This window comes from Lipophrys pholis, assembly GCF_963383615.2.
Source record: "Lipophrys pholis genome assembly, chromosome: 5".
Lineage (NCBI taxonomy): Eukaryota > Metazoa > Chordata > Actinopteri > Blenniiformes > Blenniidae > Lipophrys > Lipophrys pholis.
In genome coordinates this window covers 33357438-33423842 of record NC_137628.1, presented here as the reverse complement: position 1 = coordinate 33423842, position 66405 = coordinate 33357438, and the positions used below count along the sequence as shown (strand labels likewise).

The window sequence follows — 66405 nt, the reverse complement described above, 5'->3', positions numbered from 1 at the left end:
AAAGCCCAGGAACGACACTGAGGAGGTATGGAACTGGCACTTCTCTGCTTTCACGAATAACCAGTTCTCTAATAGTCTCTGGAGAACAAGCTTCACATGCTGCACATGTTCCTGGAGAGTCTGGGAAAAAAATTTAATATCATCCAGATAAACAAAAAGGAATTGATTTAACATGTCTCTGAGCACATCATTCATAAGAGCTTGAAAAACCGCTGGGGCATTCATGAGTCCGAACAGCATCACCAAATACTCGAAGTGTCCTGTGGGGGTGTTGAACGCAGTCTTCCACTCATCGTTCTCTTTGATACGCACCAGGTGATATGCATTGCGTAGGTCCAGCTTGGAGAAGATAGTTGCCTTGTGGAGAGGGCCAAAAGCAGAGTAAATGAGAGGCAAGGGGTAACTATTACGAACAGTTATCTCATTTAGACCCCGATAGTCTATGCACGGCCGCAGGGACTTGTCCTTGTCCACAAAGAAAAACCCAGCCCCCACCGGGGAGGATGACAGGCGAATAATACCGGCTGCCAAGGACTCGGAGAGGTAGGATTCCATGGCCTCCCTCTCAGGCTTGGATAACTTATACAGCTTGCTGGTGGGTTACTTGGCCTCGGGAAGCAAATCAATGGCACAGTCATAAGGTCTGTGAGGAGGGAGGGAAAGGGCCCGGTCCTTACTAAAGACCTCCGCCAACCCATGATACTCAGGAGGGACGGCGCAGAGATCAACAGGCTCAGGGGTCGGAGGACTCGAAGTGGCACAGGGGTTCGCAGAGTGAAGACAGTGAGTGTGACAGAAAAGACTCCAGTTCGTGATGGAAAAGGTGGACCAGTCAACTTTAACCAAGGGAGGCCCAAAACTAATGGCAATGAGGGGGAGGGGATAACGTTGAGGGAAAGGAGTTCACAATGGTTGCCTGAAAGTATTAAGGACATGAGGGTAGTGCGATGGGTTACCTGGGCTAGTAGTCTGCCAACCAGAGCAGAAATCCTCTTGGGGACCGGAAGAGGCTCAATGGGAATCTTGTTACGGTTCACAAAATCAGAGTCAATAAAACGTTCATCAGCACCAGTCTACCAACGCCAGGACAGGGTGAGAGGCTCCGGAGTGGTTCATAGTACCTTTTAGGGTGATACGCTCACAGGGGGGGTCCCATACGGAAGTCAGGCTCATCAGCGCCCCCCTGTGGACTGATGAGCCCACTCTTTTGGCACCTCAGAACAGTTGGCAACAAAGTGGCCTTCCTGGCCACAATAAACACACAGACGTCCATTCGGCGACGATGCTTAGCTGGGTCAAGCCCTGCTCTTCCCAGTTGCATGGGTTCCTCAGGAGGAAGAGAAGAAACGGGACCACGTGGAGGGTCAGTAGGACCCACCGAGGAAAACATCTGCTGAGACGGGACTGGAGGCGGAGGAGATGGTCGGGACCAATGTGCTGCGTGAAGGGGTGCTCTCCTGGCTAACCTCTCCCTGCGTCTCTCCCTAAGCCTATTGTCTAAACTGATGGTGAGGGAAATTAACTCCTCCAGACGAGCGGTTTCATCACGGGCTGCTAGCTCATCCTTAAGGTCCTCATTCAGCCCCTGCATAAAAACTGTCTGTAGGGCTTGAGAACCCCAACTGCACTCTGCTGCAAAAATGCAAAAATCTATAGCAAATTCAGCAACTGAGGAGGCGCCCTGCTGCAGAGAGAGGAGTCGCTTACCAGCCTCTACCACAAACGGGATGATCAAAAACTCTCCTCATCTCAGAAACAAAAGAGTCCTGTGTATTACACACAGTGGAACCCGAGTTAACCAGGGCTGCTGCCCAAGCCGAAGCTTTCCCCTCCAATAAGCTCATCAAAAAGGCGAACCTGGATCCATCAGAAAAACAAGTGAGCGGCTGCTGCTGAAAAACTAAGTAACACTGGTGAATAAACTGGCTGCATGCCCCTAGATCACCTGAGTACCTGGCGGGAGTCGGGATGAATGGTTCGCGGAACTGACGGGACTGCGCAGCAGGTGGCGCCGCTCCGGCAGCGCCGTTGGCAGCAGCGGGAGGTGCAGCGGCAGGTGCGACTGTGACATCATAGGAGCCAACGGCGTAGGTGTCCAGGCGCTGGCGACAGACTTGTTCCTCCCGCGTCGTGAGCCGGTCGACTGAGGACACCAACTCCCGAACTACATCGGTGACGCCCTGTAGTGCTTGTTTGTGCTGCCCAACCCGTGCGCCCTGGATCTGTAGCGCAGATTGCATCTGCTCAACCTCCGCAGGATCCATTCCTTTGGCCGGATTATTCTGTGATGGTGAAGCACCCAAAAGCAGAGACGGGTAATCGCAGCAGGCAGCAGGCAGCAGGCGTCGGAGACAAGACGGGAGGCGATACCAGGACCACTCAGGACGATCGACAATAATCCGGCAGCGCCCTTCGAGCAGCTGCCGGCTTAAGTACCACGCTGATCATGATCAGCCTCAGGTGTGTGCTTGTCCCTGGAGAGTGCAGCACTAAGAGAAGGGGAGAGAGAGAGGAGAGGTGCACCAAACAGGAAACACAGAACATCACACTTTTGTTGTTGCTGTAGGTTCAGTCGGGGCATCACCCATCAGTTTGTGGAGGCAACATGACTTGTGATCTTGTGTGACCATGTGACTGGATGAATGTGATTATAAAGCGCTTTGGGACTGCTCAAGCAGTTGACAAGTATTTTCCATATGCGATGGATGATAGGCAGTTGAAACTCAGCTTGTTCCGACATGCTCTCACACGGGCGCAGATGGAATTTCATGCTGTGCAGGGTTTTGCATTTTTCCCTGAGCTGAAATGGAAGCGTCATTAATCACTTGAATCAACACCTGTCACTCAGCTCAGGACGAACTCCCAGTGCAGCACAGCCCAGCTACTCGTTACCTTCTCATCAACAATTGTGGCCTCTTTTCCCATGTGTGAGCTTCCAGAGAGAAAGAGCACCACTGACCTTTTAACAGAGATCCCGGAGAGCAGGTGAAGTCCGGAGCAGCTATTTCATGGCTCAGAACTTCTCACAGTTATACTATTTTCTACTGTGTGGCATTTACACTCTTTGTGTAGTAAAGACAGGCATGCAGCCCACTGACATGCCCCTGACGTAGCTGAACACATGGACCTGTAGCTGCCCAGTGGGGGGCAGTAATGAGCTTCCATACAGGGAATTAATGTAGAAAAACTATTGGTCATTACGTTTGGAGAGTTGTTTGTGTCTGAATCCATGTGTCCGGTGTGAAGATTTGTCAATGTGTACCGAGATCTGCAAATGTCCTCTCAAAATGTGTGTGTAATTAGGCTTTCAGTTGGATGTGGCACAACTGCTGTGATAGTGCAGATTTCAACAGACAAAATTTAAAAGATAAAATGCAGATTTTAAGGCAAATTAGAATGAAATGCGATATAATTTTAAGGCGTATTCATTAACTGTAAAAACCTTAAAAACAAGATCACTGATTTATCGATCCTCGCTGTTTGAAGAGTCATAAAGAACGGAAAGGGTTTAAGGATACCAGTTCAGACATTTTAGTTTCTGTTTGAGGGTTGTTCCAGGCAGAGGGAGCAGAGAAACTAAAAGCTCGCTTTCCCAGTTCAGTCCCAACATGAGGAACATGAAGGTGAAGAACGTCGTTTGAACGTAAGGAATAATGGCTGTTGGTTCTCTGGAGAGGAGCACATAGGTAGGAGGGAACCAAGCCCAGTCTTGTATACTGAGGTCATCCAGTGCATGAAGCTCCTCGCTCTGACTGAAGCCACTCAGCTCTGCTACAGTTCACAGTGGTGAGAGGCGACCACAACTAGTGATGTTCTAGTTTAAACGAATCGTTCATAACCCGCGAGTCACTTTACTGAACGGTGACTCCCGAGTCATCACGTTCATTAACTGGTTCACTGAGTCATTCTTGCTCCAGCCGTCCAGCTGCAGAGAGGAACACTGAAATGTCTCTGTTGTGCTGCTGCTAGTCTAACTGCAAATATATAAATATATCACATTATTCACTTTAGTCATAATGTAATTATAAGGCACGTTGTAGAAAAGAGGAATAACATCGTGGAAGAGACAAAGTTAGTAAAATAAAACCACCCTGAATGTTTAGAGCTGCAAATGAGCTTTCTGCTGCTGATTCTACTGTTTTTGTTTTTATTTTTTATTGAAATAGGCCAACACTTCTCAAAATAACTTCAAGCCTAATGCTTTGACCAGAGGTGGACTGGCCATCTGGCATACCGGGCACAGTCCCGGGGCCGGTGTCTCTGTGGGCCCGTGTCTCTGTGGGTCGGTGTCTCTGTGGGGCCGTGTCTCTGTGGGGCCGTGTCTCTGTGGGGCCGTGTCTCTGTGGGTCGGTGTCTCTGTGGGGCTGTGTCTCTGTGGGGCCCATGTCTCTGTGGGGCTGTGTCTCTGTGGGTCGGTGTCTCTGTGGGCCCGTGTCTCTGTGGGTCGGTGTCTCTGTGGGTCGGTGTCTCTGTGGGGCTGTGTCTCTGTGGGTCGGTGTCTCTGTGGGGCTGTGTCTCTGTGGGGCCCGTGTCTCTGTGGGGCCCGTGTCTCTGTGGGCCGGTGTCTCTGTGGGGCCCGTGTCTCTGTGGGTCGGTGTCTCTGTGGGGCTGTGTCTCTGTGGGGCCCGTGTCTCTGTGGGCCCGTGTCTCTGTGGGTCGGTGTCTCTGTGGGGCTGTGTCTCTGTGGGGCCCGTGTCTCTGTGGGCCCGTGTCTCTGTGGGCCGGTGTCTCTGTGGGGCTGTGTCTCTGTGGGTCGGTGTCTCTGTTGGTCGGTGTCTCTGTGGGGCCCGTGTCTCTGTGGGCCCGTGTCTCTGTGGGTCGGTGTCTCTGTGGGGCTGTGTCTCTGTGGGTCGGTGTCTCTGTGGGTCGGTGTCTCTGTGGGCCCGTGTCTCTGTGGGTCGGTGTCTCTGTGGGGCTGTGTCTCTGTGGGTCGGTGTCTCTGTGGGGCTGTGTCTCTGTGGGGCCCGTGTCTCTGTGGGCCCGTGTCTCTGTGGGTCGGTGTCTCTGTGGGGCTGTGTCTCTGTGGGTCGGTGTCTCTGTGGGGCTGTGTCTCTGTGGGTCGGTGTCTCTGTGGGGCTGTGTCTCTGTGGGGCCGTGTCTCTGTGGGGCTGTGTCTCTGTGGGCCGATGTGTCGGGCTGGTCAGCAGGTCCCACCTAACATAATTGGCTGGCCAATCTGACAGTGTTACAGCACAGCCCATTGGTTAACTGTCAGTCAGAGGCTTGTCAATCACCTAGTTGCTGGATGGGCGGGGCTAATACAGTCACCTTCAATCACACCGCAAGTTAGCTGAGGTCAGGTGAGGAGACAGACAACAACATGGATAAACAACCACCGAAAAAACAACCTGGAGGGGCAGAAAAGCAGCGACTAAAACAATTGAAAGCTCTGGAAGCAGCAACATGACCACTTTATCTGCTCCACCAGCAACATGACCACTTTATCTGCTCCACCAGCAGCAGCATGACCACTTTATCTGCTCCACCAGCACCAACATGACCACTTTATCTGCTCCACCAGCAACATGACCACTTTATCTACTCCACCAGCACCAACATGACCACATTATCTGCTCCACCAGCAACATGACCACTTTATCTGCTCCACCAGCACCAACATGACCACTTTATCTGCTCCACCAGCACCAACATGATCACTTTATCTGCTCCACCAGCAACATGACCACTTTATCTGCTCCACCAGCACCAGCAGCAGGTGCTGCAGCGTTAGCGTCTGTTAGCATCAATTAGCACAGAACCACACAGAATCAGATCAAGCTTGATTCTGGCGCCCCCCTCCCAGCTTCAGGCAACTGACTGCTACTGCAGCAGGAGCAAGAGGCACAGCAGACACCACAGCTGATGGAGGCAGAGCCTTCAGAGGGTGGGGTAAGTAATAAAAAGCAGCATGACAGATCTGTACGCAGCTCTACTTGTGAGGTTATCTGAGAGAGCAACATTTTAAAGACACACTGAGGTCAAAAACCAAAAATGTGTTTTTGTTTGCAGACATTCCTCATGTGTCACTATTTATTAATGTCAAAGGTCAAACAGGCCTGTTGCTCCGTCATGTGCAGCCTGGGAGTCACTGAGTTCTGTAGTGACCTGTCAGATCTAGTGCAAGCTGATGCTACAAGTCTTAATATTTTACTATAGATTTAGTCATTAGTTCATTACCTTATATGGAGATAAACACTCACCAGCCACTGCATTGGTTCACCTGTGTAATCTAATGCAGTCATATACAACTGCTACACCATCATTTCTATTTTCTTTAAAAGCTGACACACTTTCTGTTGTTGACGTTCTCAGGAGTCGGGGGATTATTGAAGTCTGAGAGCAGGAGTGTCCAACTCATGTCCACCGAGGACACGTCAGCATCATGGCTGTCCTCAAAGGGACAAATGGAACTGTAAGACAGTATACATGGAACTGTAACACAGTATACATGGAACTAAATGGAACTGTAAGACAGTATACATGTAACTAAGACAGTATACATGTAACTAAATGTAACTGTAAGACAGTATAAATGGAACTAAATGTAAACTAATATAATGTAAAATAAATGTAACTAGTCCTCAATTTTAAATAACTCTGACTTTATTACTTACTCATATTACAAATATTACAGATGCATTTGCATAGATATAAAATATCTATTTGCTCGTTGCTCTGTTCAGTCTAACTCTGTCATACTTCCCTCCGTACTCTGCGTCAAGATGTGAACTTAAATTTTACTATTTGAAACCGACACGCCTCAGAACACTAAAGACAAACTGTTTCTCTCCTTGAAGCACAAACATGTCTTCTCCTCCCTTCGTTCATCAAACATCCTTTCATCTGCATCAAGTTTTCTCTTCCTGGACATTTTGGATCGTTTATATTTCTCAGTTCTACTTGTTGAAACTTGCATTGATGTTTATTTACTGCAATCTTCACAGGTAATATAATATAACAATCATATATAAATTGTACACAAATTGTAAATGTGCCAGATTGTAGCAAAACTGCAAATTTAAATCTTTAGTATTATCAAATTAATCAAATCAATAGAATCAGCATGCATTGTGGGAAATGTAGTTTATGGTCACTGCAGTTTTACAAAGATGTCGTGAGCTCGAAGAAACAAACCTCACTACTTCATAAAATGATATTTTCCAGTTGGTGCAAAAGTGCATAAACAGTAAATTTTTATTTTTGTAAGCGTTTTTTTTTTAAATTCTTAACACCGCTCCACCCGGGGCGGTGTTAAGAATTTGTCGTTGGGCCCGCGGGCGCGCGGGGTCCTCAGAAGGAGAGAACAGCAGAGGCAGTGGAGGAGATAACAGTGGGGAGGGACGAGGATGACAATGAAACTGAAAGTGTGGAAAAAAATGAAGAAGTAGAAAATGCAGGAAAAGCTGAGGCTGGTACTGATGAACAGGTGACTGAGGGTCAGATGACTGATGAACAGGTGACTGAGGACCAGGTGACTGAGGACCAGATGACTGAGGGTCAGATGACTGCGGACCAGGTGAGGACTGATATGGAGCAGTGTGTTGAGATGGAGGAGGCACTGCAGACCCTGAGTGGTCAGACAGCAGAGCAGCAGGCGGCTCCAGAGGCTCCAGAGGCTCCAGAGGCTCCAGAGGCTCCAGAGGCTCCAGAGGCTCCAGAGGCTCCAGAGGCTGGAGAACTGGACTCAGAGGAGGAGATTGACTCTGATACTACATCACTTGTAGGCAGTGCCTCTCAGAACGCTGATATTTGTTCCGTGGATGAGATCAATGAGTTTCTGGAGGATTCCTTGTGTCGGCCAGGTGATGTGAGGAGTTATTTCCCCAATGCAGAGAAGTTCCTCCGGACGGTGAGCGCTCTTCACAAATCGGTGAGCACAGAAGTGCTGGATGAGAAGAAGCACTATCGTTTAAGAAAACAAGTCACTACAGTTAAAAAGACTTTAAGGCCGCAAAAGGGCCAAAAATGAAATAATCCAAATAATTGTAAAGTGATCATACTTCACGGGGTGTTTCTCTATCTGTCGGTTCTCTTTGTTCTGTGTCTTCCTCTCCTCCTTTGACAGTCGCCTCTCTAAAGATGAACGGGGGGAGAAGTGCACAGAAAGGGGGTAAAGATTGGATCAAGTTTAGAAATAGAAAAAGGCAGAATTTTAATGGTCACAGCGAAAATTCATGATTTGAGTTTTTACCTCATTAATGTGTATGTACCAAGAGGTGGTGCAGAGCGCCTGTACCAAGAGGTGGTGCAGAGCGTCTGTACCAAGAGGTGGTGCAGAGCGCCTGTACCAAGAGGTGGTGCAGAGCGTCTGTACCAAGAGGTGGTGCAGAGCGTCTGTACCAAGAGGTGGTGCAGAGCGTCTATCAAGAGGTGGTGCAGAGCGCCTGTACCAAGAGGTGGTGCAGAGCGTCTGTACCAAGAGGTGGTGCAGACCGTATGTACCAAGAGGTGGTGCAGAGCGTCTGTACCAAGAGGTGGTGCAGAGCGCCTGTACCAAGAGGTGGTGCAGAGCGCATTTACCAAGAGGTGGTGCAGAGCGTATGTACCAAGAGGTGGTGCAGAGCGTCTGTACCAAGCGGTGGTGCAGAGCGTCTGTACCAAGAGGTGGTGCAGAGCGTCTGTACCAAGAGGTGGTGCAGAGCGCCTGTACCAAGAGGTGGTGCAGAGCGCCTGTACCAAGAGGTGGTGCAGAGCGCCTGTACCAAGAGGTGGTGCAGAGCGTCTGTACCAAGAGGTGGTGCAGAGCGTCTGTACCAAGAGGTGGTGCAGACCGTATGTACCAAGAGGTGGTGCAGACCGTATGTACCAAGAGGTGGTGCAGAGCGTATGTACCAAGAGGTGGTGCAGAGCGTATGTACCAAGAGGTGGTGCAGAGCGTCTGTACCAAGAGGTGGTGCAGAGCGTCTGTATAAAGAGGTGGTGCAGAGCGTCTGTACCAAGAGGTGGTGCAGAGCGTCTGTACCAAGAGGTGGTGCAGAGCGTCTGTATAAAGAGGTGGTGCAGAGCGTCTGTACCAAGAGGTGGTGCAGAGCGTCTGTACCAAGAGGTGGTGCAGAGCGTCTGGCTCTTTTTGAAAAAATGAAGTCCGTCGTGGAAAACATTAGTCATGGTGAGACTGTAGATGGAGACTGGAACTGTTGTCCAGGTGATGGTGTGGGCAGGACAGGAGCAGAACCCCACCCTCAGTCCTCCCGTTTCCTCTCTCAGATGGTGACGGAGGCTGACCTGGTGGATGTGTGGAGGAATAAGCACTCCTCTGATGTACAGTTCACATGGGTCAAAGTGGTGGATGGTCAGATCAGCGCAGCCAGGCTGGATAGAGTTTATATGTCTGTCTCTTTTGTCCCTCGTGTTGTAAACGGCCACATTGTCCCTGCTGGTTTTAAGATCACCACTTAGTTTTAGCAGAGCTGTTTTTATCTGGCAATAGAAAATCAGGCTCTTTTTGGCATTTTAATGTTAAACTTTTAAATGATTTAAATTTTTGTGAGAGTTCTAACTGGTTCTGGAAGTACTGGGATCACAACAAGAGGGTTTTTCTTCTCTCAGTCAGTGGTGGGAGGTGGGGAAGGGCCAGATCAGAGGTTTCTGCTAGCAGTACACCTCCTTCTCCACAGCCAGGATTCAGAGGGCTGTTGAAGAGATGGAAAGCAGAAATCAGTGGACGACAGAATGGTTCTGATTGTGACGCTGGTTTGCTGCTCTGCTGCTCTGCTGCTCTGCAAGCAGCACCAACTGAAGTCTTTTCTTCAGGAGAGCAAAAGGAGCCTTGGTCCGAGCCAGGCTCAGAACGCTGAGGGACATGGATGCTCCTACCTTTTTCTTCTTCACCTTGGAGAGATCGGAGGCTCAGCGGAGACAGACGGTGTGTCTCCGGCTGCCGGATGGGCGGCTGACCTCTGACCCCGCTGACATGAGGAGGCCTGCTGTGGCCTGTTTGGAGCGGAGGACTGTGATGGGGATGCTGCTGCTGAGCTGCTGCAGGATCTGCCCCAGCTGAGTCCAGAGGACCGTCACCTCCAGAGTCCAGAGGACCGTCACCTCCTGAGTCCAGAGGACCGTCACATCCAGAGTCCAGAGGACCATCACGTCCTGAGTCCAGAGGACCGTCACCTCCTGAGTCCAGAGGACCGTCACCTCCTGAGTCCAGAGGACCGTCACATCCAGAGTCCAGAGGACCATCACGTCCTGAGTCCAGAGGACCGTCACCTCCTGAGTCCAGAGGACCGTCACCTCCTGAGTCCAGAGGACCGTCACATCCAGAGTCCAGAGGACAGTCACCTCCTGAGTCCAGAGGACCGTCACCTCCTGAGTCCAGAGGACCGTCACATCCAGAGTCCAGAGGACCGTCACATCCAGAGTCCAGAGGACCATCACGTCCTGAGTCCAGAGGACCGTCACCTCCTGTCCAGAGGACCGTCACATCCAGAGTTCAGAGGACAGTCACCTCCAGAGTCCAGAGGACCGTCACCTCCAGAGTCCAGAGGACCGTCACGTCCTGAGCTCAGACCTGTCTTTGGAGGAACTGAGTGCTGCAGTGTCACATATGGCCTCTGGGAAGTCTCCAGGCCTTGATGGACTCCCCCCAGAGTTCTATAAACATTTCTGGAGCCTGCTCGGAGGTGACCTGTTGGACGTTTATAGAGACTCTTTTAAGAAGGGGACCCTTCCTGCTTCCTGTCGCCGTGCGGTGATCTCCCTGCTGCCTAAGAAGAGGGACGTGACCCTGCTGAAGAACTGGAGACCTGGAGCTCTTTTATGCACAGACTATAACATTTTGTCTAAAGCTCTGTCCAACAAACTAAAAGTTTGTATTGACCTTTTAATTGGCAGAGAACAATCTTACTGTGTCTCCGACAGGTCAATACATGATCATTTGTTTTTAATGAGAGACATTTTTGAGTTCTGTAAACTGTATAACCTGAACTGCCATTATTTCTATTGACCTCCCTGGACGTCCCAAGTGGGGGACCACGGGCATAAAAGCCTTGGGTCTGTGGTTGGGAAATGAGGACAGAGAGAAGCAGAACTGGGAGGGGGTGCTGGATCAGGTGCGGGTCAGGTTGTCTAAATGGAAATGGGTGCTACCACAGCTGTCCTACAGGGGAAGAACTCTCATAGTCAACAATCTGGTCTCCTCGTCTCTGTGGGACAAACTCAAAGTCCTGGTCCCTCCTCCTGGACAGACTGCAGAGTTCTGGTGGACTTTGTTTGGTCTGGCCGGCACTGGGTGCGAGCGTCTGTCCTGTATCTCCCTGTGGCCGAGGGGGGCGGGGCCTCATAGACACCGTCTCCAGAACTGTGGCCTTCAGACTGCAGGGTCTGCAGAGACTGCTCTATGGCTCCTCTGTCTGGACGCCGCTTGCACAGCGGCTACTCAGGAAGGCTGGGAGACTCGGACTGGACAAACAATTATTCCTGACATGGACATCTCAATGTGACCTTTCTGGACCGACTCCCTTCTATACGTCAATGATGGAGGCATGGAGGACACTGGACATCTCCCATCCAGACACCAGGCCTGGGCTGTGGGTCTTTGAAGAACCTCTGCTCCACACTGCCTGATCTCCACCGCGGCTTCTCCTCAGCCACCTTGAGAAGCAGCTCACTGAGGCAGGGATCACAGAGCTGGTCCGTCCAGCTGGGACAGACACACAGCAGCTAACAGAGATGATGAGGGTCCGGTCCAGCAGAGTGGTCCAGCATCTGGTGGAGGAGGTGTGGCAGTTGCTTCCTGCTCCTCAGGACAAGGATCAGCTGACCAGTGGAGAAGAGGAGAAGATTATGTCTTCCTCTCCCTGAAGGTTTGTCCTGCTGTGGGACAATGGGAGGAGGAGGAGGGGAAACTACTGACCATTAAAACATCAAGACTGGTCCTCTTCCAGGCCTCTTCCTGTCCTCTTCCAGTCCTCTTCCACTCCTCTTCCAGGCCTCTTCCAGTCCTGCCCTGGGAAGGAGTTGGCTGGAGTGAGGGAGTCCAGGTGGACTGGTTTGTTTGGTGCTGATTCTTCCCCTAGAGGGAGCTGGTGGGTCCTGTACTAACCCCCCCTGGAAAAGCAGATGGGTGACCTCCAGTGGAGGGTGATACCTGGAGCTGGAGCTAGAACAGATACAGAGCCCGCCTGGTTCCAAGCTCTGGGGAGAACTGCTCTGTTTGTTCAGAGCCTGAAACTTTAGAACATCTAGTGGTGTCCTGTCCTTTACAGGGTTCTACGAAGGCTGGAGGCTCTGGGAGAGGGTTCCTCTGTCCCCTTTTTTGTTTTTAGTCCAAAGTACACCAAACAAAAAAAGGCAACATTGGTCTTATTGAATTTCATTCTGCATGTTTTTAAAGGTCTGAGAGTGGAACACAGTTTTTATAAACTGTGTGTTTGTCTACATATTATTGTTCTCTTTTTTCAGGAGAATAAACATGTAAATTATTGATTTCTGAGTTTTTTGAATAAAGGGTTTTTCAAGTCTTCTTTCTTTCGTTCGTTCTTTCTTTCTTTCTTTCTTTCCTTCTTGCTAGTGTTGTTCTGATACCAATTTTGTGTCTCGATACCGATACCAATACATGCATAGTATCGGCCGATACCGATACTTGCCGATACCAGTACTTACCTATACCGCAGTGTTTAAAAAGATATGGCCTGTTTTTCTTCCTATTCTTAAGAACTGCATCCTCACTTGGTTGTATAAATCATTGCTATCATGGCTTCATCTGGCTGCTTGATCCTTTGTGAAACAGGACAAAAACACCAACACAGTAAATGTAGGACAACTTTTTTATTTCCTACCTGGTATGGGTGGAACTGAAAAAAGAATCAACTTTTCTTAAACCTGAGTTTTTGCTCACAAATGCCAAAAATAGGGCAATATCCATGTACCGGTAAATACATGTAAAACAGTAGTCCAACCGCAGTTAAATTTAAATTAAAATAACAAATAATATAGCTATGAGGCTTTCCTTGGTATGTACTGAATACGTCACCATACATGGATCAGGAGTCAGGGCAGCAGTGACTGAGAGTCGGGAGAGAGAAACACACGACGCTGCGTATCGGCGAGTTAATAATTTGTACCTGCCGATACCGATACCAGCTTTTAGTGTGGTATTGGCCCCCCCTCCCGATACTGGTATCGGTATCGGCACAACACTACTTCTTGCCAAATTGTGATCTATTTAGCTGTAAGATTCTGATGAAACAATAGGCTTTCTATTTGACTCATGGTATTCTACTGATTCGGCCACAAACTGAAGGCGCTATCTCTTTATTTGAGTTCGGTCATTCAGGCCATTTGTTGAATGAGGAGCAGACCTCCAGGGAACTCGTGAGGCTTCTGCTGTTGTTATTGACAGTGAGTTTGGCTTCAGGCTTCAGTTTGGCCAATCAGCTGTATCAGACACAGATGGTCCTCTGAGTCTTGGAGAAACGATGGTTGACATAGTTGGGAGAATCTCACCCTGATCCCTGAGCTGCTCTCTGTCTCACTCTTCTCACATAATTCCAATTCATCTCTCATCTCACTGTCGTCCTGCGTCTCTCCATTCCTCATCTGAATCAGCGCTCTGCTGAAACTGGAGACACTGCAGCCCTGACTTGTGACCCAGAAATGCCTCCCATCCTGTAAAAGGGGGGTATCCCTGCATGCTGCCCCGGCAGAAACAAAACGCTTCAAATAGATCCTTTCTATTTAAACCACAAGCACATTTTTAATTGCTTCTATCTCTCATTCAGTAATAAAAACCTTAAATACGGCTTCAGCTGTCTCAAGCTGATATTCATGCTTTCGTTTGGCAGTGAAATAATTCTTTAGGCATGCATTTGTGAGAGTTTATAGCAGCAGTAAAAATACCTCACACTGGTTCAGAGTGTCTGTGACACAAGGAGACGGGGCAGGAGTGTATGTGTGGATACATGACATGCCAGACAGGGAGGGAGGGAGGAAGAGAAGGAACAAGGTCACAACATTTCAAACTTCACAAACAAGTGTGCAGTGCACAAAATTCACACCTTTCCTTGGCGGTGATCTTCAGCGGTGATGGATTACTGTTGTGCTTTATTCCTCACCCTCCTCTTCACACTGTGATCGCTGGATCTTCAACACTTTGTGATTCAGGTTCCCGAAGAGCGCTGAGATGCAGAAGTCCAGCAAGAAGAAGCCAGCCAAGCGGACCGGCACCGGCCTCAGTAAAGCAGCTCGCCGGTGAGTAACGGGATCAGCCCGGGGCATCGGGTCCGAGGCGACGGTCTGCTTTAGCTTCAGAGAGCCAAGCTGGTGAAATGGACCAATGCATGTTTGCTGAACAGTGATGATACAGTTAATCACAGATGGCACAGGAGTAAATCCTTCTGAATGAATTTGGTTAAAATATGGGTATTTGACTATTCATTATGGGTGTATAATGTCGCACCATGATTCCAGGGGAGTTGGGAAGTTGCCCCATGTTTAGAAGAAAGCACAGGTCACAATATTGAACATTTATAGTAATCCAAAATAAGTTGATCTGATGTCTTTATCTGATTGTAGGATTGACGCTGCTCAGTTGCTGTTGGAATATAAAAATGTGTGGTCCGGATGAAAACTTATGTTGTGGCTTCAGACGAGTGCAGGTCACTCACATCGTGTGCACGAGTGCCCTTTCATGATATTGATTGTTGGTCACAAGCTGGATTGTCCCGCTTCTCTTCGTACACAGCATCTGAAACTTCCAAGAACAAATTGAAAGTTTTCCCCTTTACCTTCTTCTGACTGAGTTTACAGGCATTATGTGGAATCTCCAGCTGATGCAATTCCCAAGGCTCTGAACCTTAATGTCACTTTGGCCAAACCATATTGTAACTCCTCAACAAATGTAAATAGGTTTACCTACATTCTTCATCCAACAAGGTGAGGTGGTCCACTGCTGTCTTTTGCTCCTCATTTTCAGGCCCCACAAAATGCAACGAACACAAAACAACCACAGCTTTCATTGCCAGATTGTTTGATGCATAATGAGCAAAACAGGTGAACTGTGGGGACTGCAGGGGGCTGAGCAGGGGGCTGAGCAGGGGGCTGAGCAGGGGGCTGAGCAGGGGGCTGAGCGGGAGGCTGAGCGGGAGGCTGAGCGAGAGGCTGAGCGGGGGGCTGAGCGGGAGGCTGAGCAGGGGGCTGAGCAGGAGGCTGAGCGGGAGGCTGAGCAGGGGGCTGAGCAGGGGGCTGAGCGGGAGGCTGAGCGGGAGGCTGAGCGGGAGGCTGAGCGGGGGGCTGAGCGGGAGGCTGAGCGGGAGGCTGAGCAGGGGGCTGAGCAGGGGGCTGAGCAGGGGGCTGAGCAGGGGGCTGAGCAGGGGGCTGAGCACCTCCACCAAGGAGCCGGCCATGCAGTTGTGATGGAGTCTGTGGTTTAATATAAAACCTTAATCTGCCTTTTGGCCTTGATGGAGCCTTTCCAGATGTGGAAGCAACCCACACCAGCAGCCTTGGCGAGCAGAGCTAACGATCATTACCTTGCAAAATGGATAAAAAAAATACAGCTTTAATTTGCTAATTTACCAAACTCAAAATTTAGGGAAATGTAATCCTGATTTCCAGACAGAGTCCAGGGAAGAAAAAGTGCCACTGCTTTCTATGGAGAGATGAATCTTATTATTGTGCAGAAATCAAGTCAACTTATGTGCACAGTGGATAGCGCCTCACAGCAAGAAGGTCGTGGGTTCAAATACGGGCCCAGGCCTTTCTCTGTGGAGTTTGCATGTTCTCCGTGTGTGAGGGTTTCATCCTGGTGCTCCGGTTCCCCCGAGCAAGACGCTCCACTCACTTCTTCTTCTTCTTCTTCTTCTTCTTCTTCTTCTTCTTCTGCTATTTAGACGATGAGTTTCCCACCTTGCTCTGGAGAATCATGACTGTTTTGAAGTGAATGAATGAATGAATGGTTTATTTCAGTTACAGCTTCAGTGCAAACATTCAGTTTTGTGCATTCAGTTTATAGTTTGAAGTTCACACACACGTTTTTTTCTTTTCTTTTCTTTCTTCACACTATCTGTAGCTGAGATGGGTCGAGGCTTTCCCTTAAAAACCCATAAAGTTCCTCATGACACCAGAGATACAAGAGAAACAAATAAGCCATATAGAACATAACAGAAGTAATACAAAGAGAAAAACTAAATAAAATGTACCAGAAGTCATTTTTCATTAATTGTCTTACTTTTGAATGTTTTTTTTGAAGCACAGCAGAAATTTACCCAATTTTGAGTCGTCACTAAGTCCGTTCCATTAAATGACTCCCAGAAAGGAAACACGTTGATATTTAACGTTGGTTCTCACACCTCTTTCAAATACAGACAATCCTCTTACATTATAATTATTTTCTCTTAATTTGAATAAAATTTTAATACCTGTCGTAACACTTTTATTCTTCACTCAAAATAGTATTTCTAATATTCAAATCTATATTATTAATGTTCTAATATTTCTAATGTTCTAAATTATTCTAATAATTCTTTTCTAGAGGGTGAGGGTCTATATGTGTTTTGTATATATTTCCCCAAACCTCAACACAATATGTCATATATGGCATAATAATTATAATATAAATAAAATTATATTTGAGAGATATAGTATACACAAACATTTCTTGTTCATAAAGTCACTTGTTTTATAATAATACCAATAGTTCTCAATAATAAATTTTTTCTATTTTCTATATGTGGCTTCCAACCGAGTTTATAATCTCGGATTACCCCCAGGAATTTGGTCTCATACACTCTTTCAATTCTTCTCCATTTAGGATTAATTGAATGTCACCAGTTGTCCGAGTCCCACCAAACAGCATAAATGTTGTTTTAAGTCAGTGCTCAGTGCTCTCGATGGTCCACAGCTCACTTCACACTTGAATATTCACTGTATTCATGGTTTAACTGAGGTTATCCACCTGGTATCTTACATATGCAAGTTACTGTGTGTACTCTTATGTACACCGACAATGTTTTTTTGCAGTCTCTTCTATTGTCAGTCATCTAAAGGACGGGACCACACAGACCAGCCATTAAGCTTTAGTTAGTTTAATAGTTTCTGTGGAGATTTTAGTAGATATTAATCACCAGTAATGTCCAACTAAACAACATATTGTACATTGTTATATGACTACAGTTCACACACATCCCCACACAGCATGTTTTCCCATGCTTCCACCACGTGACGCGACACTCTTAGCAGGCGAACTGGTATATAAGAGGTTAAAAACAAGGCAGATTTCCACTGGAGGAATCCTGGGATTCAGTGAAGCCCAGTGCAGCCCGACTCTGTGAGGAGTGTAATCTGTCTAAAGAAGAGAGGAGTCATGTGGGGTTTCTCGTGGAGGGGAGAGGAGACGGCGCTTCAGGATCCTGCAGTCACAAATCATGGACAGCTTTACGACGAGTCGTCACTCAGACTCGCAGACATTCTTGGATGTCGGTCATGAGACCGGGCATAAAGTCTGCATTTCATCTGACACGTAGAGGGCTGGAGAGAGATCCGAAGCCCCACTGTGAGTCCAGGCAGGTTTCCTAGAGGGTCAAGGAAACACTGAGCAATCACCAACAGTTCTCTGTTCAATGTCTGCAAGTTCCTCTCTAAAAACAAGAAAAGGAGTTGCTGCCCACCTGGTAGCTGTTCTGCTTCGGCCATTAACATCCTATGAAGAATCCTAAACCAGCCAGATCTAATATCTGAGGTGCCTTTCATTTAACTCCTCCTCCTCCTCCTCCTCCTCCGTCAGGGTTGTGCAGGTGGACCCAAACGCAGACTCAGCCAGTTCCGTGAAAAACCAGGTTTATTGTAACAAAAGTCCCAGTAACACAAGGAGACACAGGGGACAGAAGGGTGACAAGACGAGAGGAACGATGGGATGACCAGAGGCGAGACAAGTGACGAGGAGACAAGACATGTTGATGAGACGATCCAACAAGGACAACAGAGGGAGAGGAGTTTCAATACACAAGGAAGGAGTGGACACAAGTGGAACATTGGTTAATTGAAAACACGAGGCGAGACACACAGAGGCGGACACAGAGACATGACAGCTTCAGTGTGACACACATTCAAGGTACCAACAGGCAGAGACTTTCATGAAAATCACATTGGCAGCATAATAAACGTCTCAGAACCAGATATGAATGGAGCATCTTCTCATCAAAAAAGAATTCACAAGTCACTTTAGCTGCCATTTTGTAATGACTCATACTAACGTGGCCAGCGATTACGTTTGTGACCTCTAGCATTTAAGCATCTGTCATTTAATGATGGAAGTCATGAAACATGAAGACCAGATGAACATCCATATATCTAAAAGTAGTTTTTATTATCGGTTCAACCAGGGAGAGCCTGTTCAGCTCTGACCAGACATTACGATGTGGAGGAAGGAGACCAACGACCTGGTTGATGTCAGGAAGCTTTAGTTTCATCAACAAAACATTGAAATGATAGACCTGCAAAGTCTCCATGTGGAGGAGGCTGGATGAACAAACTGAACCACCACCTCTTATCATTAACCAGTGACCCGCAGGCAATACCTTGCAAAAGCAGACATCAATGACAACTGGATGATTACAATGAACTGGACCTCTGACACCAACTGCAATCAGCAAAGGCTTTTATTGTGACACGCCAAACAGGAACTCCATGGCAGGACCACATGACACACAAACCCTCTTTACTCATGGCTGCCAACTTACAAACATTAAACTAAACTAAACTAGATCAACTTACTAACTACACAAACTAAGCGACACAATCATCCATCCCTCCATCTCCTCCCTCTGATCCGTTTCTGGGTGGTGGTGGTGTCAGTCTGAGCACCGTCACCCAGATCACATTGACCCATTAAGAACCTTCCAGCAGGTGGAGAGCCCACAGGAAGGTGGAGAGCCCACAGGAAGGTGGAGAGCCCACAGGAAGGTGGCGCCCGGCGTGGGACATGAACCATCTACCTTGAGACTGAGAGTCTGATGCTCTACCTACTGAGCTGGACGGGGGACATGAACCCTCTACCTTGAGACTGAGAGTCTCATGCTCTACCTACTGAGTTGGCAACATAATCATTACAAACACTAAAGCCGCTGTTCCACCGCAGTATGCTGCTGAGCGGGGCGGAGCAGGAGGTTACGGTACGGTAAAGCTCACCCAGGACCAACTCTGTCTCGCGGTCCAACACAGAAAGTACAGTAAGAATGTAGGCGGGGTTGAGAACGACTCGGAGAGCGTCCAGCGAAGAACATGGAAGCAGCCGGAGGCCGTCCAAGTTGTTCTCTGTGACTCAGGTTAAACTTTCTCATTGTAAACAGCAGCGTCCAGCTCCTGTTCTCCTCCTCCTGTTCCTGAGAGGAGGAGGAGCTCCTGTTCTCCTCCTCCTGTTCCTGAGAGGAGGAGCTCCTGTTCTCCTCCTCCTGTTCCTGAGAGGAGCGTCTGTATCTCATTAAAAGACTTTTCAATAAACCAGTTAACAAATCAACCAGTGAGCAAAGCGGCGTATGTAAACAACAACGGAGGTTTAGGGCGATGAAATAATTAAATATTTCGGGCAAGTCCAGAGTGACGATCGTCACTACCAATCAGCAGACGGCTGTGTTACAGCTCCTCCTCACAGACCCGTTCCTCGCTGCTCGGTACCTCAACGGAGGGGGAGCGGAACATCGTAGCCGGCGGTCGTGGGTTCTTTCCGTACCTTCCACAACTTTTCAGTCGGACCGCACGAAAACCCGCCGAGCTCCGCAACGCTCGGTGACAGAAGGTGCGGTGGAACCGCGCCTTAACAATCCTAATATAATTCAGATAAAGACATTTGGAACACTGTCAAGCCAACTCCCATAATGCATTGCAGCGATCAGCTCCGTGACGCTACAATATGTTTCTGCTGGTAAAGTGTTAATCTGACAGAATCAAGATGGTAAAACAGCTTTAAAGAAACTTCACCAATGATTCTAGATCTTCAGACTCTCCCAACAAGATCAATCTCATGACCTGGCAGAGCGTCTGTTGTTCATGTTGGAAACTCAGAAACAGAGAAAATGAAAACAACTCTGACGGTAGAGCGTCTGTGGTGCTGAAACCACGCCTGCAGAGTGTCTGTAGTGATGAAACCACTCCTGCAGAGCGTCTGTAGTGATGAAACCACTCCTGCAGAGCGTCTGTAGTGATGAAACCATGCCTGCAGAGCGTCTGCTCCTCAGATTGACATGAAAGTAGGAACAGTTTTCTGATCTTTCCGTTGCTGGAGGTCTGTAGCTCAGGTGTTTGTCTCTCATCTTTTAAAGCTGCTGTTTGTCCTCTAAAGAAAGTAGTGAAAATGTCTTTATCGTCTCTCGCGCTGCCATCCTGCCTGTTAAACCCGCCAACTAGCTAGAGAGCGTAGCCGCGCTGTATCAATTCACTAATGCACTGTGAACGTTTCTCCCTTTATAATGCTATGATTGTACTGTCTTATGGGACCGTTTAGACCAGGGGTTCTCAATCCGGGTCCTGGAGGGCGGGTGTCCTCCATGTTTTACGTTCCTCCCAGTTGCAACACACCTGAAAGCAATAAGACCTCCTTACTTGGCTTTTTTACAAGCTTGATGATGTCATCAACATCAGATTGAGGTGTGCTGAAGCTGGGAGAGCTAGAACCTGCAGGACACCGGCCCTCCAGGACCAGGATTGAGAAGCCCTGCTTTAGACCATATACATTTACTGACAAAATTTTTAGGAAAACGTTTTTCTAATATCTTTTCTGCTTCATGCAATCGTGTGCCCTTCAACAAACAAAATTGAAAAACAAAAGCCAGCTGTTCATAACAGAAAAAATAAAAAATAAAAAGTCTTAAAACAAAACAGGAATTCCATCTGAGAGGAAAACTACACTCCTCTAGAAGGAGTGAGAGAAAGTGGCCACAAGTGGAAAAGAAAACTGGGTGTATTAATTAACCCAGCAAATAAGTGGCTTTTTAGAAACTCACTGAACCAAACATTTTACTAAACCTGAATGTGGGGACCTATACATACTAACAGTGGAGTATTATCAGTGCTTTAAGCGGGCCGGTATGCACTGGTTTGCAGTGCCGGCACTTGTAAATTCCACCCCTCAGGCTACCAGGGCTTTTTTCTAACATAAAGCGTGTACCGGAACTTTCTGTAATTTCTGGACTATAAGCCGCCACTTTAAACCCGGCGGCTTAAACAATGAAGCTAATTTGTGGATTTTTACGGGTAAACGAGCTTCATGCCGACTCTGCATGGGTGATGCGTTCAGGTGCATCAAGTCATTGAACTGCTGCGCTTCATGGCTGACCAATCGTCCTCCTCAGAGGAAAATCTCTCATCTCTTATCAACAGAGATAAAACCCTCAGTGTTTGTGTATTTTTACTTCTCTCTGTCTTTCCCTCCCGTCCGTCACCCCACCATGGAAGATATGTTTAAAGGGGACATATCATGCTAAATCCACTTTTTTAGCCCTTAAATGCATGTTGTTGTATATTTAGAGTGTTTAGAAGTACAGAAAGGTTCAAAGTAGTCTCTTCAGGTGCTCCGTTGATATCTTTATATTCTGTTTTGCTCATATTTTGCGATCCGTTTCGATTTTTCTATTCTCTATTACGTTTTTTGAACTATTACGTCACAGTATTCCCGGCAGAACTGCCAAATTAGGACATCGACACTTCGAGCAATCCGCCATTTTTGTTTCTCGCTGCGATTTTGTAGTCCAACCTAAGGGTGCCGAAGTTACGAGAGGATAAGTGGGAATGTTCGGTTGTTGGATGTAGTAACCCACAAGCTTCGTTACACCGTCTCCCAGCATCAGAACCTTTTCCAAGTGCCTGGTTGAGTTTTATTTTTCACAGAAATGTACCCACATCTGTGGGTAAGGTCATTTTTGTGTGCGCGAAGCACTTTAAGGACGACTGCTTCAGCAACCTCCGCCAGTATAAAGAAGGATTTGCCGAAAGACTTGGTCTGATTGAGCGGTCAGTTCCTTCTATCTATGGAGACGACGAACAGAGCACTTCGGTAAGCTGTATATAACGCTAAAAAGTGTGATGATAAGACGTCCCTGTCATTGTTTTGTTAGCATTAGCAGTTGCACCGTCTTCATATGTTAGCGCTGTGTGCTCGTTTTAGATTAGAATGTAACTTCTGTGTTAAATAGTCGTTGTAATACAGGCAGTATTGTAGTAGTGGGCATGGATGGAGAAGTTAGTGTAAATATAGTAACACACCATTGCGTTACATCCATATGAAGACGTTGTTCTGCAGGTGCATCATGGTCATTTTCATCTCGCTCCTGTTGGGGTTTATGGTTGGTTATTAGCATATAATTATATAATTACTGTAAGTAACAGATTACTAAAAGTAATAAATCACTGGAAGTAATTTATGAAAAATTGAAATTATTAATGGAAGTAAACGGTCATTTACTCATTAACAACTCCTAAAGTAATTGAATAATTACTTTAAAAACAAAAAAAAACAAAAATTATCAAAAATAATTTTTAATAAAAAAATTTATTAATTTGCATAAATTTGTTATTTATGTATTAATAATAAGTCGGGGCACCACCAGATAAACTGGAAATAGCTAATACCAAAATATCAGTCTCGTTTGTAAAAAGTTTATTTAAGTTAGTTAATATTTCTGCATAAAATATAACAATCTTAAATAAATTGGAAGGTGTGAGATCCGAGCACAGACTGTTACAAACCAGTGAATTGTCAACAATAAATACACAATAATCACCAAGAAGCGTACAATTCAGCTAACAGGCGTTTATTAATAAAATGTATTAATTCATAAATAATTCTGAAATCATCTCATAAATCAACACATTCAAGTAGCAAACGACATCTAACACAGAGATCTAATCTATTAAACAGCAACACTATGTACAAAGAGTGTGTGTGTGTGTGTGCGTGCGTGCGCGCGTGCGCGCGCGCGTGCGCGAGGGCGGTCTCGGAGCGAGTTAGTCTACCGAGGGCGTAACGAACGGGCGGTTCCGTTGGCCCGGTTCTGAGCACCTAAGTGGAGGTCGGGACCGGCAGTCAGGGCTCTTGTGATCACGGCAGATCTGCTCTTGCAGCAGCTGACATGTAGGTGTTACATGCAGTGGTGTGTGTGAGACCTTATCTTGATCAGATAAGGGGGGCGCAGGGCTGCGAGGAGATCCGGGTTAGTGAAAGAGGAGGGAGAGATGAGAGAAAATGAAGACAAGAGAAAGACAGAGATTTCTTTGAGGCTCGGTTCTGAACCCTGGTTCCTCCACACAGAGCTCCCAGTGGGCCTGGAGCTCACTCGGACCTCTGGTTCTGAGGTGGAAAACCAGAGTTCTGGACTTGGTTGGTGCGCGTGAACGCTCCTACACAAACATATGAGATACTGCGGCCTTCTGAGCGGCACAGGGAAACATATTGCATTTTCAACAGAACATCATTCTAACTATTCTCTGCCCAGACAAAAGCGCTCACCCTCCGGTTCTGGACAGCACCGTCCGTGGTGCTGTTGGTTCTGGGAGGCGGTGGTAACTGGTTGTTACCGGGTCTTAATTTCAGCGTCCTGAAATTCAGAGGCCTGGCTCCAGCTGCAGGAGTGCAACTGAGAGGATGATCTTGGGAGGAGACGACACTGGCTCTGGTCTCCAGAATCTCCCAACAACAGGAAAAATAGCGGAAAACAGAAGATGTAGTCCAAACTGGGTCCTGCTCGTCCAGCGGGCTGGCGTTGGTTCTGTCTCTTTGTTTCTGCTTGGTGCTCTCTTTACCATTCTGATGAGGGAAAAAGATGTCTCTCCCTCCATGGTTAGTTGAGAATAGCTGAGAGCTTTGATAGAACGTGACTGTCACCAACTTGGGCCTGGACCCCTGTGGTGATTCAAGCGTCCTCATTGGCCACTTCCGGGGTCTGGCTGTTTTATGGCCTATCCATTGTTGTGGTGTTTTCCTTCGGGGGAGCAAGCTGGAGAAACAGCTCACTGAATCTACGGCCCCAACACTCCGCCGGGTCCGACTCTGGCTCCAACATGTATGGCTGGATGGACAAATCTTCCCTTGTTGACATTTTGTAAATAATGTGTGAATATAAAGTTTCTGCGCCGCTAGATAATTGTATCTGTTCTATCAAACTACAAAGATGGCCGAACAGGGTGACGTTGAACCGAGTGTCACCTCTGCAACCTGGAGAGGAGGCGGGGTATGAAGAGACCGCCCCAAAACGAGTTGCTCTCAGAAGCACATCAGAAAAGGGGTAGAAAAGGGGCCTGTGGAGCTCTAATAATGAGGAATTCAGACCCAAGCATTGCAGTTCCGCTTTATATAGACCACAACTGTATGATTTATATGTAAAAAGGAAGGATTTAAAAGCATGATATGTCTCCTTTAAAACTTGTAATCCCACAGTGAAATTCATGTCCTGTTACTACGTGGAAACATGTGCTTATAGATAAGAGCGGCCTATACTGGACATGTACAAATGTATTTTTTATTTCTAAATTTGGTGAGTGACGCTTATGTTCATTTTTCAAAAAGAATTGTGGACACTGTATTGTCTGTGGCTCTTATTGACATTATCATCAACAACATCAACATTTTTCACAATTACACACTTAAATCACACAAAACGTTATATTACTGTACAGCCAGAACATCCCTAAACATTCTAATCTAATTGTTTTCAGCAAACTGCACCACCTTCCTGTTCTACATGCCTCCAGCTTCCTCTGTGTCAACTTTCAAATGGATTCACTGCAGCTTTAATGTTTCACAGTTACACACTTAGATTCCACCCAGTCCATGTACTGCAGTACAGGCTGATAAAGAGAAAACCCACAGGGACAATAAAAGTATATCTGAACGTCTTCAGGATGGTGTGTAGTGACATCCACTCATCTCTCGCTCTCATTCTTTCCTTGCTTTGTTTTAGGGAATTCTTTTTAAATCTGCCAATATTCAAATAAATATGCAATTACTTACAACATGTATTTATAATGTTTTTTTAATCTGACACTACTATAGTAAGGCAGCTGGTGGATCCACACACTGCACAAGGTGAGCCCCTGCTGCCCAGAATGTCTGTGGTGCTGCTGAATATCATGTTTTAGTCTCATATTTGTATGAGAGACTGAGGAAAGGTCACTAAGGGGAGGACCACCACTGACTTTTTCCCACTTAAAGCTCTGAGTATTACGTGTTTCGATCCTTCATCTCTTGAAGTGCACTTCAATATTGGGGACGGGTCTCCGTCTAGTCGAACCTCTGGAATCTTGCAGACTTTCTCTGATGTGGTCTTGGCAGCCGGTGTCTCCGCCGCGGCCCTCCGCCCTCCGCCGCGGCCCTCCGCCCTCCGCCACGGCCCTCCGCCGCGGCCCTCCGCCCTCCGCCGCGGCCCTCCGCCGCGGCCCTCCGCCGCGGCCCTCCGCCGCGGCCCTCCGCCGCGGCCCTCCGCCGCGGCCCTCCGCCGCGGCCCTCCGCCGGTGTGACCCATGGTAGAAGCTTGGAAACGGTTTCCACGTTGTGCTTCACTGGTTTTTTCATACGAGCCGATCCGACCACCAAACCCCCGCTTCACCCACTCCCCGGCTGCTGCACAGGGGTCGTGGGGTGGACAGGTGACCGTCCACGTGAATACGCATTCTTTCAACACCTTCTTCATTGTGGTGTATTCCTTTCTTTTCTGTTGTACCTCTGCTGTATAACCGTGGTCAACGGAAATACGTTGTCACGCTGCATTATGTAATCATGGTGCAATATGTAATAATGGAATAAATGTTCAGCTCATTATGTCATAACGCCACATTTTGTACTAACTTGTTACATATTGCTACAGTTATTACAAAATGCAGGTGTGTAGAGCCGCATTATGTATTAAAGATGCAATATATAATAAAAGTTTTTGTTTTTTTATGCTTTGTATCAGATATAATAATCAGATAAAATAATGCAGATTGCAGGTGTTTATGTCTTGGAGAATGTCAGTGCAGCCATAATGTTAGTGGCAGTAATAATAATGAGTGTAGCTTTACTTTGTAGCTTGTGAACACATTCTCCTTTATAATGACTCCAGTTCCATTTGATTTCGGTCTGAGCAATAAAACATCCTACTAGTTGTTGTTTAATAAATCCTAATGAAGCTGGAAAGCTTCATGTTATTCTGATGGTGGGATGGCTTTTCTCATTAAGGCAGCAATCTTAATGATTTATTACATAATGCTGCAAATTAGTACATTTTATTAAAATAAGGAGAGCAGCTGCATTTTGTAATAATTGTTGTAATATGTTATTACAATTTGCAACGTTTATTAAAATATGCAGATTATTACAAAATACGGTTTTATTACATAATGAGTTAAACATGTATTACATGATTGCATATTGAACCATTATTACATATTTACATATTGCACTGTAATTACACAATCATTACTTATTGCACTGTAATTACATAATGCAGCTCTACATACATTCAGTTGTGTTCTATGTCACTTGGAGAATCTTTATTCGTAGTAAACCTCAGGAAGCAAATAGCGATGGAGCATGGTGTAGCGCTGGGTGGTGGTCCCAGCACTCTGTGTGCCTACCAGGCTCTGAGCCCTGATGAACATCCAACTCTCCCCTCGTTCAGTCATGATTAAGTTCTCAACAAACAATGGTTTTGAAGGGCCTTGGTGTTGTCGAAGATGGACGCCATAAATTCAGACAGGAGTGACACTTCAGGACCGACAGCTTTGATTTGTAAATCCGCCCGGCTGTTCAGAAGCTGTTCAGGCCCCGTTTACATGACAATGTTTCACGTGACAACGCCTTTAAAAAAGTATTGTGTTTACACTGCATCAGCAGACACACTGACAATGATGTAGTTAGTCTGCCGGGCCACTGGAGGGCGCTGTTGCTTCATTTTGTAATGAAACTGCATCGACGTGTGCAGAGAACAATTCGCTATATTCATGAAGAAAATGGAGCGCCCTGCCCTCTGATCTCGGCACAACACTGGCTAGAAAAGTCCAACTGGTCCATCCATCCATCCATCTCCTCCCTCTTCTCCATTCCCGGGTGGTGGGGGTGTCAGTCTGAGCACCGTCACCCAGATCACATTGACCCATTAAGAACCTTCCTGCAGGTGGAGAGCCCACAGGAAGGTGGAGAGCCCACAGGAAGGTGGCGCCCAGCGTAGGACATGAACCCTCTACCTTGAGAGTGAGAGTCTCATGCTCTACCTACTGAGCTGGACGGGGGACATGAACCCTCTACCTTGAGACTGAGAGTCTCATGCTCTACCTACTGAGCTGGTCCAAACAGAAACCTATAATTTGAGTGGGTCTAACTCCAGGGTTGTGGAAGCACATTGTTAGGCCTTAAACCAGATATTGATCAGTAAGATTAAGTGGATCAGACCTGACTAGAATGAACTCGCCACAGCAGCTGGTCAACTGATTCAATTCAATGCAAGTGGTGGGTTCTAATTTCCATTCCTGATTGTTTGGGTTGAAAACACACTGAAACCAAACGTTCAGTTATTTCCACCTTGGCTCGCTGCCTCGGTCATTTGTCCGTTCTCCATCCTGAGCTTTACATACATGCCTGAACAGCAGACACTCTCAGGCACTATGTTGAGCCACTATCCAGGCCAACACTTGATCCTGATGATCTAATTGAGTGATCCATTAAAGTCATTCCACAAATGTTATCTGGGTGTAGTGACAAGTATCAGGTTGAGTTGGAACATGGGGGCTAATCTAGAGCATGTGGGTCATCCCCAGCAGGATACATATGCTTAAGTATTCACAGCATCAGTATGGAAATAGCTTTAACACTTTTAAAAAGGCTTGTGTTTGATGTGGAAGCACTTATTTGGTTCACAATAAAAGAGCTTGTCCGTTACGCCAGAAGACCTGAGCTGGGAAGAAAGAGAGACAGAGAGAGGGAAGGCAAGAAAGAGAGAGCTCAATGACCAGTTGCTAATAAAGCTCAACCTCTGACATTCAGGTTATGAGTAGGCAACGGTGCGAACGAATTGCAGAAACAGATGACCACATCACCGTCACTTGATTACATTCTGTTCTTCCCATCTCCTCTTTCTTTCTCATATAGCAAGCACATTACATCCTCACACTTCAGTTATTTTGGTAGATTTCACTTTAGTGCGATTGCCAGCATCATCTATCATGTGTCCTCTGACATAATGAGACACACCAACGTGACACTAGTACCAGTCCCAAGCCTATATAAACAGAGGGGGCGCCATCAGGACAGGTGTCCAGCCTCACACTCATGCCAAACCAAATATCCAGATCACAAATATGATACCCATAGTGAATGGGCTGAGACCTGAGTTAACTAAAACCACTTGTGGTGCTGAGTGTTTCGATGAGAGGGTGTCTGTGGAAACTGGAGGCTGAAGCAGGAGAGGAGGAGGACGAGTCTGGTGTCAGCATGAGAAGCAGAGCAACAGGAAAGTGGAAATAAGAATGGAGACTGAATGTTGATGGTATGAATTGTAATAAAGGAGAACATGATGGAGAGAGAAAGAAGTACTAAGAAGTACACAGTACTGTGTCTCTGTATGCTGATACTGTACATATATGTATTGCATGGGACTGAACACTACACCATTACACAACCAAATGCTTATAAGTAAGGCCCTGTTTACACGACAACGTTTCACATGACAACACCTAATCTGCTAAAACAAAGTGGGTGTTTCCACTGCAGCAGCGGACACAGAGACAACGATGTAGTTAGTCTGCCGGGCCACTGGAGGGCGCTGTTGCTTGATTTTGTAATGAAACTACACAGACGTGTGCAGAGAACAAAACACTATAAAGGTGAAGAAAATGGAGAGAACCTGACATCCGTATGGACTGATGAGGAACCGGATGATATCAGGGAGAGTCTCAACTATTAAACTACTGATCTGGAGGATAAAACTAGAATATGGACCGCGGGTCGTACCACTACGGGTCGTACCACTACGGGTCGTACCACCACTACGGGTCGTACCACTACGGGTCGTACCACTACGGGTCGTACCACTACGGGTCGTACCACTACGGGTCGTACCACTACGGGTCGTACCACTACGTGGCCGCCATGTTTGTTTACAACTGGAGAGCAGGAGGGAGGGGGAGATGAGCAGTAACAGGCTCTGGAGCCTCCATCAGTCTCAGCAGGAGGGATTTGCACCGTGAAACAATCTTTCCACTTTGGGAGCCGGATTAAAAACTTTGTGGATACAGTGGATCAGAACACTGGTGCCGTGTAAACGGACCCCCCCAAAAGGGAAGAAAGTTTTGCGGATACACTCTAATTCATTGTCGTGTAAACGGGGCCTAAAACAAACTATTTAAATGTCCCTCACAAACATGATACGTTCGACCTGTGAGTGTGAACGTAAACATTATAATGAATCCTCTGCATACTGTGGCTCTGTGCAGCTCTGCATAATGAGATCAATAAAAGGATAAATGTATTTTGTCGTAACAGAACTGCAAAGGTGAAAAAGGAGTTTTTCCTTTCCCTGTCACTCAGGCTCCGCCCACACCACAGGTCTTGATGCTCAATTCCATTTTTTTTCTGGGATCAATCTTCTTTCCTCCTCATGTTCTCTAGATTCTGTCGCTCGTATTTAACAACCTCCTGAAGATGAGTCTCTCGGCGCTGACCAGCGTTGCCAGATATGGCAGGTATCCTCCAATCAGGGAGCCAAACTTTTTTACCTTTTTACTTTGTTTATTTGGTTCACTTGTGTGTTTATGTATTTTTCTTTATTACACATATAATAGTTTTATGGTTTTAACATGGTTCTTACACAGACTGAAGTTTGGGCAGGTTTTTATTGAGATTGAGGTTTTACCTGGTTTGGGCTGAAACAGTGAGCCACATCTGGCAACCCTGGAGCTGACCGGCGTGACTTCATATCATTTTCTGTGCTCGGGGGCCTGAAAACATCCGGTCTAATCACGTTCACACAGCAGGTCGCATTTGAAATGATCTCACACAAAAAATCGAATCCCAGCAAAAAAATGGAATTGAGCATCAAGACCTGCGGTGTGGACGGAGCCTGAGTGTGGTCGTATGTATTGTAACCAAGTAACTAATGCTAGCTTGCGCTGACTGTAAGGGAACTATTAGTCTTTCATATAACACTGAATTTATTCAGTATTTCCAAAAATAATAATAATAATAATAATAAGATAATAATAATAATAATATTATTAATAATAATAATAATAATAATAATAATAATAATAATAATAATAATAATATATATCAGCACCAAACACCAAGGTATCAACACAATGCAGTTGTTGCAGTTTGACGTGACGAGGTGAGGACGCTGCCGCTATTCCAATCCACCCTGATGATTTTGTGAAATCTCTGCTTGTCAGCAAGATATTCACCTGCACAGCTAAAACCCTGGACATGCAGCAATGTTTCAGATGAGGTTTCTGCTTCCACGGATCTGCTTCAGTCTATTCTTGACGGTTCCTCTCTATTAGTAAAAAGTTTCTGTTTTCGCCTGGTAGTTGCTTGTATCAAGCTTTATTCATTAATTACAATATTAATTAATGTATTAGTTCATAATTGCATTGGTTACATTCACAGACGCTCCCGTTGCAAGTTTGTTTAATGACAGCACAGGAGCTTCATCCCACCCTTCTGGTCTTCTGGTCTTCTGGTCAAACTGTCGCACCTCCAACGTGTCATCAGAGCGCCACCACTGTTGGAATTCAAGCTTTGCCAGACCGCTGCTTGCTGACTGGGATGGAAAACATGGAGGGGATTCCAATCTGCTCTAACCTCCAGAAAGATCCTCCAACATCAGAATCACTGACAGATAAATCCTGCCTCATCAGTGACCACATCCTGGACAAGAGGCTGCATTTGATGTGTATTACTGAAACCAGCCTGTTGTGTATTACTGAAACCAACCTGATGTGTATTACTGAAACCAGCCCGATGTGTATTACTGAAACCTGGCCCCGGCCTGATGTGTATTACTGAATCCTGGCCCCAGCCTGATGTGTATTACTGAAACCAGCCTGATGTGTATTACTGAAACCAACCTGGTGTGTAATACTGAAACCAGCCTGATGTGTATTACTGAATCCTGGCCCCAGCCTGTTGTGTATTACTGAAACCAGCCTGATGTGTATTACTGAAACCAGCCCGATGTGTATTACTGAAACCTGGCCCCGGCCTGATGTGTATTACTGAATCCTGGCCCCAGCCTGATGTGTATTACTGAAACCAGCCTGATGTGTATTACTGAAACCAACCTGGTGTGTAATACTGAAACCAGCCTGATGTGTATTACTGAATCCTGGTCCCAGCCTGATGTGTATTACTGAAACCAGCCTGGTGTGTATTACTGAAACCAGCCTGATGTGTATTACTGAAACCAGCCTGATGTGTAATACTGAAACCAGCCTGATGTGTAATACTGAAACCAGCCTGATGTGTATTACTGAAACCAGCCTGATGTGTATTATTGAAACCAGCCTGATGTGTAATACTGAAACCAGCCTGATGTGTATTACTGAAACCAGCCTGATGTGTATTACTGAAACTAGCCTGATGTGTAATACTGAAACCAGCCTGATGTGTATTACTGAAACCAGCCTGATGTGTAATACTGAAACCTGACAGCCAGCCATTTTGCATCATACGTGAAATGCGTGTAACAAACGCTTCATAGGCATTAAGTCCGAGACGCCTGAAATTTGGCCAGTATAAACAACAGGCTTTCTTGATGGAAACTGATCAATATCTTACTCAAAACTGAACGGGCGTAGCCACGGCGCTCCAATGAATACCTAATGGTTTGCCATTAAACAGGAAGTGATGTGTAACTCTGCTCTACATGCTGCCCTGAACACGTCCATATGCTAATGTACATACACAGTCTTAGCTCCACCTATTGGTGATAGAAAGATTAAGGCATTATATTCCAAATACTATGGCTCCAAACATTGTGATATAATCCTTGAGATTGGTAGGAAAACACATCAGGACACACAAAACTGTCATGACATCCAGACTGCAACCCAACAGGAAGTCCATTTGGTGTTGTAGGGATTTCTTTCCTCATGAGGATCATGTGGTACCATTTATGTTGTGAGTTCGGGCACAGGGTACCATTTCTGTTGCATTTTGGCAGTTTGGTTATCGATAATAAATAATAATTATCAAAGATAGTTATTAATTATGTTATTGAAAATGTAATCGGATCAGTATCAGATACCTCGGGAGCTCCACCTGGAACAGGAAATGATAACCAGTTCAGTTCTATCAGTCTGATAAGATACACTAAACTATTTGGAATTTGAATTAATAGTTAAATTAATTACGACTACCAGAATTAACAGTAAAGCTTGAAGGATTTGGGATTTGGGATTTGGAGTCGACATTTCATTCACCTTTGTGCTCATTAATAAGACGGCAAGTATGAGTCCAAAAATTATATTTATTTATAATGAAAACAAATAAAACACAGATTCTGACTACCTATATACAGCTTGGTGTGTGTGTGTGTGTGTGTGTGTGTGTGTGTGTGTGTGTGTGTGTGTGTGTGTGTGTGTGTGTGTGTGGGTGGGTGGAGGGAGTGTGTGTGACCTGGGACAGAACTACAAAACAAGATGGCGGATCACAATAAACTCCATTCAGAATGGAGGTTACCAGAAAGCAGGAAGTTCTGTCCTCGGTCTCCACCAGGTGTTGGAGAACAATAGAACATAGAAACTCGTCTTTAGCGTCGACTTCCTGAGTGTCTGTTAAAGGAACGTTTCTAAAATGAGTTGATGTGAAGCTGATTTGTTGTAAAACGTCTGGAGGGTCAGACGGTCTTCAGTTACTGTGTGAGGTTGTCTTTAATGTGAAATGTGTAGGTTGGTAGTTAACTAGTTAGTAAAGCAAAGATTAGCATGCAGACCCTGTGTGTGTGTGTGTGTGTGTGTGTGTGTGTGTGTGTGTGTGTGTGTGTGTGTGTGTGTGTGTGTGTGTGTGTGTGTGTGTGTGTGTGTGTGTGTGTGTGTGGCAGAGGTAACGTTGGTTTACAGGTTGATAACTAGTGCTAACATCATTATCAATAGAACGCAATCATTGTAATATTATCCAATGTAATTATCAATATAACTCAATCATTAATAGAATCTAATATCATTATCAATAGAATTCAATCTCTAATAGAATCTAATATCAGCATCAGTAGAACTCAATCACTGCAATAGAATCTAATATCATCAATAGAACCCAATCATTGTAATACTTTCCAATTGGTTGATTATTTGTGTGTGCGTGTGTGTGTGTTTTATAGTATGTGACGCACTTTATGCTACAACCTTGTTGAAAAGTGGCTTAAAATAAAGTTTGATTTGATTTGATTTGATTATTCGAATTCGTAATTTCGTTTTTTTTTTTTATTTTACGCGTCTCCGGACTGACGGTCGCGTGGCCTTTTATTGTGAAAAGCCTGGGCGGAAGTTGCTGCAGCCGTGATGGCGGCGGATGCTGATTGTTAGGGATCGCAGACAGAGACGAAGTACGAGCCTCTCCGTGAGGGGACGGAGCTTTGTGTGGGTTTTCCGCGAGGAGACAGAAGATAAAGCTCCATGCTCGGTGTTAAAGGTACAAACTGACTTCTTGCAGTGTTTAAAGAGCGGCAGTTATTTATCCGTTTGCTAGCTCACGCAGCCAAAATGGCTTCTGTGTGGAGGGTCGGAGGTCCACTGTTTCCACATTTATTCACTTGTATCTGCTCCCGATGGAGGGACTGAGAGCATGTAAACAGTCTATATCTAATCTGCTGCTGGGCGAATGATTAATACATGTGCTCAGAGTCTATAGAGTGTATTTGTTGAAGGAGCTGGTGAGACTGTCATGGCGGTGGTTGAGTCAAATGAATTAAACCGCCTCCACGTTAAAGAAACACAATCTTTCAGGAATAAACACGCTTTTGTGCAGATTGGTGCACTTAGAGGCTAAAGGTAATTCTCATTCTTGTCTCGTGGCTGCGCTGCTGCATCAGAACCCGGAAGTGAATCTAAACTGAATATGATTGGTGTCAACCATGAGGCCCGTGGGCCAAATCCAGGCCGAACCGAGCAAACGGTAACGAGTCAAAAGAAGCTATGACTGTTCAACACGGAAGTAAGAGTCAACATTGAGACTCGAGCTGAGATTGTTTGTGATACAGCAATGAAAGAAACTTTTTCAGAATTATTTTGGGACATTTCACTGTATTTTGCACCAGAACATCTGAAATCGTTTTATTTCATTGCAATTGTAGCAAGTTTCAGTTGTGTGTTTGTTTTTGTGAAAACGGTACACTGCGCCACTAAAAAGAAAATCTAAAGGTTATTATGGCACTATTTGTCCAGTCTGGCCCACTCAAAATGAAATGAAATGAAAACTGTATGTAGACTCTGAACTAAAATGTTTGACACCCTTGCATAATCATTTAAGAATATATTTGTTAACACTTAAACATGGAAATAAACAACGAAATAAACCTAAATTATTAAACACATAAAGATGGAAATGAACAATGTAGATTGCTATTGATGTGTTGTCATCAATGATATTTCCTCATGGTGAATGCAAAGCATTATGGGAACTCAAGGCAACCAACTTGCAGAGCAGAGGGAAAGGCTCAGACTAGGTTGAACCCAGTCCAGACTGGTGAGTTATGGAAGGCCGTCTACTTGCTTCAACCATGGGATAAGTAAAGAGACGGTAAGCAGTAGGAAACCTTTGAATGCACAGTAGTTGACCAGAACCTGCTGCAGTGATCTGAAGCTGCTGGACAGTTCGTTTGTACAGAAACTCACACTTAAAAATCATATTATAAATGTTTCAGTGCTGGAAGGTTGGCGACAGGTTAACATCTGCTGACACTGAATGCTCATACAGATCCAGTCCATTATCTTTTATTTATATCTTTCCTTTGGCTTCCTGTTGAGACCGCCGTACAAATCGACTTAGTTTTCTTAAGCCTGGTCTGTTCAATGTTATTTCCAATGTAGCAGTTAATGCTGACCAACAGATACTATTTTATTTTGTTTTTATGTATTTATTTATTTATTTATTGCACTGTATTAGGGTTGTTCGGTATACCGGTACTGTATTGGTATCGCTGTACTGACGCCTTTAAAACGATACTATACTGGGCCCGGCTGGTACCGGTATCTATCTTTGTTTTCTGCATCACTGTGTTGACATTTGCACCGAGGAGAGTCGTCACTCAGTCTCTCTGTGGGGGGGCGTCGGCTGGCTGCTCCGCTTTCTGACTTTCATTCACTATGGATTTTGTAGATGTGGGAGCGGCGAATGACCGGGGATCCCTCGTGGAGAGCATCGTTGATGGAGAGTGCACGCGAGATATTGACAGCTCTTTACGTGATCGTGGGGGGAGTTACGGGATGTTTTGGACAATCGAAAGTGTGGGAAACAGCGCTCCGGCTTTTGAAAAAAAAATTTTGCACTCTGTTTTTTTTTTTTGCACTCTGGTTTCTGAGAGGTGTGGAAAAAAAACAGCTGAGACGGGGTGCGCGAGCGCTCCTGCACTCTGACCCGAGATCCGCAACTGAATAAGCGCTTCATACTCTACCTTATTTACCAACAACATTCCTGGACACAACTTCAAAATAAAAGTCAAAACAAAGTATTTTCAAAACAATCTTCTCCCAACCAAGCTTGTACTTTGAAAAGAATGAAAAAAAAAAAAAAGAATTGAAAAAAGCTAGCCAGCTTGCCTGTTTATTTTGATTGTATTTCCCATAATGCTTTGCATCTTGATGACAAGTTGAGTTGGTGACATGCTCAGTCAAACTATTAGAAATATCAGTAGCTTCACAGACTAATATAATTACACACATACATTGAGGCACATCAGAAAATTACAATATTTTTATAAACTTAAAAGATTTATCCAATGTTTTGATAAAAGTGACATAGTTTTAAGTTTTTCCTTTAAATTGTGATATGTATGGATTCTGGTTGGGAAAAAATGAAGTTGTAGATTATTAAGCACAGACACATTAATTAAAAAAAATTTTGGAAACGCGGGATCAGACATATTTAAGTAGGCTTGCACAAGTAGACATTCATACAGCTATTTTCAAGAAGTGACAAACATTGGTTAGTTAATAATTTAGATCATTATATCTATACTAATGACATATACACCTAAAAGTGTGTGTATATATTTATATATTAGTGCTGTCAGAAATAACGAGTTAATTGATTTGAAAAATTTAATTTGTTAAAAAAAAAATTGCGTAGTTAATGTAGTTTTGTTTACTTCCGTTTAGTTTTTTTTAACTCCCTTAGCAGCATGAGCAGCATCTCTGGGTGCAGCACCATGACTCCAGAGCAGCACAATACAGAGTGGAATAATATCAAGGTAGAAAGTTTCACTTTAAAAAGTTCCCTGACGGCTGATTGAGAAAGTGAAAGTCATTAGTTTTACTTTGAAAAGCTGAATTTAACGACCACGGAAGTAATTCTGCAGCAAAACTGCAGGATGCCATGTTGGCTGACCAGGAGCCACCAAACTGTTAAAGCTGGAGGAAATACTGGTAAAATATTAATTTATTCTCTCTCTCTCGCTCTCTCGCTCTCTCTGTGTCTCTCTCTCTCTCTCTCTGTGTCTCTCTCTCTCTCTCTCTCTCTCTCTCTCTCTCTCTCTCTCTCTGTGTGTCTCTCTCTCTGTGTGTGTGTGTGTGTGTGTGTTATTGACAGTTCATGTAATAAGTTCACAACTTTGTTTCTAGAAATATTCAAATTGTGAAAGTGGTGGAGCTGTACTCTACTAAACCCAGACTTACCCTCATTAATTTATTTATTTATGTTTTTATTATTTTGCTGATCTTTCAGAGAAACAGTTTTACCAAAAGCTAAAGGGACCTTATAAAAAATAGTCTTTGAATTTAAATAGTCGTTGTGTGCTGAGTCGACATTAATTCTGTGGTTTTCTATGAATACATATCCACTACAAACTTCAGTCTTCAGTAAAAAAAACAATGTGATTAATCACAATTAATTACAGAAAATTGTGCAATTAGTAAATTTTTTCAATCGATTGACAGCACTAATATATATATATATATATATATCTATAGATAGGCCTCTGGTTAGTCTAATTAGCCTATGATTTTAGGTGCTTTATCCTGATGACTTAAAAGGACAAATGACAAAATAAAACAAAGGTTTTGAAGTAATTTAATTTATATGTAAAAGAAATTTAAAACAATAGATTTTTTAGTGTTTAATAAACGTTGTTTCCTTGTATTAATGTTTTCAGATGCACCCTCTGATAAGTAGTCACACAGATAGAAGTAAGTACCTCTTTGTGTCGCCACTGTGACGTGTTAGTGTGCAGCCTGGCCGCCATTTTGGATGAAGACCCCCTTCTCCGCCACTACATTCACTCCTATTGAGGAAGCTTTACATTAATACGATAATCAGAACTCAGGACGGGGTTGACATAGTGACTCAAGTCTTGGATATTTCAAAGACAGAACTTCATGTCTGCTTTCCTAACAAACCAAACCAGGTGGAAATGTGTTGTAAACTCAATGACATTTAGTTAATTTGTTCTTTTTTCTTTTTTTTTTAAATTGTTTGTTTTGCTTTTATGGGGGGGTGGGGGTTCAAATGAATAAAATCATTCAATGTTTGATGGCTTTAAAAAGGTTTGTAGGGATTCATGAGAAGAAAAACCCTGGTGTTTGATAAGATTGTGATGATTTAATGCCAGTTTTGTTTGTGCATGTACATTTTTGGCCACAAAGACAATGAGAGTGTGAAAATGTCTTAGGGAGTATAGATGACATGAAGGAGTTTAAGACAGAAAAGAATTTCTGCAAATCTTTATGCCACAAACATAAATACACCCTAAATCGAGCACAAAAAGATTAAAAACAATGTCTGAGGACGGCGTTAATGTTCAATCTCAATGCAAAGGTGTTGCAAATCACTTTGATTTCATCCAATGCAAGACAATTGGTACAGCAAAGTTATAAGTTGGAAGCGGTCCACTCAGCTGGTGGAGGGAAAATACAAGTCTGTATCCACTGCTTCCCCCTCTGGCAAAGCCTTCCTCGCCATACCAGCCACCTCCATTTCCAGGGAAAGGATTCTTTCAGCAGCAGGAGACGTTTTGAATGTTCAGGTCTCAGCTGCTGCCCGAGAATCTGGACATACAGATATTCTTTCAAAACACATAAATTCCAAACTGAGAATAAAATATTAGCCTTTGTGTATTGAAAATAATAAATTCACACTACGTAAGATTTGTTTAAAAATGAATTATCTTTATTTTGTTTTTGTTAAGACAAGTTATTTTAAGTTACTCTGTTAAAAAGAAAAGTAAATCTGCCTTAGTTTGTGCCTTACAGTCAATTACTGTACCTATCTGGTTTAAAAAAGTTTAATTTGATACAATATTGAAAACATGTGAAAATACTGTATTGGAGATCACAGAAATATTACAAAGATGACAGTCACAAGTCGTAAGGAAAATTTATTTATAGGACAAAGAAATGTTGGGCACAGTATCGTGAATCATTACATCCTGGCAGACAAGTGAAGTAAATACAAACATCTGGGATTTAAAGTTAATCAGGTTTTAAAGTGCTTCATTCACAAACAAAAAACAATTCAACAACAAAACAATTGTTCTCTTAGAAACATGTTTATACAGAGTTTTAGTAGTGCTGAAGTATTGTACCACTTGGATTTCATTCTCAACAAGTTGCACTAAAAACTTTAAAGTTTATAATAAAATATAGACCCCGTTGGCCTGAATCTAAGATGTTTAGCTCTGAAAAAGTGATGCTGTTACATTCAAAGTCTAATATTCAGCTCCTGACTGTTTGATGATGCCGGTTGAACGTCAAGTTCCCACTGTGAACAATGGATATCTATTAAACTGCATGTAACCAGGGAACATCGGAGCAGTTTTTAAAGATGTTAACACAAGCTGTCGAATTTCAGGGTCTCGTTCTTTATTTCAGTAAATAAACATAAGGCTCATAACTTGAGCTTTGTAAAAGGACGGGTTGTCTTGTATTGAGAGTGATCTGAGAGTCCGCAGTGGGACAACAGTCTGGTGTCCTCAAACTCAGTGTGTGTAATTGTTGTTATTGATTATCGTGTTAACTTTTTTCCAAATTTTAGTAGAATATATTTAATTTCTAGGATTTGGGCGTCCTTTCATTTATGGCCAAGTTCACTTTTTCCCAACATCCCAATTCTCTTGGAATCAGGGTTAATTTTGTGCGAGTGGTGGTCTGTGGATAGTAAGAGGATTTGGAATCCTGTAGTTCTGTGATTGATGATGCTCCAGGATCTCTGAATCCCAGAAGGACCCCGTGGTACCTATTCTGCTCTGAAGAGAGAAGCATCCTGTGGAGAGACAGTCGATGTTGCTTTGGGAGTTTATAATTGCTCTGAGATCCAGACTGTTCACTATCAGTTGTTTGTAAAAAAAAAAAAAAACAATATTTGTTCTTTTGGATTTCCACCTCCTTTCTTTATTTGTTGTTGCTTAACGTTTTGTTGCTTTCCTTTCGGCACTTCCACCAATGATCTTTGGACTGACCTTGTTGAAGAAGTTGGTTGGTGAAAAGGTTGCGATTTGATTTGACAGCTGCCTTTTTGAAATAACTGAATCTGGTTTGGTTTGTAATAGTTTCTCTGCTTTCCACCTCAGCCTCGCTGTGCACACAGACAGTAATTCACACGTGACTCCTACCTTTTCTTTGACGCGCAGTTCATCACGCTCCATCGCCAGAGGGACCCATTTCATATTTGGACCTGTGGCTGGTGCTGCTGCAGTGACAGCTCTCCGGTTGGCTCACATCAAGAATCAGGCGCTGATTGCTCTCCAACAGCTCGCTACTCTTGTGACCATCATTGTCAGTAGCCAGCGGCACAGCAGTGGATTGACAGCAGCCTTATCGCCTCCCCAGACCCTCCTGAGCCTTCTCAACAAGCAGCCAGGGGTAACTCTGGGGTCCATCGGGAACTCCTACAGGATCATGTATCACCAACACTCCCAGCAACAGGGGCAACAGCCTTTCTCTAACGGACCCAGGCCTTCTCATCGTCAGCCACCTCCAAGTCAACATCCTAATCACCCTAACATGCAGCGGATGGGTTTCCAGTTTCCTCGTCCCACTCAACTCCCCGATGAGCTGGAGTCTGCTCTGTCTGGACGGGGTGCCCGGGACATGGACCACCGCCAAATTGATCATATCAACCAAAACCCAGGCCCGGCCTCTAGGATGACTCAGCATGGGAATTATGGCTCCAACCCCATGTCTCTGCCCACTGACAACACACCTGCTCTCCAGCAAGGAGTGGACTGGTCAAACTTCCAACCTCCGGTGAAACTTTTTGCTAATCCACCACCAAACGTTAGCTGCCAGCCCCAACAACATCACGGGCAATTACTGCAGCCCCCAAACATCCAGGCAGGGGCACGAGTCCCAAACTGGGCCCCCCCGGTTAGTGACTCCCCGTCGGCCCAAACACGGCAGCCTCGCGCCGGTGGAGAGGGTCAGAACTTGTACACGCCAGAGAGTGCAGGAAGTATTCTGGCAAGTTTTGGACTTTCAAACGAGGACTTGGAGGTGCTGAGTCACTACCCCGACGACCAGCTGACCCCAGATACTTTACCTTTCATTCTGCGCGACATCCAAATTCATAAGTCAAGCAACCCCACGGTTTCCACTTCTGCGTCTTTGTTTTCACGCCCTGCTCATGATATGCCGCTGCCTCCGTCCAGCTCGACTCCGCTAGCGTCCCCGGAAGTGCCGAGTTTTCTGACTGTTACACAGACCGCGGGGAAAGTCATCGACTATGGGCATGCTAGCCGAGCAAAAGACGGAGGACAGACTTTCAAAAGAGAGCCACTCTCCAGTGAAAGAACAGTTAAAATGTACCCCGCCTCGTCGGCCACGCCATCGGCTCCAAAAGCAGGAAAAACTGAAAGACGCCAAGTCCGTTTGGAAGCCTCTGATTCAGCCAAGCATGGGGACAGGGACTACCGCAGAACCAGTGGCAACCCCCGCAAGAACACGGAATTTCAAACGTCACCAAAATCCCGCCAACAAGACCGAGACTACAGGCATGATAGGACTAAACCACGGCCATCATCTGAAAGCAGGAGCGAAGCTTCATCCAGGAGGTCTCTGTCGTCTTCGTCTGGCTCAAAACAACACGGTGGAGGCATGAAGTTACCGACACCCACCATGATAAGTGATTTCTCAGCTGTGTCTCCAAAGGTGTATCCTCATACCTGCTCCCTGTGCAACATACAGTGTGATCAGGAAAAGGTGAGTTTTAACACTCCCAATAGTTTCCCAACAAGGATATCTTAAAATGTTGAGATTTAGTCCACACCACTGATTTCAGCAGGCAGCCGACGGAGCTTCTTAAGTCATGCCATTTCAATAGGTAGTATTACTGAGACGCCTGTTCCACGACACTGGCTGAATTAAAGCTTCTCAGATAGTACAGTGCAGCTCCAGGTTTAAGTGCAGTGTAATTCTCAACATGTTTGGGTACTTCATTTGACATCCACAGAGGCTGTCTGACTAATCATTGTGGATTTGCTTCATACCGAACTGCCCATAAATTAGACATCAGTATTGGTTTAATAAAGTTAATGCTATTTTTTTCAGGGTGAGTGATGATTTTTAAGAAGTGCAACAGACAATTTCGAGTAAATTTTGGCTTGGTGAAAACTGTCTTCTAATACTGAGTACATGTACGAGACATATGAAGACCTATCGGATAAATAAAAGAAGATATAAGCCAAAGTTTATGCACACCCTGTTTTACTCTAGATCATAACTTCCATAAACAATGGAGCAAATCCAACGTGATCAGATTGGAGGGGGGAGGAGATAAGTCAGACACATTTTTGTTTGACACTGTCTAACGGTACATGCTCAATCCATACAGGTACTAAGTTAAAAAATTTTTTTTTATAATTTTATAATTTAAATGGTAATTGGACATTACTTCCATCCAATAAACCTGCTGTTACCTCTCCATTCATATTCTATTGGAGTTGTACAGCAATGATCCATCAGGTCAAATTAACAGTAAGTATGTGATTGTTTTCAAATTGAAAATTTCTTCTCAAATTCAACTCAAAAGTCAGTTAATGTCATTTCTCTTTCTTTTTCGGTTTTCAGACCAATAAATATGTTTGGTCTCATGTTGCCTGGTGTCTTGCCTCACAGTGAGGTTTTTTTTAGTATCTTCTAAATGTGTTGTGATACATCCAAATGTAGAAGGAATCAGGTTTTACTACTATCTGCTCTGACTCGCGCTTTTTGTGTAATTGCCAAGTTTAGTTTGTGATGACAGTGAAATACATTCCCAGTGTGAAACATCTCAAGAGCCACGCCTAAATTAATTTCTGCTGATGTTGAATTCTTTAAAGGACTGAGTCAGGTTTCTAATGCGTTTTTAATGAGCCATCAGCAACATAGGCTTACTGTCGGCGTGATTAGAGGAGTGAGCTATCTGTTAAATGTCGTGGTTTATCAGATGGGGGTGTCAAACATACAGCCTCACCTATCACTGTGTACAAATGTTTGTTACTGGCGCTCACGCTGGTTTATTAAGAGGCTCCCTTTAGGTTAATTTAAGCAGTGTTTGACACGTCTGATCTAAGACTCACTGAACCATTACAAAGACATTGTTTGAGCAGTATTCATGTTACCAATTATTTTTTCTCTTCAGATCCTGGAAAATAGTCTTCACACGATGGTAGACGTGTTTTTGCTCCATGTGGGGTCTCTAGTGTTTATGGTGGAGACCTGAACCAGAGTTCAGAGGTTACACGCCCGAGCTAAAGAACAAAAGGGCTCATGTCTCAGGGCTTTATTTGTAGATTATAAATCGGTAGTTATTTCCAACCATGTGAAATGAGAAGTTGATGTGTTTTTGTGACAGTGACGGTTCTCTTTTTCTGTCCTTTTTGCCAGGAGTGGATTGAACATGTTAACACTGTCGTCCACACAGCGGCCTGCCGAGACCTACGAAACAAGTGAGAGCACTTACAGTCCAGATGAAGCCTCTTACATCTACAGTTCTGTTATACACAGTGTTGCCTTACAATGACCTCAAAACAGTGGAGCTTCTAGTGTTATTTATATTTGTCTGCCACATTTAGCTTTAAATGCTCTATTAGCTGGTTATTGGTAAATGAAGTTGTCAGTAATGTCTTGTCACTGGCAGTGAAAAGGTGAATGATGTACTGCTCTGTCTCTCTGAAGGTACCCAGACTGGAAACCAGACACACCAAGGTCAGTGTGAAGTTTCTACCTTCTGTTTATAGACGACGACTCCTTATAACCTTGTCTTTGCATCAAGCTGACACAGACCTCATTGTACATTCTATTATTCAGATGTTTTGTGCAAACAGATCTGATCATTCATTGATTGTTTTTCATCAGTTTCTTGAACGTTCTTATCAGAGGACTGAAAGTCTGTAAAGCTATAAAAACGGTTCAGTTTTTCCAACCGCACCAAACAGCCCATTGACTGAAACACTGAATGCTCTGCAGCTCCAGACCTGGACATTTTGGGTGCTTCCTCATAGTCCCTCCTTTCTCTTTTCCTTTCCATTTCTCCTTAACCCCGGTGGGTGAAGTCACAGGGTTAAGGAAAGGTGTGAGGGAAAGGCGATCACGTTCTTTTGACAATCTGACTGCACTTCCACTAGGTGGCGTAATAATAATCTGACGGTGGCGAAGGTTCGTGACGCCTGAAGGTGAAAAAAGTACAAATGAGTGAAAATGGAGTAGACAAAGGTTATTTCTACCACTTTCCTCTTAGGGATGCAGTGAGCCTCATTTTTTCACTTCCATTCCCGATACCTGTATTTGGATGTCTGCCGATACGATGCTATGCCGATACCGGAGCTCGGTTTGCTAAATATCATTATGATCATTATTGTTGACTTTATATGAGGCTGTAATAAACTCCCCTCTGCAGTAAAGTATGAAATGTAGGACTGTTTGCATGTATTCACTCAAAAGACAATGTGAGGTTAGTATCAGGTCAGAAAAGGATTTTTGTTCCATGTGGACAATGTGGGGGTCTGTGTGACGTCATCATCTCATAATAAACTAGTTCTGTCTTTAAAGCTCGGACTCAGTTACATTTCCATGTACGTAATGGCAGAGAACAAGTGGCAATATGTACAGTAAACGGTAGCAGAAAGAACTGTAACCTGGTTAATAAAAATGGATTTGCCCTCCCCTCCTCCCCTCCCCCACTCCAACTATTCAGAACTAAACTAAAGCACCATATTTATGATTTGGCAAGCAATGAGGCAAGCCAAGCCGCACAGAGGCCAGCGGTGTATTGTGAGTTAAGGGTCAAGTCAGGACCTATTTTTAGCAGCTGTTTTAGTGTCATGGAAGTAAGATACAGTTGTGCTCATAAGTTTACATACCCTGGGAGAATTTAGGATTTCTTGGCCATTCTTCAGTGAATATGAGTGATGACACAAAAACCTTTCTTCCGCTCATGGTTGATAGTTGGGTGAAGCTATTTATTGGCAATCAACTGTGTTTACTCTTTTTAAATCAAAATGACAAAAGAAAGTACCCAAATGACCCTGATCAAAAGTTTACATACCCCAGTTAATACTGTGTATTGACCCCTTTAACATCAATGACAGCTTCAACTATTTTGTGGGAGTTGTTGAAGAGGTTCTTTATTTTCTCAGAATACAGAGCCTCCAGTTCTTGTAAGTTCTTGGGCTGTCTTGCATGAACTGCACGTTTGAGATCTCAGAGTGGCTCAATCATACTGAGGTCAGGAGACTGAGAGGGCCACTCCAGAACCTTCACTTGGTTCTGCTGTAGCCAATGACAGGTGGATTTGCCCTCGTGTTTTGGATCATTGTCATGTTGGAATGTCCAGACATGTGCAGCTTCTGGGCTGATGAGTGCAAATATTCCTCCAGTATTGTCTGATAACATGCTGCATTCATCTTGCCATCCATTTTGTCCAAGTTTCCTGTGCCTCTGTAGCTCACACATCCCCAAACATCAGTGATGCACCTCCGTGTTTCACAGTAGGAATGGTGTTCCTTCCATCAGAGGCCGTGTTGACTCCTCTCCAAATGTGACGTTTATGGTTGTGGCCAAAAAGTTAAATTTTGGTCTCATCACTCCAAATGACTTTGTTCCAGAAGTTCTGAGGCTTGTCTCTGTGCATGTTTGGCGTAATGGAAGAGGGATACTTTGTGACATTTCTGCAGAAGTGGCTTTCTTCTGGCGACTCGACCATGCAGCCCAGTTTTCTTCAACCGCCTCCTTATTGTGCTTTTTGAAACAGCCACACAACAATTTTCCAGAGAGTCCTGTATATCAGCTGAAGTTATTTGTAGATTTTTCTTTGCATCTCAAACAACTTTCCTGGCAGTCGTGGCTGAAATCTTTGCTGGTCTACCTGACCATGGTTTGGTTTCAACTCATTTTCTACTTCTTAATCAGCGTTTGAACACTGCTGATTGGCATTCTCAATTCCTTGGATATCTTTTTATACCCCTGTCCTGTTTTATGCAGTTCAATTACCTTTTTCTCGCAGATCCTTTGACAATTATTTTGCTTTCCCCATGACTCAGAATCCAGAACCGTCTGTGCAGCACTGGATGAAAGATGCAATGGTCTGTCAGAAGCCCAGAAACTCACTGACCTTTTATACACACACACTAACTACAAACAAACAGGTCACAGGTCAGGATGGGAACCTGGATTAGCCATTCAAACTTGTTTGTCGACTTTTGTGCATGTTATCAGGTCAAAGTCACTGGGGTATGTAAACTTTTGATCAGGATCATTTGGGTACTTTCTTTGCCAATAAATAGCTTCACCCAACCTTTAACCATGAGCGGAAGAAAGGCTTTTGTGTTATCATTCATATACTCTGAAGAATGGCCAAGAAATCATAAATTCTCCCAGGGTATGTAAACTTATGAGCACAACTCTAAGGCTCCCAGATTCTATAGAATTTGTTCGACAGATGCACAGAGCGTCTTCAAATTGAGACATGCCATTATTTAAGTCTATGCGAGGCAGCACCCTTCCATTTCAGCAAAACTGCACGTCTTGCTAACAGCAAAGCAATGGTAACTATACGACGCGCCGCAGATGTCAAATGTGGGCCATCTCCACCAGGAACACCATGCAGGGCAATGACAGGATTAGGATCCAAGGTTTTCCTTAAAATGTTTGATAGAGTTTGGAAGACGTCTTTCCAGAATCTTTGAAACTGGGGGCATAGCCAGTACATATGGATCGGTGCAGCATTATCGCTAGGGATGCACTGATACCAATATCGGGTATCTGTTCGATACCAGACATGAGTACTCGTACTCATAAAACTGCCACCGATACCACGACACATGATACCGCTTTACAGCAGCGCGCGGTTTACGGCACTTCGCTGCAAGGCACAGGCGGCCAGTGAAGAGTGCACAGTGCTATTTTATCCGCTGTCTTTTTGGAAAATTGACCGTCAGAATGACCGTTTGAGGCTTGCTGCCTGCAACAGTGAACTGAAATGGAGTGTCCGCTACATTTGTCACAGATGGGAGTAATATTTTGGTAGAATTGAGATGATTTAGCTTTTGACACGTGAGCCCTGTGGACCAGTTTGAATTGCAGAAGGCAGTGCCTTGCACATAATGATGATTTATGTATGGACACCAAGGCAGTTTCCCAGATTTCATCAGGTATTCCTTGGCCTGGAATGTTGACTGGAAGTGCTAACACGCCCAGCTTGCCATCGATCTAGAATGATCTGAACAGCGCACATGGGTCTCCTGCAAGAAAGCATTGTCTGGATTGACATGTTGAAGATGGGTAAAAACCTTCTTCCTTTTAACTGGATGATTTAGATCCTTGACGTTCCAGCTCACAATATTAAGATGTCCACTCATATGTTGTAAATATAATGGTGAGTAACCATAAAATTGGGCTCTGCAGGGCTGTCCACCGCATCCCTGCTGAAAGTAGAGGGCATCTCGCTTGTGTGCCCAAATGTTGTGCCTTTCCCAGACCCCATCCCCAAAAATATTTTCAAGAACCCTCAAAACAGAACACGAACTCCAAATCCTCATACATCCCGGATAGCAACCCCAATGAGCAACTGCATGCTCTTCCTACTCCCCAACTATTATTACACAAATACTTCCGATGATTGCAGCCTTCAGGTCATCTGCATTGTTGGTCTGGTGTCTCTCACCGTCCTCTGGACAATAGCCAGAGATTGTCTCTGGGGTTCAGCCCAGGCCAGTCTGCTGGCCAATCCAGCGCAGTAACACCAGGGTCATTGAAGCAGCTTCTGGTACCTTTGGCAGTGTCGGCAGGTGCCAAGTCCTGCTGGAAAATGAACTCAGCGTCTCATAAAGCTCATCAGCAGAAGGAAGCATGAAGAGCTCTAAAGTTTCCTGCTGGATGCTGCCTTGACTGTGGACTTCAGAAGACCCAGTGGAGGGACAGCAGCAGAGGACATGGCAGCACAAGTCATCACAGACTGAGGAAACTTCACTCTGGACTTCAAGCAAGGTGGATTCTGAGCCTCTCCACTCTTCCTCCACACTCTGAGACCTGGAGCTCACTCTTCCTCCACACCCTGGGACCTGGAGTTCCAAATGAGATGCAAAATGTTCCTTCATGTGACAAAATGACTTTGGACCACTGAGCAACAGTCCAGTTCTTGTCCTCCACAGTCCAGGTGAGACTCTTCTGACCTGGTCTCTTGTTCAGGAGTTTCTTGACCCCAGGAAGACACATTAGGATCCCATGTCTAGGATTGGTCAGTGCCTAGTGGCTCTTGATGCGCTGACTCCAGCCTCAGTCCGTCCTTGTGAAGCTTCAAATTCTTCACTGCATTTTGCTGGACAATCCTCTCCAGGCTGCGCTCCTCCCTTTTGCTGCTGCACCTTTTCCTCCCACACTTTTTCCTTCCACTCCACCTTCTCTGAACATGCTTGGATCCAGCGCTCTGTGAACAAGCAGCTTCTTTAGAAAGGACCTTTAGTGGCTTACCTTCCTTGTGGAGGGTGTCATTGACTGTCTTCTGGACATCTGTCCAGTCAGCAGTCTTCCCCATGATTGTGTCCCCTACTGACCCAGACTGAGAGACCATTTTTATAGTGACACCATCAATTTCCAAAACTGAAGTTTTCCACAATATTAAAATTTTCTGAGACACTGAATTTTGGGTTTTCACTTTCTGTAAGTCATGATCAACCTTTCAAGAAATAAAGGCTTGAAATGTTTCATGATCCTAGATCATATATGGGTTTGACTTTCTGAAATGACTGACAAACAATATTGAACATTTTCATGATATAAATTTTTTGAGATGTACCTGTATACAAGTCTGAGCTGGTGAGCGAGTGTGTGGTGTGTCCGCCAAGCGCATGTACTCTCCGTTCACCATACAACGGTCTCTCAGGTGTAAACAAGACGGACGCAGCCGTTGTGCTAACTGCTAAGCTAGCTGATAGATTGTCGTGTGCACAAGAGCAGCATGGAGCCATTAAAGTCACAATGCCCTTCATCAATGCTGTGAAAACCACGATATGCCATGAAAACTAGGAACTTCAGAGAAGATAAGGCTCTTAATATGAACTGTGATTGTAAAATATTTTGGAAAACACATAATTGAGAATTGGTCCTGATCGCTTGCAGTTACCGCTTTCCCCAGTGAGGTGACAGTCTCTCGCTGGGTCCTCAGGAATGTCGTGGCGTCCTCCACCATTGTGAAAAATCTTTTATTTCCGTCCATGGTTGTAATCCTCAGCTTGGCAGGGTACAGCAGTGATGGTTTGAATCCTTTCTGGTACAAACTAGCCATAACCTCTCGATATGCCGAGCGCTGTTCCACCACCTCGAGGCAGTAGTCCTCGATGATAGCCCCGGCCTCCCCTCGTAGGTCAGCTTCCCTCTTCTCCTCCGGGCCTCCTGGACTATGGCCACGTTGGTTTTGTAGCTGTGGACATAGGCAATGGCGGCTCTCGGTCTTGCTTTCGGGTCAGGTTTAGCTGTGAGAGCTCGGTGCGCACGGTCGATTTCTGGGGGCGAGGGGAGCTTCTTATCACCGAGGATATCCTCCAGAACTTTAGAGAAGTAAACGGTGGGCTGTGTGCCTTCTATGAACTCAGGTAGGCCGATTATCCTGATAGTACGTCGGCTACGCGACTCGAGAGCTATCGTTTTTGCCTTGAGTTTGTTGTAGCTGTGCTCCATAGCTGCATACTTGTTTCGCTGCGATGTCTGTCTGAAAGCTGTTTAGAGGATAGTTTGCTGGATCAACTCAGCGGGAGGCGGAAAATGGGCATCAAAGTAAAGTGAGACACAAAACGTAACAAGAGCTCAGGGAAGCAGGTCTACTCCATTTGCGACTCAGAAGTCCTCCCCGGGATGTATGTTTTAAAGATATTTTCTGGTCGAGTACCTTTACAATTCCAGAATTCTTCAGATTTTTTGGGGTGTGTTATGACTTATTTCAACTTTATTGTCCCTAAACTGTTGCATCAATAAGATTATCTGCTCATTCTGCTGTGAACATGTGCTCTTCTCTGCTTCACTTCTGGTCTTCTTGACAGTCGGGGCAGACAACATGGCAGAAGAGCTCTGTGGGATCACAAAGATCACTCTCCCTGCTTCTCCACGTCTCGATCTCCCTCTCCGAACCTCTCGCCGGGAAAACTCCGGGTGGACGCCCGTGCCCACAGGCTTCATGGGAGACCGGGCTCTCCCCACCGTCGTGCAAGACAACACCATTACATGGGTACTAAATTTTGAAATGTTAAAAGATACTCAGCTGATTCAGCCAAGAAATAGACTAATAGTGAGCTTAATAATACTCTGCCGTAGTTGATTACTTTCCTCGTATGTGTCACAAACTGAAACCCCTCTTCACTTGTGTAGGTTTTGGACACTGTTAAGCCTCAAGGTTGGTGTGCATGTGACTGCAACCTCACTGCAGATGTGCTTTGTCCTTTTGATTTCAGAGCGAAGACACCATGCTGAGCACCACTCGGGTTCTCACAGTCCTCCTCATCCACACAATCTCTCCTCTAGGGTGCAGTGGCTTCACAGGAGGGACAGACTCCCATCAGGTCAGATTACTGAGACGCAAGGAGAAACGATAACATGACATCTCTCAACGATCCCAAACAAAATCACATCGTGATGAACACTGATTTATCAGCCCATGTACATGGAACCAACATAATCAGATTTTTTTTAAAAACCTCCTAATCAGACTTATACCAATCAAGGCTGCATGATTTTAGGAAAACATGCGATAACGTTGAGTGTTAATGACTTGCAGTATATATAATCTATTTGAAATTTTCTTCCTTTCCTTTCCACAAATGCTTTCTGAAGCGGTGTGTCCACAAAATCTGACAATTTACCACATCCCATTTATTGTCTGAAACGTACCGCAGTGCATGCTGGGTGCAGTGTGTTTCTAGCTGCGTTGTGTCTTCTTGGAGCTCCCTGTGGCTAATAGTCATAAAAGTTAATCCAGCCAGTTTTATGCAAATGAGGCGCAGGGGGTGAAGAGGGACTGAAAGTATTAAATGAGATTTTCCACATTCACCCCATTTTTTAAAGAAATTTTTATCAAGAAGAGCCAGGTGCTAGTTTGGTGCACATTCAAATCTGGCACCTCCTCAGAACCGGTTGCTTTTCCATTGACGAATGAGAGCCACATCATTGCTTTACCATAAAGCACCAGTGCGTTGCTTCATCCATCATACTGTATAGAATCCTAAAAGCCTTCTAGGAATCCACATCACTCATGTAGCTGTCGTAGCTCATTGTAAAGTTCTTGCCTCCTGAGCAGGAGACCTACTATTGGATTCATACTACACTACTGGGTTCACTTCCTTGCCTGTTCCGTAACTTAACGATCCCGAAAACGTCTGCTTTTCTGGTGGCGGCGTTCTCCTCCTTTCCTCCAGCTGTTGATATTTCACTGCAGGAGTTCTGAGCCGTCTGGATCTTTATCTTCTTCTAAATTGCGGTAGTACAGTCGGCGATACCGGCAGATCTCCTCACAAGTGTCCAGTAGGTTCTGGCGCAGTCAACAATTGGGCTTTGTGCAGTCGACTTCAGCGATAACTCCGCCCCCAGCTTCTGACATAGCCGGGCTTCGCTCTGGCCCAGCAAAGAGTTTTGAGATCCGGTGCTCAGGCAGTGGCTAGTGCAGCCTGTACTTTTCTTTTTTTTTTTTTATCCATTCCATTGTCATTTAAGTGTTTTGTCTTTTTAACGTGCTTGCCCTCAGGCGGCCCGGGTCACTTTGGGTTGAAGCGTCCTCATGAGGACTCCCCTCCATCCACACACACCTCCAAACATCCCCCGGTAAAAAGTGTCAAGGCAATGACCAAACCTGGAACCAAGACGGTAAGCTCTTTATGTTCTTTGAGTTGTAGAAAGCTTCAGACACGATAGTAATGACAACATAAAGCGTTTGATAATCTTGAGTCTTTGCTTGTGGTCTGCAGGCTTTTAAAGCTCCACCAGTCAAGAAGAGGAAGAAGGTGGGAACTCCAGCCTCCAGGGACTCTCTGGTTGCTGATCGTTTGGTGTACCTGACGGGAATCCCAAACGACGCCTCCGAACAGGAAGTCACAGACTTGGTTTGTTCCTTTGGAAAGATCAACAATGTGATCCTGATGCCGAGCTCTGAGGAGGAGGAGAGCGAGAAAGCCCTGGGACAGAAGGTGGAGCCACGGCACAGAGAACCGACCGGAACGGGAACGTGAGGCAGACGTTCACTGTGTGTTCTCTCTGCAGGCGTCGGTGTGTATGCTGAAGGCCGAGGACGCTCAGGCTCTTTCCACCTCCACAAACCTCTCCATCAGAGAGCAGATCATCACCGCCTCCGGAGCCAAGGTCTAGAACGCCTATAAAAATCTAATCTTCCACTCCTGAACAGAAGATGATGACTTACAAGCTGTTCGGTGGTTTTTCTGAGTTCGTGTGACCATTTCAGTTTTCTGATTCTAGTGTTTTAAGAAACCTCATCAGGTTTCTTTCCTTCGAAAACAAAAACTGCTGAATGACACATCAACAAACTCAGAGAATGAACCAGCAGTGTTTTAATGTTTGTGTCTGCTGCAGATTCTGAACACGTCTATTGTTTTCTATAGAAACCTGAAGCAGAGCAGCCGTCTGATGCTAACAACAGGTACCGACATTGAAATGCTGCCTGCCTCTCCTTTTACACCTGATTTCATTTTCAGTAAAATATCTGTTCTCCTGTCTTCACAGAAATCCAGAACAGAACAAAGCAGCCGTGAGCAAGTCCGGTAGGAAAATCAGACATAACCAGATATTCATCAGACAGCTCTGTCTGCTCTTTATATTCTTGTTAAGCCTTTAAAATCAAGAGAACGCAGCTCATAAAGGTGTGTTAGTCACAGAAAACATAAAATGGGGTTGCTGGTTCACAATTTTCAGAATTTAGTGTATAACTGCCCTTGGGTTGAAAGAACAAGATGCTGGAGTCTCGACTGCTCGATGCTTCTCAATGCCCTTTATATTTTGATGTTGAGCATAGCTGAGCACCGTGAAAACTACAAGACAATACAAAATACAAGTTATTTAAAGTTCTAATACAGTGCAAACAATTCATAAACATACTTTATTTAATCATTTAATTTTTGTAAAACCAGACACAACTAACTGTCAATCTTCAATATTGTAGAATTCATTTTACCTTAAAGGGGACATATCATGCTAAATCCACTTTTTTAGCCCTTAAATGCATTTTGGTGTATATTTAGAGTGTTTAGAAGTACAGAAAAGTTCAAAGTAGTCTCTTCAGGTGCTCCGTTGATATCTTTATATTCTGTTTTGGTCATATTTTGCGATCGGTTTCGATTTTTCTATTCTCTATTACGTTTTTTGAACAATGACGTCACAGTATTCTCAGCGGAACTGCCAAATTAGGACATCGACGTTTCGAGCAATCCGCCATTTTTGTTTCTCGCTGCGATTTTGTAGTCCAACCGAAGTTACGAGAGGATAAGTCGAAATGTTCGGTTGTTGGATGTAGTAACCCACAAGCTTCGTTACACCGTCTCCCAGCATCAGAACCTTTTCGAAGTGCCTGGTTGAGTTTTATTTTTCACAGAAATGTACCCACATCTGTGGGTAAGGTCATTTTTGTGTGCGCGAATCACTTTAAGGACGACTGCTTCAGCAACCTCCGCCAGTATAAAGAAGGATTTGCCGAAAGACTTCGTCTGATTGAGCGGTCAGTTCCTTCTATCTATGGAGACGACGAACAGAGCACTTCGGTAAGCTGTATATAACGCTAAAAAGTGTGATGATAAGACGTCCCTGTCATTGTTTTGTTAGCATTAGCAGTTGCACCGTCTTCATATGTTAGCGCTGTGTGCTCGTTTTAGATTATAATGTAACTTCTGTGTTAAATAGTCGTTGTAATACAGGCAGTATTGTAGTAGTGGGCATGGATGGAGAAGTTAGTGTAAATATAGTAACACACCATTGCGTTACATCCATATGAAGACGTTGTTCTGAAGGTGCATCATCGTCATTTTCATCTGGCTCCGCCGGGTCCGACTCTGGCTCCAACATGTATGGCTGGATGGACAAATCTTCCGTTGTTGACATTTTGTAAATAATGTGTGAATATAAAGTTTCTGCGCCGCTAGATAATTGTATCTGTTCTATCAAACTACAAAGATGGCCGAACAGGGTGACGTTGAACCGAGTGTGACCTCTGCAACCTGGAGAGGAGGAGGGGTATGAAGTGTCTCATTTGCATTTGAAGAGACCGCCCCAAAACGAGTTGCTCTCAGAAGCGCATCAGAAAAGGGGTTGAAAAGGGGCCTGTGGAGCTATAATAATGAGGAATTCAGACCCAAGCATTGCAGTTTCGCGTTGTATAGACCACAACTGTATGATTTATATGTAAAAAGGAAGGATTTAAAAGCATGATATGTCTCCTTTAATATTAAAGAAATAAACGGAGTAAATAAATGCAATAACTGTATTTACTAATGAGACAACACAACCCGCTTCACTTGCAGTAAGAGGTCAAATAAAATACTGCATAACGTACCTCATTCCGTGCACCAAGGGCGTTAGAAAAAAAAGGAATCTTCCATAGTGTAGAGGACTTGTCTTTAGAGGCACCACTTTCACAGATCACGCTGCCTCTGAGCGCACTGCTCGCGTTGGACAGCTCGATCCGACAGCGCTAACCGATTAGTGTCTCAGAAGACAACACTGTGGCTGATAGATCACCCTCTCCTCTGGCAGCTGCTTCTCCCATTACTTTCCATACTCGGAAAAATGCCGCTCATGCAGGTCGACACCCCCTTTATCCCCCCTGCACAGGTAAGAGTGCAGCTTGGTATTAAACCCCACCCTGTTTAGGCGCTCCGACGAGGAATCCTGATGCCCAGTGGAAGCTACAGGTGACTGCAGGGATGAGTTGTGTCAAACACACAAAATCAATTGTCTGAACCACATCCAATAAGAAACCAGTGCCTACGACTCCCAACAAGTGAGCCGAGGGTCAACCACAGTCGTGTAAATAATGATCAAATGGGACGCTTTTGCTTGAATCCTGTCATATATTAACATTATGCGTGTTTTAACCTCAAACTCTCCAGTGAGCGCTCAAGGCCTTTTGAAAACGTGGAAAACGATCACATCATATTTCCCAGGGAAGTAGGTGATGGTAGACATATCAGGAACAAGTTCAGCAGCATTTGGCCCAAATACAGTGAGAAATATTTCCTATTCAGTGTTTTTAGGCTTTAAATCGATTAATACATTTTTGCACAGACATTTTCACCTTTATTATTCTAAATAAATGGAACATAGTGGTGTTGATTTGAGTCAGTCAATTGACCATTTAATATGTTTTGGTCAGTTTCCTGTAAAGAGTTATACATGGATTTATTAAAACATTTTTTAAGACAGGGTCAAGACGTTTTAGTGTTTCTAGGTTGGACTGTCACAAACTCTGTTTTTGTGTGGCGTCCACATGCTGACCTGCCTCTCCTTCCTACCTGCAGCCGAGGCTAACCAGAAGACCACTGAGCTACACGCCGTCCCTCAGAAGAGCACGGTGCTGATCTCAGGTCTGCCGGACGGCGGCTGCTCACAGAGCGACATCCTGGATCTTTTCCTGTCTTTTTTGACTCCATGTCACGTCATCATGGCAACTCACCTTGGAAAGGTCCGCCCAAACTTTTAAATTTGACACTCGTTGTTGATTCTTTGACTTGATGTGATGATAACTGGACGTGCTATTTTTGTGTGCTAGGCTCTGGTGTCGGTGACGGACGTGGAAGCTGTACAGGAGATGATCAAAGTTCACAGCGTCACGCCGGCCAGGATTAAAGACACTGACGTGAAGCTTGTTCTGATCCAACAGAACATCAGCCTCAGCTCACCAGTACGACTCTCCTCTTGCTCCTTCTGCAGAATGTTTGTGCGCAGCAGGATGTTTTAATCTTTTCTCATTGATCAGTAAATGTCTAATTAATGCTGAAACTTCTTCTCCCAGGTGGCTCTCTATAACCTCCTAATGGGATCAGTTCATCCACTTGTAAGTACTGAAATAAGCAGTTACAAGCTGTCATTTGTCTCACAATTTATTCAAATGTCATCAAACGTGGTCTGGAATTACTTTACAGTTGTTCTCATTTTCTCTACAAAATCTAAACAAAGAACGAATTTTGTGTAACTTGCTGCTTCCTGCAGGAGAGCCCGGTCCGGGTGGGCTGGAGCCGCCTGCTGGTGATCCGAAATGTCCCCGACAGCCCGTCGGGCTCCGGTGAAGTGCAGCGACTGGTGCGGCGCTTCGGCACCGTCATCAAAACCCTGGTGCTGGACAACATGGTGAGAGCTGCGTCCTGAACCGTCCTCCAGTCGCCGCGAGAACCAAGCCTGGATTTATTTGGAATGTCAAACAATGAAACGTGCTCAGAACTTCCACTCTTTTCTTCCATCTTCAGAACTGGTCTCTTTTGCAATCTTCTTTTATTGTTACTGACGCATTAGTTGCTGACTTATTAGTTGTTGACTTGTTAGTTGCTGACGTTTAGACGATCCCTCCACTGCGTTGTGCCCGTTCAGTGATGACCGCCACGCTCCTTGTTAGTGGCATGCTTGTGTTGACTGGTTCTTCATGACGTCATTGATCTGGGTGTGAGTTTGAGCTCACGCTGCCAGAGAAAACATTCAAAATATCCCACCAGGAGGAAACTCACTTGCTCCTCTTCTCTCTCAGGTCATCTGTGAGATGGCAACAGCGGCCATGGCGCTGTCCGTGTACAAACGCTTCCAGACGTTCCCTTGCATCATCCACAGGAACCCGCTGATTTTCTCCCGCAAGCCCGACCCCAAAGCCAGCTTGCACACTAAAGTCATAACGGCGTATCTGGAGCCTCCAGAGGTCAGTAGTTTGAGTTCCGGGCACACCTCTGCAGCTTTAATTTGTGTCGGGGACTTGAAGGTGTGTGTTTGTGTGTTCACAGGACACGTCTGCAAACGGTGGGCAAACAGCAGCAAATGAGGAAGAAACGGCCCCCCAAGAGACTCCTGCGCCTCCACTGGAGGGATCGGAAAATGTTGCAGATGGTGATGTGGAGAAAATATCGAACACGGAGACGATGATCGAAGACGAAGCGTCAAGACGAGTCTGGAACAAAGACGGTGAGGAGCCGGCTCTTTGTGACTCGGTGACACTCCAAGGGGAAACATCGGCCGGAGAAATGGTCACAGAGGTGACCGTTGTGAACGAAGGTGTTGGCGAGTCTGAAGCAGCAAACCAAGAAGCTCCTGCTGAGCTGGAGACTGAACCAACCGCTGGAGACGCGGCGGCCTTGCAGGAGACGCCAGTACCTCCCATCCCAAAGGTAAGCAGCGCTCTGGAGCCATGTGTTGTGTAGAAGAAAGCACCTGTCTGAGCTCAGATCTTTGTCTTCCAGATGACTCAGGCCATGGTTAATGCCCTGCTGGAGGAGTGTAGAATAAAAACTGGTAAAAACACAGCAACTGCCCCTAGTGGAGAACAGGAGGGAAACTCCTCCTCTGCTGCCAAGGAGGCAAAACAATGTGGCAAAGACCTTCTGAAGAAGCAGGAGAGGGAGCGGAAAGTCAAGGAGGCCAGACAGAAGCAGCAGGTGAGGGAGCGAGAGAGGAGTGAGAAGGACAGGAGGCTCTGGAAAAAGGAGGAGAAAGCCAGGAGAGAAAAGGGGCGCTTTGAGAAGGCCCAAAGAGAGAGGGAGAGGCGAGAGAAGGAGAGGAGGGATAGAAAGAGAGGTTATGATGACGACCTGTCCAGGTCCAGGTCTGAAGGTCGCAGGCTGAACTCCTGGTGGGAGGACGAGCTCCCCAGAGTGGAGGCCGAGACCAAGACGGTAAGAAAACACCTGCAATTCAAATACGGAGGGAGAATCCTTCACCCTGTAAATGGTTGCTTTTTAATTTGGCAGGAGGAGGAGGAGGAAGAAGAAGAGGAGGAGTTCCCCTTCAACATGAGTGACTTTGTGACCGTCGATGAAGTAGGAGAGGTCGCCGACCTGCCTGCTGTTACCATGGAAACCGCTAACGCTCACACACATCCTGAGGTCCCTACACTTATTTCATATTTCACTATTCTATGTATTGGTTCGCTCGTGGTGCTCTTTCATGTTTTGTTTAATAGTTTTCATGAGACAAAGACCAAGAGATTGATCTGAAATGTACCGTTATTATATAAAGCTGCGGTTCCACCATGCAGTACGTGCCGGGGCAGGGCATGAGGGTACGGTAAGATAAAGCGCTCCCAAACACAACTGTCACCCGGTCCCACCACAGACGATACGGTTAAAATGAAGGCGGGGTTATGAACCATGCAGGTATGTGTCGTCATCACGCACCAGTAGTCGGGCGTGCAGCTCAGGCAGCCGCGAGCCTCGTTCTCTGACACAGCTTAAACTTTCTCCTTGTGAACACCAGCTCCTGCTGAGGCTCCTTTTCTCCTGTTGCTGAGAGGAGCGACTGAACCTCGTCTGAACGCCAGGGGGCAGTGGAGCGCCAACATTTCAATAAAATGACTTGACGTCCAGTGAGCGCAAAGTAGCGTATGTAAACAATGGGAGGGTTTACGGCCGATGAAATATTTAAGTATTGCTGCTTGTCCAGAGTGACGATCGTCACTGACCAATCAGCAGACGGCTGCGTTGTAGCTCCGCCTTCATGAGACCTGTTCCTCAGTGCTAGGTACCTCAACGGAGGGGCAATGAAATATGTAGCTGGTGGTTACGGTTTTTTCCATAACATCCACAACTTTTGTCGGTGGAGACGCACGAAAACCCGCCCGCCCTGTCCCGGTGCAAAGGTTTCAAGTTCAACATCCTTACCAGCATTAACGCATTCAAAAGAATAAACGTGTGAGGTTTCATTAGCCTTCATCTCATGGTGATCAACATGTGAGCCTCTGTGCAGCCTGATGGTATCATGTCTTCACCTCTAGGACTCTTCCACACAAGCTGAAGCTTTTCCAGCCGAAGCTTCAGATTCAGCAGCCAGTGCTTCACAGCACAAGTCTCCCCTCGACCAAGAACATGTGCCAACATGTCCCCCAGAAGCTGCTGAAGGATCAGGAGATCTTAAAGCACCAGAAGCTGCTGAAGCTCCAGAAGATCTTAAAGCTGCTGAAGCTGTTGAAGCTCCAGAAGATCTTAAAGCTGCTGAAGGATCAGAAGATCTTAAAGCTGCTGAAGGATCAGAAGATCTTAAAGCTGCTGAAGGATCAGAAGATCTTAAAGCTGCTGAAGGATCAGAAGATCTTAAAGCTGCTGAAGGATCAGAAGATCTTAAAGCTGCTGAAGGATCAGAAGATCTTAAAGCTGCTGAAGGATCAGAAGATTTTAAAGCTGCTGAAGGATCAGAAGATCTTAAAGCTGCTGAAGGATCAGAAGATCTTAAAGCTGCTGAAGGATCAGAAAATCTTAAAGCTGCTGAAGGATCAGAAAATCTTAAAGCACCAGAAGCTGCTGAAGCTCCAGAAGATCTTAAAGCACCAGAAGCTGCTGAAGCTCCAGAAGATCTTAAAGCACCAGAAGCTGTTGAAGCACCAGATGCCGACACCAGGCCCAAGCAAGGTAAAGTTCCACACTCCCACGTCTTTTCAGTGTGTACATGACTGTATTTACCTGATGACCTGTGGTTGTTCCTCAGACTCCTCTCGCTCCACGCCTGCAACTGCAGCCGAGGAGCAGGAGGAGGCGCCGAACATCCTGGAGGACGAAGAAGAGGAAAAACCCATTGAAGACCACAAAGAGATGAAAGCTGGAGCTGCAGAAGAAGGTTAGTTTGGAAAAGCTCCTGCTCACAGTCGAGGTCACTTTATTGGTTCCTGGAGGTCGGCTTGTTTTACAGGTTTTGTGATCGCTTGGCACGTCAAAACAAATAAAGACACACAATGAACCAAACAAGCAGATAGTTGGTCGAGTCAGACAGACAAGACAAGAGCTCAATGTTCTGCTATTCACCAAGAAATAATTAAGATCAAAAATAGATGAAGAGAAACCACAATAAAAATACAATAAAACCTTAAAGATAAAGATCTGTCACTAACATAAACCAGGATGAGAACATTCAATGAAGAGTAGCGATAATAAATGGAGCTAAAAACTGATTAATAGAATAAATACGATAAAGTGCAAAGTCACTGGGTCTTATTCAGTTCAGTGACGGCGACAAGAACAAAGCTGTTCTTAAAGCGCATTGTTCTGCACCGTGGGACCAGGAACCTTCGTCCCGAGGGGATGAGCTGGAATTGGCCTGGTTAAGGATGGGAGTCACTGTTTAGGATTGCTGAAGCTCCTCTGTACCTGTTCAGTGAACAGGGAGGCTGGAAAAGACTGACCAATGAGATGACTGGACCATTTTACTATTTGGTTTAGTGACTTTCTCTCTTTTAAAGAGTTCTGACCGAACCAGGCCACCAAGCAAAAAGATAAAACAGACTTGGTAAAAGACCAATAATAAAGTCTCAGGATTGTTCTGTCAACGTGGAAAAGGCAGGTTTCCTGAGGCTGACGGCCCTTTTTACAGACTTTCTCCTCCAAATTCAGTTTTTCATCAGTAATGGTCCCGAGGTATTTATATGATCGCCCTTGCTCTATTTTCTGCCCTTTGATTAAAGTGACTCTGTGCCTGTCTTGTTGCTTTCTAAGATCAGTGACCATATCTTTTGTTTTTGATATGTTCAATTGAAGGTGGGACTCTTCACACCACTGTACAAACTCACTATTGACTGGGTCGTGACTGGTTCACCCCTGAGGAGGCTGACAATAACAGTCTTCTGCACACTTGATGATAGTTCTGTTGTCATTTCTGCTCCGACACATTTGTATAAAGGATAAATAAAAGGGGCGACAGCACCCCCTTGTGTTGAACCCATGGAGGAGAACACTGGGTCAGACAGAACCCTTCTATTCTCACTCTTTGTCTAAAAGTCTAAAATCCGGCCCACCAAGTTTTTACAGATTTCAAATTGCTCTAGAAGTCTTTTGGTTAAAATGTGGGACTGGATGGTATTAAATGCAGAGAAGACGATCAATAAAAGTCTAGCAGACGTCGCTTTATTCTCTACACGTTTAAAAATCATGTTTAGTAGAGTGTCGTCCTCACCTCCTCTGTTGGGCCTGAATGCAAACTGCATTGATCCAGCTGGTATTCACTTTCCCTCAGGATCACACTCCTCACAAGTCTTTCAAAGACCTTCATTACTACTGAGGTGAGGCAACAGGCCTGAAGTCATTTAAAGACCTTCATTACTACTGAGGTGAGGCAACAGGCTGGACTTGAAACAAGGACCAGGACCTGAGAGAAGGTTCATGCTGCGTTTCCAAAGACTTGTTAAAAATGACTTGAAGTGCAGGACCGAGTTCACTGGCACATGGTTTAATAGGAAGACCACTAATGTTATCAGGACCCTGGTTTTGTTTATGTTCACTTTGCTAAAAGCCTTTCTGACGTCGCAAAGTTCAATGTTAAAGAGCTCAGCGTCCATCAGGCCCTTTTCAAGTTCAAAATGTCCTTGCGAAAATCAGAGGAATTAAAACGGCCATAAAAAGCATTTGCAAAATCTTTTTTTGAATTAAATTCATTGAAGAAGGTCTGGCTGCTGCTCTGGGGATTATGAAGACCTGCAATGGTTTTCATGCATGTCCAGGCAGAACTAAGATTGTTTGTGGCCATTTTACTTTCCAGGAGGCTTTTGTGGCTCTTTTGCCGTCAGAACTTTAATTTTGAGGTCTTTGGTGGGAGACTGAAGGTCAGAGACAGCCGACTCTTTTTGTGACCCATGGTTTGTTATTAGGGTCCACATGAACACAGTTCCATGGTGTGATCATGTCCTTACTGAAAGTCACAGGGCTTGTGACATCCACCAGAGCGTCCAGATGGTCTTCACAGGGGGGGTGAAAACACCCCAGTCTGGACAGTAGAAACACTCCTGCAGGGAGAGCACAGTCCTCAGATCACATTTCAAAGTCCTTGGTCCTTTTCGTCTCCATCTTTAGAAAAGTCTTGTAGATGGCAGGAGGTGTTTGGTTATGGTCAGTGGATCCTAAAGGAGGAAGAGGGAGGGATTTCTAGGTGTTTTTCACTGATCCATAAGACAGATCTAGCATTCTGTCCCGTCTGGGAGGACAGGACACGTATTGATCAAAGTTTTTCAGGGTTGATTTGAGGCAGACTTGTTTAAAATGACCCATAATAAATAATGGGGCGTCGGGGGAGAGCGACTCGACTGCAGCCTCTGGTGGTGTTGCAGGCGGAGGCGGCGGGATGTAGCCCGTGGTAATAAAAAGTTGGGGGAACTCACGGGGGAGGTCAAATGGGCTCAGTGAGACTGATAGTCAACTTGCACCCCACATGTTGAACTTTTGACAGTCCCAGCGCTGCAGGAACAGGAACAAACACTCCCCCTCCTTGTGTTTCCCCGTCACCTTCGAGTCCTGGTCCAAATGAGGTGGGGCTCCAAGTCCATGGCCTGACAGGTCGGCGTCCAGGTCCTGCTCTGTCAGCCACGTCTCAGTGAAGACCTCTACACAGCAGTCCCTGAAGTCCTTCTGGAACCTCACCTTTCCCTGGAGTTCCTCCAACTTGTTCCTCAGGGACGGAACGTTTCCCAGGATAACGGAAAGCAGTGGAGTCCGGCTGAGCTGTTGGCTCTTCGGGCGTAGTTTTGATTCCTCCGCCTCTCCCTCTTTTCCCTTTCTTCTGGTCACTCGTCCTATTAAAATCTCTCCGTATAGGATCTGGTAGCTGTGGTAACTCGCCTCGTAGTAACAAGCCAAAAGTCCAAACTAAAGGAATCCATGGTGTTCTCTTCAGTCAGTAGAACATGGAGCACCTAAACAACGTCGCTCGACCAAGAGATAAAACTAAAAAGTATAAAACTGATGAAAACAAACAGGACACCAAGCTGTCACTCACTGCCGGTCGCTGCCAGCGCCCTGAGGGGTGTTGGGTAACCAGAGCCCGAGGAACAGACGGGACTCCACATCTAAACAATAATGACTCGATGATTCTGTGAGTTGTGTGTCGTGTTGCTGGTTTTTACAACTTCCCTCTCCGTAATATACAAACATTCCATGTTCAGGCTCAAACAGTGAAACCTTCTCCGCACCAGCTGAAAGATGTTTGGTGTTGGATTCACTTCTTCTCTTCGTTCATTCCGTGGACATGAAGACAGTGTTTCAGGTCTGATCCTCCCACTTGTTCTCACTTTGTCTCCCACAGAAAAGCACAAGAGGTCCAAGCACCATGTGAACCCCGGCGAGGAGGACGACGTGAAGAGGACGAACCATTCCCTTCCTCCCTTTGACCCCAGCAGCCCCATTGGTGAGACATTTGAAAGATTTCTTTTCAAGAAGAGAACTCCAGAACCATCCGGAGGACAAACTTGAAGCTGTGTGTCCTCAGGTTTGGAGTTCTTGATCCCAAAGACGGGCTTCTTCTGCAAGGTGTGCCGACGGTTCTTCAGCGGAGCCAAAGAGGCCGAGATGAACCACTGCAAGACCATCAAACACTACGAGAACCTGCAGGTAGGCCAGCAGCCCCATGAGCCAATCACTGCACAGCGTAGCTGACAGCAGGCATTGATTGGCTGAGGGCAGATTGATTGACAGCTTGGGCATGAACATTATTATGCAGTATCTCACATTTCTGCTGACATATCTGTCCACGTGACAACGGTGACGAAATGACACTTTGATTCAAAGTAAAGTAGTTGATGTACAGCTTGTATGACGGTGTGAATTTACACTGTGTAGAATATAAATAAATACCAGGAAATATTGACAGTCAGCCCAATTTGGACATTTCCATTGAGGGGTGTAGTCGCTATTGTTACCGGCCGGTGCGACATTAATGACTGAGTGTTGAGAGGACGGTAAAAAGCTTTACGCTGACGACTCTGCATTTTATCAACGTGTCATTTCTTCACATGAAAGAATATAATTAAATATTAGCAGAAATGTGAGCGATGTACTCACACTTGAGTGATACTCTACATGTGCTGTTCTTGTGTTTGAGTGAACAGTTGTATTTATTTTAGAAGCTTCTCTGTTTTCTGGATCTCCAACTAAAGCTGGTTCCCTTCTTTCCTTTCTAGAAATACTTGCTGACCACGAAAGTGGCGGGCGCGGCGTCCAAGATGGGCTCCAGCTAAACGTGGAGGACTTTAAAAATGTCTCTTTATTTCTCAATAAGGGTCCAGATATTCAGACAGTTTTTGATTCATTTCATGTTTTCTGTTTGAATATGAAGTAATACATTTATTCTGTGTGTACTGTTGTGGGAGAAACAAAGTCTGTTCTCTGGTCTTCATTTCTAATAAATATTAATTGTGAGTATTTAACTGCTGGATCATTCAGTCACTAATGTACTAATGACACATTTACATCTCTAATGAAAGACTCCTCCTTTGTCACAATAGAAGGTGGTCCCCTATGGAGTCTGATCCAGGAATGTACCTGAGCATCTCACTGCAGGGGGTCCAGCAGACACTGACCGCCCCCAGTCTCAGCCAGTCACCGATTGGTTGGGACCTCCAGGATTTGACACCTTAGAGTTCCCCCACCTTATCAACTTATCACCTTATTGCAGTTAAAGGTCTTAATACACACATTAACACATAGATAATCAATGTAAATCTAAATGATTCTCCCATGGAGGTCTGGATTTGGAATCCTATCAAAATAAAAGTGGAGAATCACATTGCAGGTAAAATTCCTCCAGACAAGTCAAAATGAGGCTCTGCAGTGTGTGTGTGGCCTCCACCTGCCTGGAGGACCTTCCTACAACACCTGGGCATGCTTCTGAAGAGGTGGTGGACGTTCTCCTGAGGGACGTTCTCCTGAGGGACGTTCTCCTGAGGGACGTTCTCCTGAGGGACGGCCTCCTGAGGGACGGCCTCCTGAGGGACGGCCTCCTGAGGGACGGCCTCCTGAGGGACGGCCTCCCAGACCTGGACCAAAGCATCAGTCACCTCCTAGACCGTCTGTGGTCAAGGTGTGGTTGGGGGATGGAACCAGACAGTTGGATTGAGGTCTGGGGAACCGGCAGGCCAGTCCAGAGCATCAAGACCTTTATCATGGAAGAACTGTTGACACACTTCAGCCACATGAGGCCCGGCATTGTCCTGCATCAGAAGGAACCCAGGAACCACTGCACCAGCATCTGGTCTCACACTGGGTCTGAGGATCTCATCCCGGTACCTGATGGCAGTCAGGGTACCTCTGGCTGGCACATGGAGGGCTGTGGGCTTCCAAAGAAATGCCTCCCCACACCATTACTGATCCACCAAACCGCTCATGCTGGAGGATGTTGCTGCAGCAGAACGTTCTCCACGTTCTCCACGTTCTCCACGTTCTCCAGACTCTGTCACGTCTGTCACATGCTCAGTGTGGCGCTGCTCTCATCTGTGAAGAGCACAGGGCGCCACTGGCCAACCTGCCAGTGTTGCTGTTCTCTGACCCTGCAGGGTGTGGGGCTGTAAGAACAGCCCCCCCTGGTGGACGTGGGCCCTCATAGCACCCTGGTGAAGTCTGTTTCTGACAGTTTGAGCAGAAAGTGACCTGCTGGAGGTCATGTTGCAGAGCTCTTCCAGGGCTCCTCCTGTTCCTTCTTGCTCAAAGGAGGAGGTAGAGGTCCTGCTGCTGGCTTGTTGCCCTCCTACACCCCCCTCCACGTCTCCTGGTGTCCTGGCCTGTCTCCTGGTGTCTCCTCCATGCTCTGGACACTGTGCTGGGAGACACAGCAGACCTCACCACAGCTCACATTGATGTCCATTCTTGGATGAGTTGCTCAACCTGAGCAACTTGTGTTGGTTGTCGACTCGCCTCCTGCTGCCTCCAGGACGGAGAACACTAACAACATTCACCAGTGAGCAGAACCTCAGCCAGGAACCAGGAGAACAGCGTCATGGTTTGTGGTCACCGCCTGCAGAACCTCCTTTATAGCAGTTGTCTTGCTCGTTGCCTCATTTCCTCATGTTGCCTGTTTCATTTGGACAACAGGTGAAATTGATTCACAGTTAGTGTTGCTTCCTACCTGGACAGGTTGACTTCACACCAGGGTGATAAACTTGGAGGTACATTGTCTTGATTAGGGCCTCCTCAGTTTGAGCAGTGTATATCCCTCAAAAACAGGTCCGTTTTGGACATGAACAGAACATGTGTGCACATCGGTTTCATCTCAGGTTGCCAGCTCCCCTCACTGGTAGACCTGACCCACCAAGTTGCCCTCGCTCTTTCCAGCCTGGCGAATCTTTTTAGCAAATTTTTTTTTGTGTGTGAAATGATTTTTTAACTATTTGATTTTAATCAGAATTTAAGTTGTTGGGATTTATGTTTGATTATTAGCATTAAATTACTGTAAGTAATAGATTACTGAAAGCAATAAATCACGGGAAGTGATTTATGAAAAATCTGAATTATTAATGGCAGTAAACCGTCATTTACTCATTAACAACTCCTAAAGTAATTGAGTAATTACTTAGAAGTAATCCTAACCCTAACTCTAGTGAAGGGGGCGCAGATGGTTCGGTTCCGAAACCCGGTTCTCGACTCAGAGATTGAAGTATCTTGTGAAAGCTGAGTTGATTCTCTGGTTTCTGCGGCGGGAACCCGAGTTCGTACTGCGACGGTCAAACCAATGACACATCAGCACATTGCAGATTAGTTCAGACTAATCTAACAAGGCTCAGCTCTTACTGTTCGTTGTGCCGTGTTGTTCAGCACCGGGTGGTGCTGTGTGGTTCTGTGAGGCCGCCGTAACTTCTTGTTACCGGGTCGGAATTCAGCTGCAGGATCAGAGGAGGATGTGGCGGCA

The 66405-nt window shown here is 45.3% G+C and overlaps 1 protein-coding gene across 1 annotated transcript; it reads left to right on the top strand.

Annotated features, from left to right (window-relative positions):
- Positions 1-33422: 33422 nt before the first annotated feature.
- Positions 33423-63930, top strand: LOC308109573 (uncharacterized protein). The gene is made up of 24 exons (XM_080463227.1): positions 33423-33586; positions 39735-41301; positions 42967-43028; positions 43258-43287; positions 49614-49798; positions 50022-50129; positions 51308-51426; positions 51528-51746; positions 51820-51918; positions 52176-52213; positions 52297-52334; positions 55080-55243; positions 55331-55462; positions 55574-55615; positions 55771-55908; positions 56300-56464; positions 56547-56927; positions 57000-57431; positions 57507-57641; positions 58529-59159; positions 59236-59364; positions 62812-62913; positions 62995-63116; positions 63686-63930. Exons 2-24 carry the CDS (start codon positions 40003-40005, stop codon positions 63740-63742), a joined length of 4827 nt encoding a protein of 1608 aa, XP_080319353.1. The 5' UTR covers positions 33423-33586; positions 39735-40002; the 3' UTR covers positions 63743-63930.
- Positions 63931-66405: the final 2475 nt, after the last annotated feature.

What these genes read in the sequence shown, in the direction of transcription:
- LOC308109573 (XM_080463227.1), top strand. Translation starts at nt 40,003, where the DNA reads ATGTATCACCAACACTCCCAGCAACAGGGGCAACAGCCTTTCTCTAAC. An exon ending in AAGACAACACCATTACATGG is followed by an intron (nt 49,799 to 50,021) that starts GTACTAAATTTT and finishes TTTTGATTTCAG; the next exon opens with AGCGAAGACACCATGCTGAG. An exon ending in TGGGATCAGTTCATCCACTT is followed by an intron (nt 55,616 to 55,770) that starts GTAAGTACTGAA and finishes TGCTTCCTGCAG; the next exon opens with GAGAGCCCGGTCCGGGTGGG.